The 61,161-nt window shown below is 32.2% G+C and overlaps 1 protein-coding gene across 2 annotated transcripts; it reads left to right on the forward strand.

The window, feature by feature from the left end:
• Nucleotides 1-8,972: 8,972 nt before the first annotated feature.
• On the forward strand, nt 8,973-36,451 carry LOC140445344 (uncharacterized). Of its 2 annotated transcripts, none has more exons than XM_072537317.1 (3): nt 8,973-9,100; nt 22,078-22,190; nt 32,727-36,451. In XM_072537317.1, exons 1-3 carry the CDS (start codon nt 9,077-9,079, stop codon nt 33,919-33,921), a joined length of 1,332 nt encoding a protein of 443 aa, XP_072393418.1. In that variant the 5' UTR covers nt 8,973-9,076; the 3' UTR covers nt 33,922-36,451. The 2 variants fall into 2 exon arrangements, with proteins under 2 accessions (XP_072393418.1, XP_072393417.1); XM_072537316.1 differs by lacking the exon at nt 8,973-9,100 and adding an exon at nt 19,161-19,214.
• Nucleotides 36,452-61,161: the final 24,710 nt, after the last annotated feature.

Raw genomic sequence — 61,161 nt, forward strand, 5'->3', positions numbered from 1 at the left:
GTTATTGGTCTGTGCTGTGTTTTTGGGAGGGGGCTTCCAACAATTGTTGTCACCTGGTCTCCAATCCTGTCGCTGACAAATATATTGTGTGGGTTGTAACCTCTGCGCCATCTTCCGCTGTTGAAAGACGCAAGCTGCTTTGGATGATGAATAAGTTTGAGGTTCATGTTTTCAGCCCAATTTTCTAGTTCTTCGCCATTGAAGTCCGTTTCGTTACACCCCCATGCTATACGGTGACAGTTGAAGTCACTTAGTATAAATTTTATTTGCTGTGTTTGAAAGTTATCCGGTTTCTCAAAAACAAAATCAGCGTTTTGCGGTTTGTAGATGGACGTTAAAGTACAAGATTTTAGTTCTACTGTGAGGATCTCGATGTCATCTCTACATGTTAAAGATGTGGAAACTATGTCGGTATCTGGTCTGACAAAGAGTGCGCTACCATACTGGTAATGTGGTCTCTCAAGTACAAGTCTTATACCTTAAATCCTTGATCTGCGGCTTGCAGTACCTCGATGGGGGTCTTGAACCAGTAGGACATCGACACCGTGTTCTCTGTATATATTATACAGTATATATTCTTTATTTGCTGATAGTTTTTTAATATTAATTGAAGTAGTCATCAAAATGGCCTTGGCAAAGACCGTTTTGATTGCGTTTGCATCTAGTTGGTGCACCGGTGGTGAAAGGATTAGCCGACATTACTCGTTTCCAGGGCACGTTTGATTGCTTTTACATGTGATCGCAATATACGCGGAGGCTCCTTTTATGTCCTTCATCTCATCTCTTAAATCGCTATCACATCGGCATTTATTTTATTCAGGTCTTGTGTTAGCAATTTAAGAACTCCTGGAGCATAAAGGGTTCGTATATGCTATGTGCAGATCCGTAAATCGGTATTACTTTGTCGTTTGCTATATCGTTGTGAATTAAACAGTGCAAGATTTTTTCTTTGTGGTTTCATAACAATAAATTTTTTTAAGGCAAAAGGTCATTAACCTTATTTAATGCCTGTATTTTGCTAGTTATTTGTTATGCAGTTTTTAATTTAAAGTGGTTTAGAATAAATTATATATATATATATATATATATATATATATATATATATATATATATATAATCTGGTCATAAATGACGAATAAGCAATTTTAATTTATCCTAAATTACTAAAGTTGCTTGAAATCAAGAGTTTACCTTACGGTGTTCTTTTATTATAATCTCATAAATACCGCACTACTGTGCGTTAATAAAATTACATGCACCAGGCGCACAAGCACTATGTTCTGCTATTTCACTGTGACTTAAATTAATTCAAAGGGCTTTGTCCTCTTCAGTGGTTTAGTTAGCCCTGTGTTGTCAAGGAGCTAGATTGCTTTAACATTCACATGGCGATGAAGTTGTTTTTCATAATTTACCCATCTTCTTGATAATTATTGTAGCCACAGTTTCCATACCCAGGTTCTTATGGAGGTCGCTGTTCCTCACGTGTTAGGGAGCATTCACAATATTTCTTTATACTTTATTCTAAAATTTATGGATTATATCTATATTACTTTTCTTGGCACACCCTCAGACTTGGCTACAATAGGTCTAAATAGGTTGTAGTATTTGTTTATAAAGTAAAAGCTTGTTGTACATAAATAGAGATGACTTTCTTTCAAGCATCCAATACATTTTTTTGTATCTTATGCCAAGTTCTTTTCTTTTTCTCTTAACATGAACTTTCTAGCGTAGTTGTGCATCTAATATTATATCTAGGTATTTTGCTGTATTTGCATATGGTACTTGGTTATTATTAATTGTAACTATTTTATTTTGTATCTTTTTATTGGTAAAGTTAACGTGTACAGCTTTATTTTTGTTCGGCCTAACTTTTCATTTTTTTTTTGTTCAGGAATGTATTGTGATAACTGCTGTTTGTAGTTTGTTTATCGCCTCTTCGATAGTGTCGTCTATTGCTAAAATTTCAAAGGCTAGAGCAAATTTCAAATTTCAATTTCAACAAAATGAGAAGAGTTCTATGTACCAGGGATTTAAAACTGGAACTAAGAGTTAGGTTGGCGAGGTGCTATGTTTTTTCGACCTTATTTTATGGAATGGAATCTTGGACCTTGAATGCTACATCAATGAAAAAACTGGAATCATTTGAGCTGTGGGTGTACAGAAGAATTCTGAAAATATCATGGACAGAACACGTCACAAACAAAGAGGTTCTGCGAAGGATGAACAAAGAAATGGAAATTTTAAATTCAATAAAAACAAAAAAATTGGAATATCTCGGACATAGTACACGTGGAGAGAAATACACCTAGCTCCAACTGATCATGCAGGGAAAGATCCAAGGAAAGAGAAGCATAGGGAGGCGTAGAATGTCATGGCTGCGCAACCTGAGAGAGTGGTACGGATGTACATCAAATGAACTTTTCAGAGCCGCCGTCTCAAAAGTTCGAATAGCTATGATGATTGCCGACCTCCGCCGCGGAGATGGCACTTGAAGAAGAGAAGATTGCTAAAATGGCAGTATTATCAGAAAATATAGCAATGGTATTATGTTTTAGTACAGGTATATTGCACATGTATAGCAAATAAAGGACCGGGCCCAACGCGCTACCTTGCGGAACTCCTGCTTTAATACATCTGATGAATAGGTGTTTTCTTGGTTAATTTTAGTGTCTTTCATATAAATAAGACTGTAAAATTTGCTAATATTGCTCGGACATAAATGTTTTTAACTTATGTATCAAACCTTCTTGCCATACTTTATCGAATGCTTGACCAACATTAAGAAATATAGTAGAACATTTTTTTCTTCTAATGATTTTTCAATGATATTTTTGATTTTTTGCACTTGATTAATTGTGGATATTACAGGAAGTAGTAATATTGGTCTGTACGAGTCAACTTCATTGGGAGGTTTACCTGGTTTAGCAATGATTATGACTTCTGCCATTTTCCATAATCTGGGTACATATATTAACCTAATTTTTAATCAATAAGATTAGTATGTTTCATAATAGTTTTACGAGGTAGGTTTTTAGTAGCTCACCACTGATTAAATCATAGCCTGGAGCTTTTTTTGGGTTGATATTTTCTTTTATTTCAGTCATTACCTCTTTAAAAGATGTTGGTCTTATTACTTCCTCCATTTGAACTGGTTCTTTCCAACTTAGCTCATCTTCTTGGCTTTCATTGGGTTTTAACGTATTTTCAAGATGTTTAGCAAATAGATGTACTTTTTCTTCATTGCTCCTGGCACAATTACCGTCCTCTAGTCTAATGGGCGGAGAGTGGATAATTGGTCTTTTTATTTGTTTTGTAGCTTTCCATAAAAAATAATCAGTTCTATTATCATCCGTTAAATTTTGTTCGTATGTATTAATTAGGTATTTTATTCTTTAGTTGTTGGATTTCTCTTTTGAGTCCTTGACTCGCCTTGTTTAATCTTGTTTTATCTTGAGGAAAGCTATTTTGTTGTCATATTCTTCTTAGGTTTCTTTTATTGCTTGTTTTTGATAACTATTTCCCTTTACCCTAGGTTCAGCACAGAAGTGGGTCAATCATCTGAATTCATGTCAAAACCACCATCAATGTCTCGGTAATTGACTGAAATATTTTTAATTATAAAGAAATCTTATTACATAGGTCAAGAATTCTATTTCTACCTGTAGGTTAATAAGTTGATCGGCCAGTAGATATTGATACGCACCTATGTTCGTTGATAGCCAACAGAAGTTTCTTTCCTTTAGTAGTCGTTAGTCTAACCCAATGTTTCTTTGCATTAAAGTCTCGTCCTACTATATATCTCTCTTCTAAGGTATTCAAGAACTCGTTATATTGTGTTCTTTTAATGGAATGCCTTAGCTGTATTATCAGGGTTTATTGTGTGATACACTTTATATCCTTTAAACTGAATGTATGATTCATTTGTAAAACGTGAATCAGATATGATGCAGATGTCAATTTTCTCGATTTCAAGGATCACCTGTAACTCTTGTTAATGTTGTAGCAACCCATTGGCATTCCATTCCATGATTCTGATTTTACTAGCCACTTCTGATTTTGGGATTAGTACACTTAGTGCTATGTTTCAGGCGAGTAACTCTTTCATTCAATTTTTTTAGTTTATATAGTATGAGCTGTAGAGTCGAGTCTAATTCTTCTTATGCTGGTTTTTTATTTTTATATTGGCATTGTTGGTTTCTAATGCATCGTTATATTTCTTATTTACAGTAGCTATATCTGTTTGTTTTCAATCAGCAGCACTTTCTTTATTTTTAATTACTCTTTTTTCTGGAGGATTTGGTAGGTTGTCCTTTTTTGTATTTCTGTTTTTTATTTTCTGCATCTTTTTTGTGACAACACACCGTTTGTAGTTGGCAGGATGCTTTTCACCACAATGGACGCATTTTAGTCCTGCGTTTTTTGGCATATCACAATCTTTAGTTAAATGATTTTTTGTGCAGTTAAAATATCTCTGGCACAGTATTTCCAAGTATGGCCATGTGGTTGACATCTTTTACATTGTGGCACTAATTCAGATCTCTCAAATGGTCGGATCTCTACTCTTAATCCTAATATGATTAAATCTTATTGACATCTTCATCTTGCTCAAAGGTTACTATGAACATGTCTAATGGCTGTTTGGTTAGTTGTTGTTGTTTGGCTGTTTAAGATTATTGACGGCATTTATCACTTTGTAGCCCCTGTTTTGTAGATTAGCAACAATTTCTTTTTATATAAATATATGATGACTAGAAACGTATTGATCGAGAGTAGTAAATCGATGCGAGGGACCTCTGTTTTAGGATTCTACCTCGATATACTCGATATTGTTCTGAAGCTATTTTCTTGTAGCATTATAAAGTAATTACTATTTAAATGGGAATAAGCCACAATTAAAGGTTAAAGTACGTTTATTGACGTTTCAATTTCCACTTCGGAAATCGTTCTCAAATACAAACATTGATATACTCGACTTTTGCATGCATTTTACTATAGAGAAAAAACTAATACAACGCCAGTATAGAAGCTTCGCTTAAAAAAAAAAGAAAAACAATAACCAGAGAAAGCTAAAGTGAAATAAATTAAATAAATTAAAAACAAAAGAAGTGAATCTTTAGAAGAAATAAAACTTTTGGCAAATGATCTTAAAACACGGAGAAAGTAAATTAGAGCTCTATAGGCTGGATAATGCCAACAGTGGGTGTAACGATGTGTGAAAAGAAAGAAAATAACATTTTCGGAAGTTTCTGAAGAAAGCTACTAGTTGTTATATATTTTCTGGTAAAGGAATATTTATATTGTTCTGAAGCTATTTTTTTGTGGCATTTTAAATTAATTACTATTTATATGGGAATAAGCCACAATTAAAGGTTAAAATACGTTTATTGACGTTTCAATTTCCACTTCAAAAATCGTTCTCAAAATACAAACATTAGTAAATTAAACAAATTTTGTTTTTTGTTACTTAGTGAAAAATTCTTCTTATAATTTAATTTTATCTGACTGATCTATATTGACAATTCAGACATACATTATACATTTTAAAGTAGATGACTTTAAAATGATATTGCCAATATTGTTGAGTTGCGTTCCTGGGACGACTTTACTTATAAGATAGTTCATTCGATTACATGAAATCAACTTTAACTTGAGAATATCGGTCAGAAAAGATCATGACATGTAATTCGTCTTTAAAAAGACATATACATGCCATGATGACAGTAAAATTCTCCTGTTAGTGATTCCATAGTAAATTATGAGGGAAAAACCAGGAAAAACCTCATAATACTATCCTGACATGGTAAGTATTTGATCGTGCATTTAGTTTACCTTCAATAAACACCAAATTCCGATTTTATATGTTTGTTATTTAAAAAACATAAATGATGTATTCTCTATATGTTACTGACTTACCAATACTGGTATTTTCCTTTTAATAACTTCCTCTTTCAATATGGGTAACCAGATCCTACTACATTCAGCCGAGGAATTCGCGACACAATTGGTCTCATTTAGCATAATTAGAGCCGCTTCTTTGATTTTTCTCTTTTTACCATCCGTTTCTTTTAGGACTATATTTGAATCATTCCATTTAACCCTATGTTCATTATCCCACGCGTGTTTACATATTTGAGATCTATCAAATTCTCTATCACAAGGTATTTTATAAATGCAATTCCTTGTCCTTTCTTGTTCATTGTTAGGTTTGGTTTTGGACAAAATAGATCTTAACGTGTTTGTTGTTTTGAATCTTGTTGAAATGTTGAATTTATTTCCTATCCTTTTAAGCTTTTCCGATAATCCTTTTATGTATGGTATTGTTATTTTCCTCGTATTATTCCTTGTATATGCTGTAGGATCTCGTTCTAAGCTGTTTTTTTCTATTCGATCGATTGTTGAAAATTCCTTATTTATAAACGATAAAGGATAATCATTTTTTAATAAAACAGATGTTAACAAATGTTTTTCCTCCAAGAACGAATTTTCCTTAGAACAAGTAATTTTGGCTCTATCGTATAAGGATTTAATGATTCCCTTTTTAATATTGATATTGTGATTTGATTTGAAATTTAAATATCTGTTGGTGTGTGTTGGTTTTCTATACACCTGAGTTTCGTATCCAGTATCGTTCTTAGAGATTAAAACATCCAGAAAAGGTAATGTGTTATTATATTCCTTTTCCATGGTAGATGTTACTGTCTCTTCTTTATCGTTTATATCATTTAGGAATGTGTCGAACAACTCTGATCCATGAGGCCATATTGCGAATACATCATCTACATATCTCCACCATACTGAGGGTTTTAAATTTTGTTTAGAAATAATATTTGTTTCAAAATCTTCCATAAATATATCGGCTTATAATGGAGATAAACTAGAGCCCATTGCTAGACCAAAACTTTGTTTATAGAATTCATTATTTAGTTGAAAATATGTATTATCAGTACATAATGTTATTAACTCCATTATAGCTGATATATTTAGTCTTGTTATAATAATGGAGTTAATAACATTATGTACTGATAATACATATTTTCAACTAAATAATGAATTCTATAAACAAAGTTTTTTTAAAACAAATATTATTTCTAAACAAAATTTAAAACCCTCAGTATGGTGGAGATATGTAGATGATGTATTCTCAATATGGCCTCATGGATCAGAGTTGTTCGACACATTCCTAAATAATATAAACGATAAAGAAGAGACAATAACATTTACCATGGAAAAGGAATATAATAACACATTACCTTTTCTGGATGTTTTAATCTCTAAGAACGATACTGGATAAGAAACTCAGGTGTATAGAAAACCAACACACACCAACAGATATTAAAATTTCAAATCAAATCACAATATTAATATTAAAAAGGGAATCATTAAATCCTTATACGATAGAGTCAAAATTACTTGTTCTAATGAAAATTCGTTCTTGGAGGAAAAACATTTGTTAACATCTGTTTTATTAAAAAATGATTATCCTTTATCGTTTATAAATAAGGAATTTTCAACAATCGATCGAATAGAACAAAACAACTTAGAACGAGATCCTACAGCACATACAAGAAATAATACGAGGAAAATAACAATACCATACATAAAAGGATTATCGGAAAAGCTTAAAAGGATAGGAAATAAATTCAACATTTCAACAATATTCAAAACAACAAACACGTTGAGATCTATTTTGTCCAGATTGCATTTATAAAATATCTTGTGAATGCGATCAGTTTTATTTAGGTGAAACATCAAGGCCATTAAATGTTAGAATAAGTGAACATCAATCCTATATAAAAAATAGAGATTGGATAGATCTCAAATATGTAAACACGCATAGGATAATGAACATAGGGTTCAATGGAATGATTCAAATATAGTCCTAAAAGAAACGGATGGTAAAAAGAGAAAAATCAAAGAAGCCGCTCTAATTATGCTAAATGGGACCAATTGTGTCGCGAGTTCCTTGGCAGAATGTAGTAGGCTCTGGTTACCCATATTAAAAGAGAAAGTTATTAAAAGGAAAATACCAGTCAGTAACATATAGAGAATACATCACTTATGTTTTTTAAATAACAAACATATAAAATCGGAATTTGGTGTTTATTGAAGGTAAACTAAATGCACGATCAAATACTTACCATGTCGGGATAGTATTATGAGGTTTTTCCTGGTTTTTCCCTCATAATTTACTATGGAATCACTAACAGGAGAATTTTACTGTCATTTTACATGTTATGATCTTTTCTGACCGATATTCCCAAGTTAAAGTTGATTTCATGTAATCGAATGAACTATCTTATAAGTAAAGTCGTTCCAGGAACGCAACTCAACAATATTGGCAATATCATTTTAAAGTCGTCTACTTTAAAATGTATAATGTATGTCTGAATTGTCAATATAGATGAGTCAGATAAAATTAAATTATTAGAAGAATTTTTCACTAAGTAACAAAAAACAAAATTTGTTTAATTTACTAATGTTTGTATTTTGAGAACGATTTCTGAAGTGGAAATTGAAACGTCAATAAACGTATTTTAACCTTTAATTGTGGCTTATTCCCATTTGAATAGTAATTAAGGAATATTTATACCAGACAATCTTATATTAAGAAACATCGTAAATTACGGGCTTCAATTAAAATAAACACTTTGAAGCTTATCGCAATAATTTATTAATTGATTATTTAACATTTGTAGATAATAATCGTGCCATTAAATTAATAATCTTCTTAAATATTATTTAACAGTTTCCAAAAACACTTAGTAACAATTATTTTCTGAAAACACGCCTTTTTTAATTCTTCTCACAAAATAAATTGCAGACATAAATTACGTAAAAATTTCGAAAAGACTGACTGCCATCCGTGGTAAATTCGTATATTGGTGATATATGAATCAACCATTACAACAGAAATAGGAAATATGTGGATTATGATAATTAGAGAGATTTTTATTAATATGTAACAAGAATAATCTATAGGAAGTGACAGTGGGGCGATATTTTTGGCAATATTTATAAATTGATAGAAAACAATGTGGCTAGGTAGTCGTCACAAAGAAAGTCTGTAAAAATTAAGATGCATCTTCAGTATTCGGTTTCTGTAAGTTTTGAGTTTTTATTTTAATTTTGTGTGTGGTTTTTTAGTGAATTTAAGTGTAAAACTATAATGTGGATTATATAAAGTATGTATAATTATTAATGAAACGTGGATTTATTTTCCTTCGGTCTCGAAACTCTCAGAGATGTTGAAGACACGGATCTTATTTTTATTTTCTCGTTCAGTTTTTGTAGCTTTTTGGTAATTTCATCTACGCTCTGGTCTATTCATTTGTTTTAACTTTTTCCTTATTTTGCTTGTATGATCACTTTTGGTTTTACCTGTTTACCTGTTTAATTATTGTGCTTGATCGATTCTGTTATCTTTCTATACTAATGTAGCTTCCATTTTTGAATTTTTTATAAGGGGAATTTTGCTTTTAGAGTTATTATTCTAAAATCAAATTTTGATATTTAAATTATTTTTCTTTGCTTGAGTGCTTTACTCTGCAGAGTTTCGTGTGTTGCCTGTTTTATTTAAATAGATTATCAACTTTTTTACACTTTGTAAATTTTATTCGTTATTTTCGCTGGGTTTAATAATATGTAAACATCAATTTACTTGGACATAATTACTTTTGTACTAGAGTCTAGTATATATACTTTGATATAATTCGAACGTCTGTACTATTCATCATCATCATTAACGGCGTTACACTCTTCGTGAGTCTTTGCCGTGTTTACTATTGCCTTTCATTCCTGTCGGTTCTGTTCTGTGCCACTATTTTCCATTGTGTCACTTTCATTTTATCCAGATCTTCTTTGACTGCACCTTTTTATCTTTTCCTAGGCCGTAATCCAAAGAGTCTTGCTCTGTCAAATGCTTTCTTTAACTCAACGTCATTTCTTAGTAATTTGCTTTATGAGGAATATTATTTGCAACATTGGACGATCTTCCAGTACGAAAACTCTGTTGCTCATCTGCTAAACTGATCCTCTGATTCATTAGTTCGTCTTAAATTTTAGTTTTAAGTTTTAGGATAGTATTTAACAAGTTTATACCTCTGCAGTTTTCTAACTGTTTTTTATCTTCTTTTTAAATAGTAGAATCAGTTTGCTCGTTTTACAGTCTTCCGGTATTCTATTGTGTTTTATAATTTTGTTGTAATGTTGATAATAGTTCTGTCATTGCCGCTCCACAATATTTCAGTAATTCGTTTGGTATTCCGTCTGTACCTATCTCTTTTTTGTTATTTAGCTTTTCGGGTGTTTTTCGAACTTCCTGTGTATTTATATTAACTTCTTAATTTGTGGTAGTTTCTGGTATATCCGGTTCTAGCGTCATTTCTTCCTCGGCATAGAGCTCTTTTATATAGTCAATAAATGTATCCTTTTCTATGTGTTGGGTCTACTATGTCCTTTACCTTCGTTTTTTTTTTGACCTCTTATAAAGAGCGATAAGTAAGATTTTGTCTTTTCTTTATATTTTTACTTCACTTCTGTACAAAACCGTGGAGTTATTTGCCTTGGAAACGATATATTTTTATTTATATTTCTTTCACAAAGACCTTCCTTACCTGAGACAAATATAATGGACATAATTTTTGCTCAGTTTCCCTCGACTTAATTCCTTTCTCTGATATATACGTTTCTACTTATTTCTGTTATGAGTTTTTGGAATAAATATCTTGTAGAGTCATCCTGCAAGTTTTCCACATTTATCTTTGTGGTGCATCTTGGTGTTTTGTTATCATATATTATATGTTTTCATTTGGATTTTGCACAGTACTAATTTATGATCGCATCCTAGTTCTACTGATGTTAGTGCTCTTACATCTAAGATTTGGGAGAGGTGTAACTAACTCTCTTTTTGACAGAATACAGTACATCATAGATCTTTGTTCTCTAGTCTTTTTAAAAGTGTATTTGTATTGTTTTTTATTAAGGGAAAATTGTATTAATAATACCTATTTCGTTTAAGCTGCAGAGGTTCGTTAGAAGGTCTCCGTTTTGATTTCTGATATTTTCATTATATTGTTATTTTAGACCTGGAATTATGTCATTGTCAACATGGGCGTTAAAATTACTTGTATTAACTATATGTTCGTCATTTGAGGTCTTGTTTATTAGAGTCTGAAGGTGTTCATAGAAATTTTCTCTTGTGGTGGTATCTCTGTCGTTCAGGTGCATCTACAGCTATCACATTCAGAGGTTTGACTTTTACACTAATTATTCTTCCAGAGATATATTTATATTTTTGCACTTGGTGTAAAAATTTTCTGTGTAGTATCAGGACGACTTCTTTTTTAACTGTGGTATCTTTCAGAGGAACACCGTATTATTAGACAGTCATTCAGCATAATTTGACTCGTTCTTTTTTTCTTCGTCTCTTGTAGGTCACATATGTCTATATTTTTTTCTACAAGCTCTTTTGTAATTTATTGCTTTCTTATGTTTGAAGACTTCACATTCTTACTTTTAAAGTACCGTCTAAGTTGTGCAATAAGGTTCGTTGCTTCGGCCGCACTCGGAACATCTATTTCCCCCGCAACTGATAACGCCTCGTCTTCATCACTCTCTTGTTTTCCATCATTATTCTTAAGCATGTCAGCGATGATCTCTGTATCGGTTATCATACCACGTACTACATGATCTTCATCCACGTTGACAAAATCTTCATAAGAAATGGCAGGATCAGAAATGACGTCCCTCCAGCCGTCAACTGAAAGCAGCTTTTCTGGTAAAGTGTCATTAGCGTTTTCTGTGTTCTCCTCCTGTTTTAAGAAACCAGCTATTTTGAAACAGTGTTTGATTGTTTCGGGTGTTACTTTGTCCCAAGCTTTCTTACAAATTCGAGAAGCTTGAAGAATGTCTAACTTTGTTTTAAGGGAGTCGCAATCTTCCGTCAATATGTTTTCAACCAAAACACGTTTGTAAAGATGTTAAGGATTTTTTATAATGCCCTGTTAAGTATATAAGTAGTATAAAACTAAAACTAAAGGCTGACTGTTGAAGAAGTTTATGTTCTCTTTGTCGAATGAGTTTATATCAATAATGTTTGGGTTATGGCCATTATTGATTGCTATTTGTGTAACTATAAATTGAACTTGTAAATTGAACTGGTCGTTGAGTCTCGTAATGGATAAATCTAGAAAAAGTGTGGCGTTGTAAGATTTTAGTTCTATAGTAAATTTAATCTTTTTGTGGATTTGATTAATTTTACACAGTAGGTGATGGTCTGAGTCATGAATGATTACGTGAGAACTAAAACCAATGTAATATTTCAGGATTTTTCATAATGTAATTGGATTCTAGATGATCTATAAGGACATCAGGTAGAAGAGGGGATAAGCAACTACCCATTGATAGACTATCAGGTTGTTTGTAGAAATTATTGTTGAAAATAAATAAATCTTGTGATAGCCTAATTTGGTGGATATCTTTTATCGGTAAAATGATAATATGGGGCTAAATGAACTGGTTAATTTAGAGTGATTTTACCGGACCAATTATTTCTTGTTTTTGCACCGAGGTCAATAAGCTGCCAACATCAAAAGAAAGCATTGTAATGCCAGGATTTAGATTAACGAGTTTAAGTTTATCAACCAATTGGTAAGAGTTTCGTACTGAGAATTGTGGAGTAAAGTTATACTATTTTAACCTATACTTTTATATGTACTTGTGAAGTAAAGTTATACTAAACTAGTTATGGTAGGTACTAGTTTAGTTTTAGATGAGTTCACAGAGAGGTTGTCCTTCACAGACCAATTCTCTAATTCTTGTAATATACTACCGATATTGGTCAGAACATGCTCACACTATTGAAAGATAACAACGAAGGTAATGGGTAATTGCAAACATATTTCAAGTCAAATCCCTACGCCTTGACCTGTAATATACCTCTTTAGACAATGAAATATAGTCAAATTTGTTTTTCATATTTTCTGTTATAAAAAACATTCTATTGTGTTTAGATAATAATTATTTTAAAGCAAATAACTAATTATGTTTACTAGTCTTGACCATTTTCTTGTGCTTAATTTCTTCTCGACTCTTAAACTGTCTTTATTACGTAATAAAAAAATTTGGATATAAAAGAATCACCGCTTTTATGTCTAAAATGCAAATCCACTCATATGTTACCAAAACGAATAATGTTGAAACATTGTTAAACAATTATAATAACTGCTTAATTATGTAATAGCCGTCAAAAAAACAGAAATATAAATGTAAGATGGTACTTGAATTTGCAATTCGTAATATCATTAACATATTTTGATGCACTGTCAAATTTTTAATATTATGAATAGGTTATATAAATGTGTGTAAAGATTTATTGCACAGTTGATAATTTATTTATTAAATTTCGAATAGATATAAAAAATATTGTATAAAAAGATAAACGTCAGAATTAAAAATGGCTAGAGCAACAAATAAATTTAGGAAAACAAAGACTTCCGACAAACCCCTTCCACTCTATTCAAGATCTGTTTTTACCAAACAATGAAGATGTCAAGTAAATCTTTTATAATTACCAATTGCTGATTTATGTAAAATATTATACATTCAATTGATTGGTATGTTGTTAAAGATCTTAATAAAGTATACACAAACAATGTGGGTTTAGTTATTGACTGTATGTATTCTTTCCTCTCTCTTAGTTATTGTATTGAGATCAATATTGTCAATTATACAGCGTTAAGTTGTAAAACATTCCTGTCTGTTTTAATTTTTTTCTGAAAAATAAATAATTTTAGTAAGGTCTCACAAAACCTAACTGGTTTAATATGGATAAAATGGATGATATGTCATCTACATATCTCCACCTGTGGGTAGATGTATGTGTACCATACTGTGGGTTGTTTGTCTTGTTTGTGTAAAATGTTTTATTCGAAATTCTCCATGAATATATCTTCTAATAATAAAGATAAGGATAAGCCCATGTGTAATCTGAAATTTTGCTTATAAAAATTAATATCTAGTCGAAAATTAGAGTCTTCGGTGCAGTGCTAATTGCTCCATAATAGTTTTTGTTGTCAATGTATTATCCCTGTCTAGTTTGTTTTTTTAAAGTTGAAATTATTTTTAAAGTTTTCTCCAAAAGAATCATAATATCAAAACTGACTAGAATATTGTCGAAATTGTAATCCATTTCTGCTGTTATTTGCAAGAATTGCGGTGAGTTTTTGATGAAAGAGATTGTGTTGTGGGCTGGAAGCTGTATTATATCTAAGAGGAACTGTGACAATATGCTGCAAGAAGAGCTCATGCTAATGCAAATTGGTGTGAGCGCTACATTTTCTTTGTGTATTTTTGGAACTCGTATAGTGTGGTATCATGCAATAGTGTAGTGTTAATGTTCTTCTTTGATGGTGTGTCGGGTATTCCTTGAATTTGTGCATTGTTTTATATATTTTGTTTTCTAGTAATTTTGTTCAGTCCTTTTTTAGAGTGACATATCGTTCACTCAGAACCTTACTAATGAAAATCTCAAACATTTGTTTGTCTAAAGAAAACGACACTTGAATTTTTTTTTCACAAAGAGTTTCGATGGATAATCGGCCAGGATTCTTCCTTGATAGTTTTAAAATTTTCCTCTTTGGACTTTCAAGTGCACAATTTTAGAAGATAGAAAAGGGTTCACTGACTGTGTTCCGTTTTCTATTAATAAACGAACTTGTCGATTCTTTGCTCATTTTTTAAAGGTTAAAAAGTCACTAGTTTTCAGCTCATAAACAATAAGCGGTTTTAAAGAACTGCAGGTCCTTATAAACTGGGCCCTTGCATGGGATACAGAAATACTCATAGTTGGCAGTCTTTTCTTCTTTCTTCTTAATCAGTGCATGTATTGTGTCTGCTTCGTTGTGTGTATGCCTATTCAGTAAATATTTATGATGAATTCTAACTTCTGACGTGTTATGAACGGCCCACATATACATACAAAATAAAAAAAAATCGGTTTTGGTCAGAGCAGTTGTCTGACCAAAATGTTACCTCTTCTGTTATAGAAGGTAAATTATTTAACCACATTATTACAGCGGAAGGTATCTCGTTGCTATCTCTTTTTGCAATGGACTCGTCCCACATAAGCATAAACCTTCGGCAGTATTATCATTATACACAGTAAAATTAAATGTCTATAACTGCTTTAAATAAAACGATTTTGCATTAGTAAACATAGATGTGGGGAGGCATTTTTGCAAATCCATCATTGCTACGACTTATTTTAAATTCTGCTTGCATTTTATCTTATCCTGCCTTTTTAACTTGTATCTGTTTTCTGCGTCATTCAAATGATCTGCCTCTTTCTTTGAAATAGCTTTAACTCCATTGGGATCTGCCTCTTTTCACTAATTTTTAAAACTATTACAGGTATCACATGTATCAATATTAGGGTGCTTGAAATAAAGGTTGAACTTGGTAGAAAAAAGTTCCCAGTAGATACTTTTCTTCACGGCACGTTCTTTTGCATACTCCTTCTCAAAAATATACTCTAAATATAATTTTTACATTATTGTTACGTTAAATTTTGAATTTACATATTCTCTTCCAGACCTATTGCGACAATAATGACTATTAATTTTTGGAAAATAATTTATGTGTTCCATAACCAATTGTTTTGCCTCTTCTGGAATTTGGTAATTAAGTACATGGTGACTGATTACTAACGCAGCCGCATCATTAATTTTCTTTTTTATTGAATTTCTGACTATTTTCCTAGAGATGGCAAGTGTAGTAAAAAAATTACTTGCATACCCTTGTTTTAGATCCGTTTGAGAGGAGAGTTTAAGTGTAAGAATGCTGCCTTTGGTCCTTTTGATTGTTATTTCTTTAACTTCATCTGCTAACAGTAACCACATCAACTGCTTGTGCAATAAATTGTCTTCTATGATGCCAGTCTGTCTGGCTTTTCCACAAACTATTTAATATTTGAATTTTAACATTATCCTGTATATTAGTAGTACATTTAACCTACATAATCTATTGCTCGAGAGACCTACTTCTTTAGCTTCTTTTAATTTATATTTAAAAGTTACATATTCCTCTCCGAATCGTCTCGTCTCATTTGTTACGTTACGTTTCCAAGTTGAAGGCTTCTGCTTTCTCGTTCTAGTTTTCCTTACAACTGTTTCTGTTTTATCTCCCTCGTTCACTTCAATACTGTTATCCATGTTCAGTTTTTGAAAAACACCTTTCTGTAAGTACGTTCTTGAACAGAGATATTGGATGTAATTTTCTCACAATCATACCTGATACTGCTATCATTTGGTTAATATGTTATGTCATCCAGAGAGTTGTCAGAATATCTACTACACGAAGGTTTAGCAAATATGTTTTCACTCACAGTTTCTTCATCCATCGAGAAATTTTCATTGGCGCCATCATTAAACATAACAGACTTTAACTGACAGTAGGTTTTATGGTTCTCATGAACAGAAACCTGTTTTTTTTTTCATTAGATGAATTAGATTCAGGCACATAAGTAGAGTGAACATTAGGAATGTATGAAAAATAACAATGTTTCAATTATCGTGATACTCCTTAAATAGTTTTATTAAAAATTAAGCTCTTGTTATTAAGCATGGAAAAGTAGGTTAAACTCTGCAAGATATTACACTTCACAACAATTGTACCTACTTTAAGTTAGTAATGTGTAAAGGGGATGGTACAGAATTTTGAATATTTTCACAGTACACAGAAAAAAGTTCAATTACTTTTATTATTTTCTTGTAAACACATTTTTACCATCTTCATTGCTCTTGATTTAGACATTTCTGGTTGTTCTTTATTAACACATTAATCTCGATAAAGAAAAAAGTTACTTTTATCTATAAACCATGCAAAAACATTAGCTTATAACCTCAATTTTTACACAGCTGACAGGCGGTTCTCCATAGAGACTGGACTACCGTCTTTTTAGGAATCAGTGTGACATGCAGAAAAGACCGATATACCACATAGGACTTTTTGCTTAGACCATCATAAAAACGGATAGACACGCCTTGTACCGAACCGTTGAAGCAAACACCTTCCGCGAAAGTGACGTCACAATACGGCAATAGCCCGCTTGGATTCTTAGCAAAGCACTAATAAAATTACCCAATTTTAGATTAATTTTAATATACCTTCAATATTTTGTAAAAAATTTGAAAGATAAATTATTTAGCAAAGTAATTAATAAATATTTGTGACTAAAATTGTAAAAATAAATGTTTTATTTGAAAGTACCTACCTACGTATATTATTATATATATATCGTTGGTATATCTCTTCGTGTTTGATAATCAAAAATAAATTTAAAGGAGAGTAATTTTCTTTTAGGTGGAAGTTTCAGAATGGGTAAAACAAATATGTAGGAAATCTATTAATTTATTGACCACAAAACAAAATAGCTTTTGTTAACTTACTTCTAACTCTTATTACATTATTTAGTTTTTCACCTTCGTGGTACAATCCAAGATTGCAATAATGGAAACAAATTATCTTTATTAGATTAAACAAATGGTTTGTATCAAAATCATGATCAAATATATGTTCTTTTTATGCGTTAAACACAGAGCCATGCACGTTACTCATGACATTTAAGATCAATTTTGTCATTAATTTGGAATCGTTTAATTTTTTTGAATTGTACATAAATCTAATTTCGCTTTCAGCAATTTTGCAAATATGAATGACGTCTTTAGAAGGTTGAATTAAAAAATGTTTTGATAGGCTATGATTTTTGTGTCTTATGAATGGAGATTATAAATTATCACATTCAATTGCACACAAACATATGTCACAATCTAATGTTTTCTTAACTTTCTTAACGACAAACCCAGCGATATAGTCAACAACATCACAAACATAAGATGACAATGTTTTTGAAAAACTTAAATCCTTTACAGTATAATCCTGATTCTGGTTACTAGTTATTGTTTCCTTATTATTTTCATTAAGTTGTCAATGAGTTGATGATCAACAATTTTCATTTTCATAGTATTTGTTGTGCTCATTGCTAATATTATGGAAGGTGCCTGTTCTATACAATTAGCCTGAGTAGATCCTGTAACACTTGTGTGCATTAAGAGTCTTTTATAAGCAGCTTTAAATTGTTTTGCTGTTGGGTTGTTGTTGTTGTAACCTCTATGACTCCTAATAGAACTAAAGAAAACTTTTAAGTGATCTTGAGAAAGTTTATAGGCCGAAAGATATTTCAGACCTCCATCCATATCCTCCACGTAATTTTTCCAAATTCCCATTAGTGACTTTAAACTAATAATCATACCAATAAAAACCGACTTTCTTTAGCTTGGATATAGGGGTTCACCATTTTTGGAAAACTTAAGTGAACTAAGATATTTTATAGATTCTTCAATTTTTTGAAAAATCGCTTGTTTATTATGTTACTGTAAACTAGATTTTAGGTGTAAATATTCCCATTTAATCGCCTTATTATTCCCGTCAAAAAAAATTCTGTAATAACCTAAAGTATTACGAATAAGTTTTAACATATATGGAGGGTCAAATATTACATATGTTGGTTGATTTATTGCTGGATGTAGAAAATATACTTTATTGGAATTAATCGATAAATCAACTCCAAGTTGTTTAACCATGCTAATATTTGATGTTGCACCATCAAACGTTAAACTGGTCACTGTGACATCAGCTTCGGGCATTATTTTTAAGCACATTTTTATTAGATTACTTTTTTGAACACCTGATAACCCAGCGATTAAAAAGTAGCCTATCGGCAGCTTCCATCAATCATTTAAACTATTAATTAAGAATACAATTGCTTATTTTGCTTTAATTTCGGAAGAGTCGCTTTGAGGTTTACTTCCTATATCAACATATCTAAAATTAATGTTTTCAATTATTTAAATAGAAAATATAATGTTATGATACTTTTTATAATTGCTAATAAATATTAAACTATACCTACCCTTTTCACTTTTCACCCTTTTCAAAAACTTTTCACCATCCCATTCTATTTTCTGGTGTATAGACATTTGATCGACCATCAAAGCACATATACATGATTTTCCTTTATTTCTAAGTTCAACTACTTTTTGTTTTAATACATTCACTGCTTCTTTTTGAAACCCAGGCTCACAAGCTACTACTTGATACCAGTTTTGAAGAGTTCGTGGATGAGGCAACATGTTAGGAAAAGTTTTTCTGACATACAAGTAAGCATTTGGTGAATAGAAACTAAAGGTTAGAGCAAAGCTTTTTAACTCCGCTGGACATGTTTTAGTGCTCTTAGATTTAAGTAGCTGCTTAAAGATAGGTTTTTCAGAAGCATGCATCGTATCCTAATAAAATAAAAAGCAATAATCAAAACTTGATCGACTAACTACAAACAATATAAAATAATAAACTGTTATACATGCCAAAGTTAAATAGATCACTAATAAGAAGTAATAATAACTTTCCTTACCGAAAGTTTCAGAGAGGAATCTTCATCGATCATTAGTTTTTCTTTAAGATGTTCTAATAAAGATTTTAAGGTATTTACTTTTTTAATAAGCCTTCTATTTCGTTGTTGCAACATTTTGATTTGTTTGTTTTTTTTGAATTAATTTGTTTACTGCTACTTTATATCCCTGGTCTCTGTTAGATGATCCTTTGGTCAAAGTCACCAAGATAATGTCTTCGCTTTTTCAAGGGAGGTTCTAAGGTAGTTTCGTCTGAAATTTCTACTGGAGTCTTTATGGTGGTAGATATCACTCAGTTATATTTATATTTTCCCTTTTAGATCCTGTTGGTTTGACTGAAACAGTTTCTCTTTTTACTGGAAATTTTCTAGTTGTAACTTGCTTAATTTAATAGTTTGGAAAATCGAAAATGCTGAGTACAGCATCTTTTTTAGTTGTTTATTTGAACTCCAACCGCTAGTAATATAAGAATCCGCTGTGAAATGTTTGGAGCAAATTTTAGAACTCTTTGTTGGTTTAAAATTTTCACGGCGCATAGCTATAATCCATTTTTTGCAATGATGAATCTTTAGGATATCTAAAACAATTTATTTACTTAATCGTTCAGTTTTCAATCTAATTATAAAATGAAAATTATATATAAGACTCTTTCTCTCATATGTATCTATTTTAAACACTTTGGGAGGGAAAAATAAAATAATAGGTGCCAAATTTCTGGTACGTTTTTCAAGTTTAATTTGTGAATTTACTTACCCATAAAATGATATATCTGTCCCTTTTTTTGTCGTTGCGTGCAATTAAATGCACTGCAAGATAACACCATAATTAAAATATTAATGTATTGAAATTTTTTTAAATTGGAACACTTTAAAAAGTTTACAACGCCTATAAACACTTCTAATCTCTACCGTTTCTGCCGTAAACTGACGTCACCCACAGCTGTGTGAATCGTCATAGCTGGCTTCACTCTTCGAGACGAGATAATAGCATTACGGCGTGTCTATAAGTTTTTATGGTCTAAGGCTTTTTGCAACAAATATCATAGTGGCCATCCATCTTGCAATTTTAATAATATTACCTGTACAACCATATATTAAACACCATTCGGAACATAATACATTTAAGTGTATTATTGGCTGCATACCTCCATTTACTGTGAAAATAGATTTCCGCCCTTTCAATTCTAACGAACAGATTTACAAATGGACATCATCATCATCATTATCATCAACCCATAGTCGTCCACTACTGAACAAAGGCCTCCTCGAAAAACCTCCATTCAAATCTATTTTGCGCTGCTGTAATCCAGTTGGTACAAATCCTCTTTATGTGGTCAGTCCATCTTGTGGGTGGTCTTCCCGGGATTCATCTATCCGTTCTCGGTCTCCACTCCAAGATTTTTTTGGTCCACCTATTATCCTTCATTCTAGCGACGTGTCCTACCCACCTCCATTTAATTTTGGCTATGTGTTTTATAATGTCTTCTACACCACTTTTTCTACGGATTTCTTCGTTTCTTACCCTATCTCGCAACGTTGTGCCTAACAATGATCTTTCCATTCTACGTTGCGTCACTTGTAGTTTTCGTGTAGATGTCCTTGTTAGGGTAAGTGTATCTGCGCCATATGTAAGGACAGGCAGGGCACACTGATTAAAGGCTCTTCTTTTTATGCTGATAGGTGTATTACCTTTAAAAATATCACGCAGTCTTCCATATACTGCCCATCCCAGTGTTATTCTTTTTAGCAGCTCAGCAGTTTGATTATCTCTGCTAATTTTTACCGTATGTCCAAGGTATATGTAGCTGTCAACAATTTTAATTTCGACGTCTTCTACCCTGAAAGGATGGCTCGGAACTAAATTAGTCATCATTTATGTCTTTTGGTAGTTAATATTTAGACCTACTTTACGTGCAGCATCGCTGAGTTCATTTAACATATCACTGGCAGCCCTTAGGTTATCTGAAATCAGAACAATATCATCTGCGAATTGTAGATGACTAAGCATCTCACCATCAATATTTTTTTTAAATATTGATATATTGATTGATATAAATGGACATAGTTTTCTAAAATGGACAAATTGCAAAAATGTGGATATTAAGAGCAAGGTTTTATTTGACTAAGCAATTAATTTCTCAGAATTATTAAAATCTTTTCCCATTCCAAAACGTATTAAAAGCTTCTCCATGGGCTGAAACCTAACCATAATATTCCAGCCCCTCCTAAGTGCCTTCTCTGTTGAGGTTGGCGATCAATATGGCAAATTTATCTCCGTTCTGGGCTTGACAAATAAATTCATTTCCTCTTGTGTAGGTCCAATCTCTGATGTTTCGTAGCCAAGATTTTCTTTGGATGTATTTTCAACAACCGTAATATTAAACAAAGAAAATAGAAAGAACCCTTTAAATACACAGTTAGCTAGGTATTATGATCAACCAACTGTAAGAATAATGTTCTTTAAATTTAGGTTGTAGGAATGGTTATTCTTGTCCTCATAATGGTAAACTAATTTAAAAAGAAAGAATTCTTATAGAGTTTATATAAGTAAAATTAATGACTTAATGAATGTTTCAGTTTTATTTTTAACTTTTTAACCATTTTTACCGTTTTAGCTGCTGTTTGGATTGTTTGTGTTCTGCTTTGGAGGACAGTTAGACGATTCCAAAAATGCACGTATACTGAAGTTTGATTACGACGACTCAGGCAAAGGACCATACCGATTTGGGTAAGAACTTTATTAAAACTAAATCGAAAAAATTCTGATTCTGATTTGAAATAATGTATCGTATTACCTATATAACTAAAAAAAACAATGCTCTAGATAGTCTAGATTATACGTCTATAGCTATTTTGCGTATTTTATTTCGGAAGTAGGTAATATAAAACAATAGATATTTCGGAAGAAGCTGTTAATTGACTACTCCGCTTCTAGTCGTTCTTTAAAGATTCAGCCACACAATCTTCCACCTACCTATTGACACTAATGCCTCTATACTTATCACATACTTTTCTATCTCCTTTCTTGTAGATAAAACTTATAACATGCTTAATTTCAATTTACAGGAGTCTTTTGGCTTTTACCATTCACAATTTTTTTTAATTTCATTTTTACTTATTCTCTTAACTGTATTTCCTATTTGTTTTTAATGTTAACTTCATCAAATTTATCTAAAGATTCTTTCCTCTTTTTTGCCAGCATTTGCTTCTAATGAATCTTTCACTTCTCGTTCTGGATAAGGTCTTTATTTTCTATTGTTTTTATTTTTGTTCGTAGATTTTTAATTAATTTTAAGGCTTGAGCTACTATACTGCATCCTAGTTATACCTCTATATTTTCACATTCTCGTTCACAACTATCTTTTTTTTTGTAACATAATTCTTCTGCTTTCTCGATTCCATGATACATAGGTTTTTCTGACTTTTGAATGTTTTCTTCTTAACGAAGTCATATTCGCTATTTTGTTCTGATAAGATGTTTCTTTTATCTCACCTGTAGCTCAAAGCCTCCCATACTGTTTAGTGCATGCATTTCTTCCTATTTAGTACACCTATTTACTTCATATACAGTTTCTTATTTTGCAGCTAGCCTTATTTTATAGATATTACAGTATGTAATTGTAAAATATATTTTACAATATTTATTAGAGAGCACATTTAGGAGAGAAACGGGTTTGTGGTTATCCAGTGAAAGCAGATCTCCTATTTGGAATATCTACTTCTATTTTAAGATTACTAGGAAATTTACCATCTTTAGCATACAGATTGATAATGTGAGATTAAACCAGAGATACAAGGCGAGGTCATACATTTCATTTTATTAGGGCTTTGATTAATACCAAACGGTTTGGTACCACTTAGGAGACATACTGCATTCGGAAAAACTGCTTAGATAGACATAAAAATATGCTATTAATATTATTATTATGTCTTTAACTGACAGTATACAAAAATACTCACCAAATTTACGTGCCATAAATTCTGGATTTGTAAATTATTCCCTGTGAACAGTTATAGTTCTCCCAGTGTTGTTTTGATTTTTCCCACTTTGACAATCCACGGTGTTTCATATCTTCTGCAAAACCAGTCAATTTTGTGATCAATATCTTTATCTGTTAGATTGAATGACACAAAATTACTATTTTAGTTCTTTAGTTACTTATCTTCAAATTTTTGTCATTTTTGTCAATACTGAATTATTGAATATTTTAATATTGAATTAAATATTGAATTATTTTATGTATTGAGTCTACTCGTATTTACACATAACTAAACAAATGTTCGGACAGTACTATAGAAGAAAGTATACTGTATGTATAAAACTTTTTTCTACTCTCATACTTTAATATATTACATAATGACGGTATTAGATAAAGAGGTCGAAATACGTATAAGCGGCTGTCGCTGCCCTGTATCAAAACAAAAATCTAATACCGTCATTATGTTTTAAGCCAGGATATTCGGCGGCGTCCTGGTCCTCTATTTCCTTCTATTTTCCCTTCTAATATCAATAGTAGGATTCTGTATCTATTTTCATTTCTCACTATATGTCCGAAGTATGCTAATTTTCTTTCTTTAATGGATTTCAAGACTTCATGTTCTTTTTGTAAACGTTGCATTACTGCGTCGTTAGTTATATGATGTACATATGATATTCTGCATAAAAGTACTAACAAAATAATTAATTTGAGTCTATATTTTTTGTTGTTAAAGATCGTAGAAAAAATCATGTATGCTATTCTCATTTATTTGCCATTATGATGCTCGTATTCTATCTCATACTCGCATTATGTGATTATAATGACACTTTAATATACTAATTTATCGTAGTATATATTATATTTGAATGATATGTATTTACTGTGACATTTATTTTGACAGTAATTTTAATGTACTTAATTTTAGCCAATATAAAGTTAAACAATTATTGTCAAGGATATACTGATACCAAAATGTTCCAGAAGTTTTGCAAATACAATAAATTAAATCAAGATTCAATTTGTTATGGTAATAATATAATTGATTAATCACTAGTATCATATATGTTCGCCTAAATTGAAAGATGAATTTATCTTCTATATAATCTACCGTTTACATGTCGTACTTGACACAGAATAAATTTTTTAAATCGTTAATTATCAATTAGGGATATATCATCTAATCTGAAATAAAAATTAAAATGCTAGCCCACATAATCACATAATAAATATTTTTATTGAAATGCGATAAAAGAAGAGCAAGTTGCACAGAAAATTAAAAAAGTGTTTAATAAAATAGTAGAATTTCCTACTATTTTATTGAACAATTTCCTACTACCTCCTAACGAAAGAGAAAAGAGCTTATGTAATGATAAGTAAATATATTTTCGACATATTATAAAGCAAAAATTAAAAAAAATGCGTGACAACAAAGATCTAGAACTTGTAAAAAATACCTAAGGCGGTTGTCTCCAATAAACGCCGTACACCGCGTATAGCATTAGGCCATACGTCACGTCTGTATGCTTGTACAGCGGTTGCACGCTATGTTTAGCGTACAATAAGGGATCGGATCCATTATTTATTGTACAAAGCATACATACGCGACGTATGGCGTAACGCTTTACGCTATAGTATTGCTTTATTTGAAGACCAATGCCTAACGTCTTCTTCTTCTTGTTTTTTTTCTTCCTCTTTATAGGCAATTCTGCTTGTTCATTGGCGGATTAATACCTCTGTGTAAGGTTGTCACTCCATCTTTTGCGCGGTCGTCCGATACTTCTTCTGCCGATTGATGGCCTATCTCTTGCTATTTTGACGACACGGATCTCCTTCATTCTGCTTATGTGGCTATTCCAATCTTTTTTTCTATTTTGTATTCATTTATTTATACACTGTACGTTACATTTTCTTTTAGCCTCTTCACTTCTTTTTCGATCTCTCAGCGTGTTTCTTGTATTTCTTCTCAGTACTGTCATCTCTGCCGTTTCCAGTAGCCTTTGCGTTGTGGCTGTGTCGGGTCTTGTTTCTAAGGCATAAGTAATTATTGATTTTACACTGGCTTTATAAATTCTTGACTTTATCTCAGTGTTAATGTGTCCGTTTCGCCATATGCATCTAGTGAGGCATCCAGCCAGTCTATTTGCATATCAAATTTTTTTTTGCTCTTATGTTAAATTTATAGACAAGTCTTTGCAGATTATCTTCATCTTGGGCTATCAGTATTGCGTCGTCTGCGTTAACAGAGTATTTTTATTTCTGTGTTTCACATTCTGTATCCTCTTCCTTTGTTAACGCTTTTGATGATTTCATATATAATTAAATTGAAGAGCATAGAGCCTAATGAGTCCCTTTGTCTTATTTCGTTCTTCTTCTTCTTCTACGGCACTACAGCCCAAAATGAGCCTTGGCCTCCTTTATTTTTGCCTCCACCCTTGTCTGTCTGTGGCTGCTCTTCTCCATACACGGACTCCTAAAAGTGCTTGTGCGTCGCTGCTTACTGTGTCTTCCCAGCGCTTTCTTGGCTTTCCAACTGGTCTCTTTCCCTGCATTCTGGCGTTCAGTGCTCGTTTTGGTAGCCTACACACGTTAATTAAACTCCTTTCTTTTTATATGAATATATTTGGCTTTTAGTTTCACGAATTTGGTTATCCGGATCTATTCTGGTTTGTGGTCTAAATATTTATAAGGTATTGCGCAGTCTGGTAAAAAACTGGTATGGTAGGAGATTCCCACATGTAAAAGACCATTCGGACGTCCCAAAATGCAATGAACAGATAACATCCAAGCAGATCTCCGGAAAATTAATATTCCATTTGACCGTAGGTTGATGGAAGACCGAACAAATGGGAAAAAAGTTGTACAGTCAGCCAAGACCCACTCAGGGTTGTAGCGCTACGTGATGATGATGATGATGATATTACGTAGTCGATTTTTATATCGTCAACAGATATCTTCCTTCTAGGGACTAAGTTTGTCATAATGTTAGATCTTTTTAAAGTTAATTTTTAAACCGCCCTCGGTTGATGCAAAGTTCAGTGTACTCAACAACTCTTTGTTTTCAAATTATACTTAAACTTTGTTTAAACTTCCATTCCAGCAGCATTGTAAACATTTTTGGTGAGATACTATCACCTTGTCGTACTCTGTGTTCAATTTTGAAGGTTTTTGGATTAGTTGGAAGTTTTACAGTTACTGTTACGCTTTTAGAAAACTTTAAGAGGAACAGAAAAATTATATGGGGAAATATATCAAAAAATTATTCATCTTTAGTGCCTTATTTGGTCCGGATGTGGACAATAATCAAAGCTATTATGGTATTGTTGACTGATCTTCGAAACTAGACGACAGTCTATGGCTTTCTCGATCATCTATTTCATCATTTTAGGTTCTATTCTATCTTCTTCTTTAGCTTTTCCGTTTTTAATTATTTTGATGCTTTAATGACTTCTTCTTTCTTTATACCTGTTTTTTTCTTCTCTTCATATTGATAGGTCATTTTAGTTTAGTCTTGTGGCTGCCTCTTCTTGTAACTTAAATTTGCATCTTATTTATGTTATTTTACTGGATGTCTTTTATTTTGTTTATATTTAGTTTCTTTATGTTTATCTTGACGTTTTCCGAGTCCATGAGAGCAGCCCAAAATCGCAAGAGATGGAGAGAATTGACAGCCCGCATTGTAGGAAATCACGATCCTCAGCAATGAGGAAACGACAAGAGAGAGAGATGTTTATCTTACCATACTCTATATTATCTGATTCGATATCTAGTGTTTGTAATATTTCTGCTATTCTTAGTTTATGTTGTGCGTTTAGTTTTACTTAATTTGCTACTTTTAATTCTTTTATCGTCATTTCTAGCTCTCGTAAATATATCGTGTAACCTATGATGCTATTCTATTCCTCGACTATGAAGTAATATTTTTGATGTATTTGTTGTTCTCATAGGCTGTTTCCTATTTTTATATTATTGGCAATACAGAATTAGATTATTTTATCTTCGTTTTTATTTCTTTCCATTTCTCTGTATTCTCCGATGCATTCCTGTCCTTTGATTATACATTTTCTATCCTAGCGTTTCGGTCTCCTGTTATTAGTAATCTTTGTAAAAAGTACTAAAATGCAATTATCGGGACACTCATTTATAAAAACAAAAGATAACTTACAGATTAATAAAGTTCGCAATTTCACTGTTTTTTTTTTGGTACTAAACATTACCACTAATAATTATTAAAAGCCACCCAAATTTGATACTACTTAAATATAATTTTTAAATTCCTAAACGTAGATTATACCCTAATAGGTCACCAGCTGACAATAACATTAAAATAGTCAGAAATCAAATAGATTTTATCATCGTCAACAGAAGACATAGAAATTGTACCCAGGAGCGGATATATCCTCCGATCACAATCCGGTTGTTTTTTCGATAAGAGTGAAACTAAAGAATGTAAAGCACTCCAGATCCAAGAAAATCATAGATACAAGGCTGCTCAAATAAAGCAACACTTATGCAGAAACAAAATTTAAAATTAAAGAGAACTTAACTTAAAGTCAAAGTCGATAATGCAAAAACTCTAACTATTGACCAAAAATGAGGAAAAATTTAACATGTTCTTCTGTCAGTTGATTTCAAAAGAAACCCTTAAACTACTGGGGGAAAGACAAACCTTGGATGAGAGTAGAAATTCTTGAACTTATGGAAGAACGAAGAAAACATAAAGCAAAAGACCTGAATAAATACAAACAAATTCAAAAAAACATCAGAAAAAAAATTCGAGAGGAAAAAGAGAGGTACATGGCTCTTCGACATGTGCAAGGAAATAGACGAGCTGGATAAAAAGTATAATAGCATTAATTTACAAAAAACAATAAAAAAAAATATAGGTTCTAGAAAAAGCACAATAACAAAATATCCTTAAAAATGATAAAGGAGATATTATTGCTGATGTGAAAGAAAGCTTGAGCGACGGGACCAATTATATCCAAAAGGTATTAAATGATGAAAGAAAAGAACTGTCATTAGAAACCACAGAGAATACCAGACCACCAATATTACGGGACGAAGTCATCTATGACATCAAAAACACAAAAAAAGGCAAAGCTACTGAACCAAATAATGTGCCCATCGAATTATTAAAACTCATTGATGAATATGTTATTGATGTAATGATTGAATTCTTTAATCTAATATATGAGATTGCCGCAATCCCCAAACAATGGCTGCAATCGATCTTTGTAGCAATACAGATCACAGAACAATAGCTTTAATAAGTCACACACTTAAAACATTTTTGAAAATAATACACAGAAAAACGGTTAAAACTCTTGAATATAAAATAAGTGACAAACAATTTGTCTTAAGTTATGGTATGGGCACAAGAGATCAGTTCAGTTCAGTTGGTTCAGATTGAATGTGCTAGCTCAGAGATATGTACTTGTTTTGTAGATTTTAAAGAAGCATATGAAAAGGTTCAACATAAAAAGCTTGTAGATATGTATAATAAAGTAAAAATATTTACAGTTGTGATATGAAAATTATTTTAATCTATATTGGAATTAAACTGCCACGGTAAGAGATGACAATCAGAACACCCCAGATATCAAAAAACAGAGTGGAGTCCATTAAAGTTGTATGCTGTTACCACTACTGTTCAATGTTTACAGTGATGCAATATTTAGTGAAGCGCTCTCAGATATATATATATATATATATATATATATATATATATATATATATATATATATATATATATATATATATATATATATATATATATATATTGTTATGATGTGTTTTTTGTTTTGAATGATGAGCAATGAGTATTTTTAATAATATAGGGTTTTTATCGCGGTTCTCAAAGAATTAGTTTGTAAGTACTTTTTTAAATTATCTTTATTATAACTATTATGAAACACACATATATATCTAACCTAGCCAATGTAAATTTAAAATAAACTATCTTTAAATTGATACTCTTATAAAACTAATTAAATTCTATAGACAATGTAAAATTTAAACAAACTATCTTCAAAATTGAAATTGTTATAACACTAACTAAATTATATTAACAAAATTTTGTACCTTTCTTTCACTGAATGCCTAAATGAACTGTTTTCCACTATATATATTCTAATCACCACTGAATGTCTTCGTACTTCGGTTATCCTTGTTTTTGTGAAATTTCTTTTTCCAATTATCAGCTTCTACCAATTTAAGATATATTTTTCTTCACCAGCATTTATACACCACCAAGCAAACCAGCAAACAGCATTTATATTTATTCTTCTTTTCAATATACCAATATCCAATTATTATAAGTTGATTTATACTAATCTCCAACCATAATATAATTTAATTTCTTCCAATATACTTTTTTTAATCTTCAATAATTATTTGTGTATAATTATAAATGTGCATTAAATTATATGCATACTTTTTAATCTTCATTTAACTCACTATATCAAACTATTGGACTATTTGTACTTGATTCACTGACTCCAACTAACTTTCATATTTCTTACTAAACTTTTCTGACTGACTTCTTGAAAATTCTGAACAATTTACTTCACTAACTAACTTTCATAATAAACTGGCCTGACTTCTGACTAAAAACTTCCATGACTAAAAACTTCCAAAACTGCCTTCATAATAAACTGCTTGACTTCTAACTAAAAACTTCTAAAACTGCCATCTTGAATCCAAATCACGGGTATTTATATCTTTTGGATATTCTAGAACCATCTCGTAAGATATCATGTTCCAATTTGTTCTATTACCTCTATATAGATGTTCTCGAAAAAAATATCTGTTCGATCCACCGCCATAATCATTATTTCGAGAATGTTCGACCGTAAACAATAGTCAAATTCTGCACTCTGGAGAAATCGTTAATGTTCCATTGATAATTTTGTTGACATTTAGGCTTTTCAGATCAGAATAAACATTCAAATTAGTAACTAACACTCTAATTTAATAAAATACACATTTCAAACAATATAACCCCACTTATATTCGTAAAATTCTTAAAATGACACTTAGGAATGGAGGGTATAGTGTGTTGCCTAGTCACATGGCTCACTTAAAAATATCTACAAAATCATAACTACTAAAATACAACTTTTTACAATTATTATATGCTAATTTCTTAAAATGCCCTCACATAAATATATTTTTATAAAATTCTCTAGTATATAACTTATTTAAAATAATCAAATACTTTTTTATATCTAATATTATGTAGTATATAACTTATAAATTATTTTCTATAAACCCCAATCGTCACAATATATATATATATATATATATATATATATATATATATATATATATATATATATATATATATATATATATATATATATATATATATATATGTCAATATTCAATATTTACTAGAAGATGTATTATCAATGCAATATATTTCGTTTTGCAGACAATACAGTAATAATGATGAACGATAACAATGATTTACAGAACGTAATGCAATTACTTAATCAATGCTGTCATGATTACAGACTATGGATGAATTTGAAGAAAACTAAATGCTTGATCATGACTAAATCAGCAGATGCAAAAATACAATTATTTGTAGAAGATACTGCACTTAATAGTGTGAATACCTACAAATATTTTGAACCCGAATTATATCAAGTGTTAAACAAACCTAAGAAATCAAGACACATACAGAAGTAGCCGTACAAATTTAGATCCCGGGGCACTAATGGAAGGTAGCAAAAAAATCCAGAGAGTCGACAGATTCACTTACATCGGAACTACCCTCAACGTACAATGGGACTACGCTCAAGAGATTAGATCCAGAATTGAAATGGCATGGTCTACATTTATTAAGTTGAGATCCTTGCTGTGCTGCAGTGATCTCAGTTTGGGAAGCAAGATGCGGATAGTGAGGTGCTACGTTCTTCCAGTGTTACTATATGGAGTTGAAGCCTGGACACTGACGCAAGCCACTGAAAAACGAATCGAAGCCTTCGAGATGTGGATATACAGAAGGATACTAAAAATATGTGGACCATGTCACCAACGTTAAGGTCCTACAGCGCATGACAAAAGAAAAAGAAGTGCTTAATTTAATTAAACAACGTAAGCTTGAGTACCTCGGCCACGTGATGCGTAACGAAGAAAAATATCGAATTCTTCAACTCGTTATGCAGGGTAAAGTGTTTGGCAGAAGAGGACCGGGACGCCGTCGTATCTCGTGGTTGAAAAATCTCCGACAATGGTTTGGGATGACCTCAGCGGAGCTGTTTCGCAGAGCAGTCAACAAAACCATGATAGCCTTAATGATCGTCAACATCCGGACCGGATAAGGCACTGAAGAAGAAGAAGAGAAGTAGCAGGTGCATCATTCGTTGAACATAAAAAGTTTTTTTTTCTGTCGGGGTATAGGGATATAAAGTTAGCACTGCGACTAATGATGCTTAGGTGTTACGTATTCACTATTTTTAATGGCGTAGAAGTATGGACATTAAAACAAATGCATCTGAATAAGTTAGCCTCCTTTAAATTTTGGTTTTACAGAAGAATCCTGCGAATATCACGGACCCAAACAATGTAAAATGCAGAAGTTAGTAACAGAATAGGAAATAAAACTGAAATATTGTTGACTATCCCAAGAAGAAAACTTAAGTACTTAGAACATGTGATGACAGAGCCAAAATACTCATTTTCAACTTATTATGCAAGACAAAAATTCGAGAAAAGCGAAATGTAGAAAACCGAAGAATGTCGAGGCTTAAGAATTTTAGAAAGTGTTTTGAATGCAGTATTAAAGAACTATTTCAAGCAGCAGTCAACACTTTCTGCATAGTCATGATCATTTCCAAACTTCGATAGAAGATGGAACATGATGAAGACAAAGAAGACAAATAAAAATGGGTGCTTTGTGCCTGCATATATCGCAAGCTGGCTACATGTTGTAATATCCATCGTTGTAATATAAATTCTTATGTGTTATGTGATTTTTATATATTATTTTATTTATCTCAGAAGCTTTAAGCTGACCGAAAAGAACTTGCTGTTGTATGGACTACTCCGTTGGTGATATTAAATGACGTGAAATGGCGCAGTTCCCACTATAAATCTCTCTCTCTTTCAACAGTTTAAAAATAATATAACACATCGCTGTAAAAGAGTAACTCTTTAAAGTTTAAAAGTTTATCATTACTTAAAATGCCACATCCAAAAAATTTCAAATATTACAAAATATTAATACAAGCCTATACAATTAATTACTTTCTAATACAAATTTTATAATTTTTATTTAGATATGAAACCAGCAACGGAATCTCTAGAGAAGAAAGTAGTGAAGTGCATTATCCAGGAACAAAACACGAATTCCTTAAAGTGACAGGAATGTTTGCCTATCCAGGTCCAGACGGTGTTATGTACGAGGTAAGATACACCGCAGATGATCAAGGATTCCATCCAGAGGGTGATCACATTAAGGTACCGCCTTTTGTTCCATGGGTTCACCACCATTCTGAAGACGGTTCCGAAAACAACGACATTCCTGACAGTGGTACTGGCGAACAAGTTATAAACTTTGTACAAACGACTGCAAGACCGAGCACCGAGTATTTACCTTCTTCGACACCAACTAGTACTACTTATTTGCCACCTACTAGTTCTACACCAGAAACTGAATATTCTAGTAGTAACGATATTACGAACGTAAAATCGACTGAAATTAAATCTGGTAATTTTGCTCATTCCAAAGTAATTTCAGACGGTTTTGGCAAACCATCTAATATTGACTTGAGTTTGATTAATCCGAGAATTAATAGTGTTGTACCTTCAGATATAAGTATTGCTGCTAATAATGCTCAAATGCTTTTGAAAAATTTGGCTACTACACAATCTGAACCTAATATATTAGACAATTTAAATTCTTCACCCTTAATGGCATTGGTTTCTAATCCGCAGATCTTAGAAAATCTTTCACCAGGCAGTCCAATTACCCCCGTCATAATTATGCCAAATATGGTCCTATCGACTATTTCAAATGACTTTCCAAATCAACAACTAATATCAGGTGAGCTATTATTGGAAGGTTTAAAATCTGTCAATGATGCTCACGCACAGGTACAGCCGCCAAAATCCAACATTTTAGAAATTTTAAAAGCCTCTCCAATCGCCAATCCTCCTCCAAGCTCACAGGAACTTAAAGGCGAGAACATCCTAGACCAATTTAGAACTAACTTGGGCTCTGAAGGTTCTGCTCCTGGAACCAATATTGTTTACTTGCCTCCCAGCACTGGTCGACCAAATGTAGATGACTCGCTCGAAAATAATTTATTGAGTACGCCAAAACCCAATCCTGAGTTGTATTTTCACTCGACAGCTGAATCGCAGACTCAGTTAAGGTTTGCCACTCCGGCTCCACCGACAATGATGCGCAAGGCTAACTCTATGATATCTAAAAGTAGTAAATTTACGGCTCCGATAGTGGCTGCTAAATAGAATATATTTTAGTAAAAACGAGTGGTATGTTTTAACTATTATTTTCATTGCACGTTATGTAGTAAATATGAGAGCTTTATAGTTTTGTCTAATATTCCAATAGCATAGAAACTGTGAGGCAAAATATAGACACAACTAGAAATTAACGGAATGAAACTTATTTTACAACACAAGTTTATTAGGATATTGTATTTTTATGTTCGCATTGTGTTGTTTTTTCTGCAGATATAGATGCAGATATAGTAAGTTTATGTATTTCATTTCTATCAATATTTAACAATTATTATATTATTATTAATAAAGCTGTTTTTCAAGAATTCCATAGGCGAATCGAGTAAAATCATGCAAGATGATCCATTCAATGAAAGAATGCAAATTGGAATATCTTGCAATTCGTTCTTTTCCGTTCCAAAACTTTTTTGGCTCTCAAATAAAGTAAAAGCAACGATGTTGATCGCCAACATCCGAAGTAGACAGCAATGTAAGAAGAAAACAGATTTTCATTTCCACATGCCAATAATCAAATAGTAAAATTAAAGTGAAAATTCGCTGGCCACGTTAATGAGATTATTAGTGATTTAAGTCCAAGGGCAAATAAGCTAAAAAGAGATGCTACTGCTAAAAAGAGTAGGCTACCAAAAAATGAAATTGATTGAAAGTGGATTATTTAGCGTTGACTTTGCTATAGAGAAACTATTTTGTGTCGTCATGTTGAACAACGCTTCAACATCTAGTATATTAGATAATTTTGTTCCCATTTATTTAGCTCGACACCCATGGAATATATAGACAACAATTTTTTTTCTTAAGGGCTCTGTACCAAAGTCATTTTGTTTAAGCTAACTTTCTAGAGAGGTTTAACTTTTTAAACTCTGTTTGCACGTATTTTAAATTTTAATTACTCTAGCAAAGAAATGTGCTCAGAATGGCATGCTTCATCCTTGGATACCCACAGTCTCGTTTTCGGCCAAACGGTCAACTATTCGCGTATTTGTAACGAAGTTATATAAAGTGGTTAAATGATAAAAAGTTTGGTTAAGTTTCTTGGCAAATCTTTCTTATAGTAAATATTATAATATACATAATTCACTTTTAATTATTTTCTCTTGTTTATCAAAGCCAAAATAGTAATCTTTTGTGATCTTATTCTAATATCTAAGTAGTGGCACTACGTCTAGACAATAAGTTCATTTATAGTAACTATTTTTTATTATTATTTTAAAAATGCGCGTTGTGAAGGTAGAAATAATAGAGTAACAAAATTATTTCTATAACAATAATTGTGTTTCCATTCCATCCTAGTGCCCAGTTTGTGCCTAATTCTTACAAGCGCCTAACGCAACATATATTTCTTATATTATTCTAGGATCAAAGATTGGATTCGACTAGCCAAAAGGAAAAGACCAAGAAACCTCTACCTCTCAAATCGGGGAGAAAATAGCATCGACTTCTCTCCACTTCTCTACATTAAATTCAAAAGATCTAAACTTCTAAGAAAGCCTTTTATTCGTTTAGAAATTAGTTTTGTTAGCTGATCAGTTTCCAAGAAGACATTCTACTAAGTATTTATGGCATTTAAGTAAAATTACCGTTTATCGTCCATTTTCTATGCATTTTTGAAAATCTGTAGTCCAGTCGCTCAGTTTTCTTCCATATTATTATTTTTGCTTGCCTTTAAACCAAAATAAATTACAAATAAGGCTGCCCCAAGTTCCTTTTTCCATTTTCGAACATCTTCCACAATGAAATTTATCCAGTTTTTGGAGAAAATTCAATTCCTTATTTAGAAAGTTTTACAGCAATTTCTCAACTTGCTTTAATTGCTTTGTTTCCTAGCATACTTTATTGCAATTGATTCACGATTTTTTGCAACACGAAGCTGTCACGAACAAAGAAGTTATCGAATTTAGACTTTTTATCTAGCATAATAAATATTTTGGGCAAATTGAGGCAGTTTTTCAGTTTATTGCTACTTTTTTCCTGTGAAATGTTGTATAGGTATTCCCTTTTGCTACTTATTGTCTAGTATTAGGATCAATAATTCCTATTTCCACTATATTGCTAGACTTGTCTCATTAATGTAATAGAAGAAGGCACTTCTTGTTATTTCACAGATAGATAAATAAAATTTTGCTTTTAGACATTTTGCTTTTACTTCTTTTACTTCAAACTGCAAAGTTTATGAACATAGATTTACTGAATATTCGTATATATCCTTAGCTAATTCACCGCTAAGGAAACTATGAAGTGTTGTTATTTTTATAGCGACAATTTTTTTTTTTAATAATAATGTGCAATGAAAGTTGTAGGAAAAATTGTACTTTAACTGACGATGTAACTTATTTGTGATATTATAAATAGGTAGTTAATAGTTTGGGTATATCCATGTAAATGATTTGGTGGTAGCAAATAAAATGATTGTTAAAAAATGTAATCCAGTTTTAGCATAATTTTAAAACTTTTATTAAAAAATTTAATTGTTACGTTAGAACTTTGTTATTTCGAATTTTAATAAATTTATTTTTATATAGTTGCTCAGTTTTATTGCAAATGTTTCTCAAAATGTGTTTTCCTTTGATTTTAACGATAACCGTCAAACATTTTAAGTGCTAGAATCTTGATAGTATATTTCCACCAGCAATGTCTGGTGGAAATATACACCGACATAAAATTAATCGCCTTAAGTTTATGTCGGTGTATAAGTCCGCCACGTCCGACACCTATACGACTCTGTGAATAGAAGAGAAATGTTCAAAGCAATGAAAGAGCTAGGAATACCAAATCAGTTGGCCAATTTAACAAAACTAACTCTTAAAAAAGTTGAAGGTAGAGTAAGAATTCAGGGGGAACCTGAACCTTTTATAAACAAATAACGAGCTGCGCCAGGGTGACCCTTTCTATTGTATACTGTTCAATTTTGCTCTGAAAAAAATAATACGTATGTCACAAATCACAACCATCGGTTCAGTATATAATAAATCAGTGCAAATGCTGTACGAGAGGCATTTGTAGCAAAAAAATATTCAGCTACAAAAATGGAGTTATTAATAAACACTAACAAAACGTAGTATACGAAAATAAGCACGCAACCACAAATACTCCGACCCACTTATTATAGAAAACGACGTCATCGAACCAGTGAATGAATTTTTATACCTGTGAGCGCTCCGTAATACACGAGAAAAACCGCAGAATTTGCACGGCCAACAGATGCTATTTTGGGCTCAATCTCCTCCCTAAATCTACAATTATATCGAGAAATCCAAAAATAAAACTCTACAAAACAATAGTACGCCCAGTCCTAACATATGGTTCAGAGACCTGATCGCAAACAAACAGTAATGAAAACATGTTTGGGTGTTTCGAAAGAAAAGTACTAAGGCAAATCTATGAAGTAGTGAATGGCAATGGAGTGTGGAGAAGACGATACAACTTCGAACTTTATAGCATATACCAAGAACCAGATATCGTAAAACATATTAAGATATGATGTCTGAGGTAAATAGGGCGTGTAATGCAGATGGAATAAAATGACTCAGTTAGAAAAACGCTCCTTGATACACTCATTGGTCAGAGAAGAAGGGGAAGACCCAGAACAAGGTTCCTTGATTATATCGATGAATACATGTAAAATATGGGAATACGATCATGATGAATATGTCATAGATGAATAAATATATGTTTTTTAGGCAAGTACGCTTCAAGAAGTGTATTTTGTTTCTCACAAGAAGACATGCTAGTGGATTACATAAAGCAACGTTCTAATATGAATTATGGCTTAACCTACGAACAAATAAAATCAATGGTTTTTGACTACTTGAAGATTTTACCAAATTGCAAATATCCAGAGAGCTGGTATATAAATAAAAAGGCGGAAAGAGAATGGCTACTTGGCTTTATGAAAAGGCACTCTGATTTATCATTAAGAAAACCGGAAAGCACGAGTTTGGCAAGAGGTCTCGGATTTAATAGAACAAGAATGGAAGAATTTTCCCAAAATTACAAGAGAGTGTTACAAAAATATAATTTAAGCCCTGATCGAATTTTTAACTTGGATGAAACAGGTGAAACAACAGTCCTACCAAAATTAAGGCACCAAAGGGTAAGAAGCAAATAAGTCTAGTATCGTCGGCTGAAAGAGGTGAACTTGTAACAGTTTTTGGGGTTATCAGCGCCATAGGAAACGCATTACGACCGATTTACATATTTCTTAGGGTTAGAAATATCGAAGACTATTTATATGAGGCACTGTCTTTAAGTGTAACATTTGGAAATAAGTCTGGGTGGATGACTAAAGACCTTTTTATTAAAACTCTGGGGCAAGTTGTCAACCACACAAAATGCGATAAGGAAAATAAAATATTATTGCTGCTGGACAACCATGAGTCTCACACTAGTCTAGACGCAATACTTTATGCGCGAGATCATGAAATAGTAATGTTTTCGTTTCCTCCGCATACTACCCATAAACTCCAACCACTTGATGTGGGAGTTTATGGGCCTTTTAAGAGTAAATGCTCTGTTTCCTTTAATGAGTGGATGGTAAATAATCCGGGAAATCTGTTGCTGTTAAAAATATCCCAAAAATTACAAAACAACCATTTTTAGAGGCATTTTTCCTTAAAAATATTACAAGCTCCTTTAAAAAACCAGGAATACGGCCCCTTAATTCACAAGCATTTAGTGACGCAGATTTTGATGCCACTAAGATCTATAAGAATGAATCAAGACGTGAAAATATCTCAAATCAAGATGCAGGTTTTGAAATAAATAATCAGCCATCTACTTCAAAAAGTGTCAGCGTAGTTCTTGATGACTCTGTACAAGATAATAATGAAAAGTCGGGGATCGAGGGCGACGAAACAGTTCCGAGGAAAATTCTAAGTCCTGAATATGTAAGACCTTTCGCAATAGTTGAAAAACGTCAAGATAAAAAAAGAACAATAAAGTAAACCAAGGAAAATTTAGAATTTATACAGAAACCCCTGAAAAACAGCGATTGAAAGAAATAGAAATTGAAAAAAAAAAAAAAATAAAAGAAAAAGTGAAATCAGAAAAAGAGGACAATAATCTAAGAAAAAAGCAAAAAATCGGAAGTGAGTATTTTTTGTGACGACTCGGATGACAATGAAAGTCTTGGATCTTTTAAATCCGGCGAGGAACTCATAAAAGACACTTTCATAATTAGTAAAATTTGAACTGAAAACAACAACAGTGGTTTATTATGTTGGAAATGTGGTTGAAAAAATATTTGATTCTGAATATTTTGTCAAATGTTTGCGGCGCAGGGGAAATTCTAATAAATTTTATTTTCCTCCAATAGAGGATACAGAGATCTTCGAAAAATTAAGTATTCATGCCAGACTTACCAAATTCTCTAAATCTGGAAGAGATTCGACGGTGACATTTCATTACAACTTTGCAGGAATTACGGTCAAGTAAATATCTTTGTTAGTTATTAGTTAATAATGTTTTTAGTTCATTAGTTCTTTTTTGATATGCTAATTTTCTTACTTTTCCATATTTTGTACTTTCAAAACAATGTTTGATAACGTTTCTTTTAATAAACTGTTTAACTTGTAACGATGCCGTTTCTATATACCTTAAAACATTGCGGCCCAAAGTGCCCCTTGGCCTGGCTGATTGTACCCCCACTGGGGGCACAATCAGCCAGAGTATAATATATATTTTATTTATTTATTAACATTAAATTAAAATATATTCAACAAAATTGTATTACTTTTTAAATAGATAAAAGTATAAATTTTACTTTTTTGTTTGCAAATTAAATATAATGAAACATTTTTTGTATTTTTTTACCTAAAAACAATTATGGGGCCGAATGTGCCCCACTCTCCCCTAATAAAGATACCGAAAATATAACAAATCAAGATCCGAATTTCTACCTAGTGTAACGATACAGGAAGTGAAGTAAAATGAATTCTAAAGGAAAAACGAAAAAAGAAAAACAACAATATACCTGAAGACGATTAAAAAATGTAAGTGGTAACTAAACTATTTAACGTATATCTAAACGAACGTATAGTCCTTACAAAATGGAGTAGTCACTATATATAGTCACTAATATTGAAGTACGTCTCTTTTTATTAAATTTACCACGTTCATTTTAGTCTACATTTATCGCTACGTTTGAGTTCCAAATCAAAAGATATCGAATGCGCGACATAAGTTTTATATGAAACACAGTTTTCCTTACTTTGCTCCTAAAAGATGCAGCATTTCTCTTCCGGGAAATCAGAGATCTAATGCGTTTTTTAAAGTGTTTTTTTTTATTGAAACAAAAAGCTTAAGTGTGTACAACAAAGTCTTGGCTTAAAACTGTTTTATTTGTTACAACGTAAGAGTCTATCCAATGTATGCCTATAGTGTATGATAACATATAGACATAATTCCTTTATCCAATGCAAAATACCGATATTTTATGAAACATAACCCCTTCAATCAACGTACCACTTCAATTAGTCAAAACTCTATCTACGAGCTATACTAAGTGCAATATTTTCATTATTATTTCATTGAAAAGGTAGATTTGAAGACCACAGAGAAAGTTCAACTTTTGACACATCTTGTTTTTAATACCACTTTGTATCTTTAATTACATAGTTTCTAAGAATAATGCAATACAGAGTAATGACTTGATAAGTCAAAAGAAAGTTTTAAAAAACCCTGTACAGGGAAAGAACTTGACATTCCATTCCAAACAGAGGAAAACGTTGATAAGTCCAGCTAATCCTAGTAGTTGGCAACAATGGCATGCGACATGGAAAACTGGAATTGTAAAATGTTTTTTATAAAAATCTTTAATTTGATACTTTTTCGCATTGAAAATATATTTGTTCTATTTCTGTTTTTTTTTTTAATAGACAGCCAATGATTTTATAAGAAAATAACGTGATAAGTCCTTCTTTACGGGTGAAAAACGTGTTAAGTCCATGTAGACGCGTAAAAAATAGTTAATACGAATAATATGCGATATAAATTTAGGAAAACCAAAACGTATACCAACAACCAATATGGTAAATTTTTATCCTTTTATTACTGAATAATTGTAAGATGTATTTTAACATAAGCACAAAGTTTTAAAGTTTAAAAATGTTGTCCTGAACAAAAACAAAAATTTGACTTATCAAGTTATTTTTCTATGGTCTACATTTAATTTGCATTTTTCAGAGGACGCAATTTTATCTATTTTTTTTTTTTTCAGGGGTTTAAGTATAAGTGTAATTTCAAGTTTGTGAGGTCCCCACCCTTGTCCCCTGGCCGACATCTTGGAAACAGAGGTACAAGTGGTTTTCGCGCTGTATCTAGTAAGCTATCAACCTCACAGAACACTATTTGTAACCAAATTAATTGTCTACAAATTTAATTGCATTACTTTTTATGATAACTAGAAAATAATTCAGCTATAAACAAAAATCACAAAAAAATGTTTGAACAATTTTTTTTTGTTTGTTATAATTTTTTTGCTGGTCATTTTACAATAAAATTACATTAAAGCAATATTAGAGACGGTTTTTTATCAAATAATCTCTCCTTCAAATGTATTTAATATTACTAACTGGATGTAGATATAGAACAGGGAACCAATCGCCAAATTTTGAAATATTAGTTTCTGTCGTTAGATTTACACAATACCCCTGAACCCAGCTCCAGAATATAAATCTTAAGTAATACCCCTAGCGCCATCTATTGACAAAAGGTCTATGTTCTTGTTCAGTTTCGCGAAATAGTAATTTTAGAACAAAGATGCACAGTTTTTAGACCACGCTTTAGTGATTTCGAAATATTGCCAGAACCATCCAATGCACATAATAAACAGCAGGTAAGTTTACAAATTATTACATTTTTATATGGATTTTATAACCTCAAATATGTTACGTGGTTCCTTTTTCAACAATGAAGTTAAGTGAAATGTGGAGGTTTGGTACTTTTTATTGTTGTTTGGGTCCATGTTCTAAAATGTCTAGTAGGAATAATATGGATTCTCTTCTTATTGGTTCTTTGTTCAGAAATATGATATTTATGGAATCCGAAGTGATGTGCACATAGGTACCTAGACGTTTTCGTATTTTGCCAAGATGTTCTTTGAAGTAGGATTTGCACGATAATATTTCTAATCAGCTTATTCGATGAACACAAATTAGGTAGTCAAACATAATTACATTGGTGTTTCGTAATAAATTAAAATATATTTAGATACCGTTTTTTTATAGTCAGTTACTGGTTACTGGTTACTGGTTACCATATAAATACGCCACTAACCTATTATAACTTTGTTTCAGGATCATCATAGCTTAGGTAATAACAAAGATAGTCGTCCAAATGGCAAACAAAATGGTGCAACTGAGGACAATAGTACAGCTGAGGCTCATAATACAACTATGGAAGGCCGGAACACCGATTTATCTGAGGAAAGTGACTTTGACGACAATATTGCAGATCCTGATTTTTAAAATGATGAAGCCTCATATCCAGAAAGTACCGATGATTCATCAGACAGCAGTGCAAATACGGGACACGATTCTAATAACGAAAATTATCCTTAACAAGTAAACCAAGAACAGCATTGGAAAGAAGACCAAGAAAAGGAAGAAAACGGAAGTACATTGGACAAACAGAAGCAATTCGGAGAACTTTAAAAAACACCAGTTACGATCTTCAAACATTACTTATTATCGCGTTGGTTTAAGAAAATGCAGTTAAAAGACAAATAAACCATATTCAAGGCAGTCATCTAAGATTGCATTCAAGAACATACACGATGAATAGGTTTACGGTGTGCCGCAATATGTTCGTAAAAATTCTAGGAATATCCACTAAACGCGTAAATACAACACTTAAAAATCAAGAGTATTAGACTTAAAAGATAACCGCGGTTGGCATCAACATCATAAAAGGTTGTCTGAAATGAAAAAGGAAGAGGTTATGGCACATATTAATAAAATTCCAAATTATAAATCTCATTACCGACGAACTCACGCAGAGAGAGAATATTTATCTACTGACATGACACCTGAAAAAATGTATAACCTTTATAAATCAGAAAACAATAGTCCTGTAAGTTTGTCATATTATAGGCGTATTTTCTACACCGAGTTTAACATTACACGTAAAACTTTAAAAAAGGATACGTAATAAATGTGATAGTTTCTCTTCAAAATCAGTGGCTTCAAATGTCGTTAGTGATGTAGAAAATTTTACCCAACGACATTATGAACACTTAAAAGCAGCCGAACAAGCTAGAAAGCAAGTGAAAGAAGATTTTAATGAAGCAAAATCCAATCAACTTGTGGAAACTATAACACTTGATCTTGAGAAAACGTTTCCTACGCCAAAACTTCCAATTAACATTATTTTCTACAAGCGACACCAAAAAGGTCCACTGTTTTATTTGGCCAGAAGGTGTCGCTGGACGAGGATCGCAGGAGGTTGGATCTTCTTTAAAAAAGTTTAAAGATCTCCATCTAGGCCCCGAGATCAAAGCAATTCGTTTTTGGTGCGATTCATGTGGCGGCCAAAACCGCAACATTAAAATATGTTTGTTGCTGAAGCATGTCTTACATAATCACCCTACATTAAACAAGATAACAATACATTTTTTAGAATTCGGCCACAGTTTTCTCCCAATGACGCTGATTTTAGCGATATAAAAAAAGCCATAAAATTTCAGCAAAGATTGTATGGACCAGACGATTATGCAAATGTTATGAGAAGCTAAAGAAAAAAAAAGCAATAACAGTGAACACCATTACTACCAGTGACTTCTTAAGTTCAAGTACCCTAGAAAAAATGATTGTCAACAGAAAAACCGATACTATAGGACAAAAAGTAAACTGGTTGTTGGTTCGAAAAATTAAAAGCGAGAAGGAACGTCCAATTAGTTTATTTGTTTAATTCTCACATAATGATGATGAACAGTTTATGGAAGTTGATTTAAAACCAAAACATCATTAACGACTGACTTGGAGCTTTCATGGCCGACTGGAAAACTCATTTCTGCGCCCAAGTTAAATGATATTAAATCTATTATGCATTTGATTCCTGAAAACGAGCAAAACTTTTTAATATCATTGCTTGTGCTTGCTAATGACGCCAGTATAGATGATGTAGATGGTTATGATGGTGACGTTGATTTTGAATTTGAAACTGAAACTGAATAATGAGTCCTATCAAAAATAATAATTACCATTTTTTATTTTATTTTAACTTTATTGATACCTGTTTGTAGCATTAAATATTGTTCTTACGTTTTTGTACAAGGAACCACATTACTTTGTTGGAAAATAAACCTGTTTTATTTGGTGGCTTAACATTTTCTTGTGTTCCCTGAAACTCACTCGTTGCTAATTTATCAATAAAAATATTTTATGTTTTTTTATAAAAAAAGTATTCCTATTTATACATGGAAACAAGTGACTGGTTCTTTTTAAAATTGTGTAAAAAATACTGAAATTAAATTTTTTAAAAGGGAAACAGGTAGCATATTTATTTTATGAATGATATTTTTTAAACTACTTTCAGACAACAAAAGTATAAATTACCTATACTAATATTGGACGTAACGTAACGTAACGTACAATATCTTAAAACATACGTTTTTCAAAATAATCGATTCTAACTGATGACAATCAATTTTGTTGATTTTCTCAGTTGTTACTTAATGATGCTTGGTTTCTTGTTCTATATCTACATCCAACTTACCTAGGGTTTACAGCACTCCGTAATTGACCGGCTTCTTGATTACTCGTGAGAATACTATAATGACGAACCATTAGGTTTAGTTCTTATTGTATATTTTTTATTTACATCATTTTAAATTAGTTTATCATTTTCTGATCATTCCTATATTATTATTTAGTTATTATCGAACCTTTCCCCCACCATAAAACTTATCCCACCTCCTGCGCTTACGTCACACCAAAAAACATCAATCAACAGAGGTAAACTTTAATAAAAGGACCATACTAACAATATCCCAAGATGGTAATGAAAAGAACAATCCAAACTTAATAGATTTTCTCAAAACTGCTCTATTAAAAGTGGGCTTTTGGCCCACTTTTAATAGAGAACAACCCAAAAGAACAATCCAAACTTATTAGATTTTCTCAAAACTGCTCTATTAAAAGTGGGCTTTTGGTACCCAAGTACCAGACTGAATCAGATGCAGATTCAGTCATAATTCGTCCTCCGCTTGCTGCATCCCAACCCTATGATTATGTGACTGTCATAGCAGAGGATATCGAAATTTTTATCTAGAAAGAAAACAGTAAAGTGTATTTTTCTTTACCTTCAAAAGAATGTAAGTCGGATCGATTATACTGCCCTTTAAGCTTTATATATGGCTACGTCATAGCAGATAACTTGATGTTTTTTCACGCTCTTTCAGGCAGCTTACAAGATCGTCAACATCAGCAGCTTACAAGATCGTCAAACATAAATTTATCAAAATTTTACAGAATCATTCTGAGTAAGGTAGGGGAACAGCATTATTTTTTATTAGTGAAAAAGTTGAACCAGCTTTGTTTACTGTCGCTGGCGTACGTTTTATGGTCTCTTTATATGGTGGAAATAAATAGATTCTCCAGAAAGCATTAGATACAAAGGATTTGCTAAGACAGCAACCAAAATACATTTAAACTATCATCGGTCTATCCAACACAACATACAGCCCGCCAGATATCACCAGATTCAGTGTTAGCTCCAAGTGTTCCAAACACTGCAATCCTGCATATTGAGAATGGAAAAAATATCGAAACACTTGGATATCTATCCAAAGTTTCAAAAATACAGCACTTCCTCCCCCCCCCCGAACTTTTAAAAATATTTTTCTGCAAGAGAGACTGTGGAAATAAGTGCGGTGGCCAACAATCAGGCATTAAATGCTCTGCACTGTGCCTCAACTGTGCTGGTAAAATCTGCAGTAACATCATGGAAATCTCAAAATTAATCGAAAAATTCAAAGATCAATAACCCACAATTCTAAGGCCAATTCTAACTTCCGTTTTTCCGCAAACATTCACCTCCATTACTGAATTAGATCCTGAACCGCAACCTGGACCATCAAAGTAAATGAAAAAACAATAGGTATAAAGCAACTTTTTAAATAAGTAGATAACCATGCTCAATATTATCTCGCCCGGAAATTGTCCGTGGATTAGACCTAATAGAGATACCATCTAAAAAACGCACATCCAAACTATATCTCATAGGTAGTTGCGAAAACGGCCAATAATAAATAATAATGACATAAAAATGTTAAAAAGAAATGATAAATTACATAAAGAATAAAATATATAATAGAAAACTAAGCCTAAGGTTGGTTTTTGTCTTATTCTTACTACTGGGATTTTCCGATTAATTTTTGTTTAAATTAGAAAAAAAGTTTATCCAAAGAAAATTCCAAAACTCCAAAAGAAAATTTGTATAAGAATTTTTAGTAATTTTTGCTTATAACTTTTTTAGTTTTTATTTGCAATAAAAAGTAATGAAAATAAAGTTGTAGACAATTTAATTTGTTATTAATAATGTCTAATGAAATTTTTTGTAGGGTTGCTATTTTACTAGATAGAACGCAAAAACCATTTGCTCTCTTTTTCCAAGATGGTGGTTGGACAGGGGTGGCGACCCCACAAAATTGAATTTAACCTGCCAACATACCAAAAAAACAAAATTGCGTCCTCTCAAAAATGTACGCTACGGCCTAAATAAATATAACATTTGGATAGACAAATATCGGCAAAAAAAACAGAAATAATGGTGTTGGATTAATAATTTCGTTTCACCTCGTTATAATTTCCTTTCTTAAGTTATTCGAGACTAATTGGCATTAACATTATTAACGAATAACTTAAGTAGGAAAATTATAACGAGGTGTAATGGAATTATTATTAACCCAACACCATAATTTTCGTCTTTTTTGTCGATATTTTCATAATGAAAGTCTTACACAAATACGGTTTGCACTTTCAGTTTTTTCAATATTTTGATCGGTATTCGATAAACTTGTGTGACATGGAAAGAAAAATCTGTACAATATGGTCAATTTAATAGTGTAATTCATGCAATTTAAATTCTTAAGTAAAATAAATAACACTAACACAAAGAAATAATTTTGTATTAAAAAAAAAACAATAACTTTTATAGTAAAATGATATTGAAAATATATTTAAATCAGTATAATAACTCCAGTCGTCTGAGAAGAAAATGCCACTGAACCTCGAAAAATCATACGAACAAGCTGAATTTTGCCAAGAATATTAATTTTATTACCACAAAAAATATGCAAAAAAGTTTAACACTATTACCTTCAGGCTTCCCCCTAAAACCCCTCTCGCAGGGGAGTAAAAACGCAAAAAAATCGATTTACCAAAAACCTGTACATCGTAGAAAAAAGATTTAAGTAACAAATGTTACTACATTATGATTTATTTAACAAATGTTTAAATGTTTACACGCATTTCTTTGTGTAGAATAAACCGTTCTCTTAGAAACAACATTTGAAATCAATGTTGTAGGGTCGTCAGCTCAGGCTGACGGCTCTATGGTCGGAACATACGCTTTTGACGTGACAACGTCTTAAATTAGGTTGTGGCTCGGAGTCACTCATGAAAAAGTGTAACGCCCGCTCACGTCTGTTACGATGAGTCACCGAACGAGAGAGAGGCCCGCCGGACCGGCGAATGCCTTGCGTCTCTCTCCCACTCAAACATGATCGGTCCGCTGCGCGCGCAGCACTAGAGAATTAGGCGCGTTGAATCGGTGCGTGCTTGTGTCTCTGTCTTTCTCGAGCGTTCTTGGCGTTGGAAAACCGAGAAAGCGTCATAATACAAGTTCACACGTGTGGTTAAAGTATCGTCAGCTGTGTCTGTAGTGAAAATGTGGAGTGCTTAGATTCGTCATTTACAACAACTACAACAATAAAGGTAAATAATTGTACACTAATATTTCATTATCGTAAACTATGATTGATTGATTAATTGTTAGATTGACACAAAAGTTGAGAAACTGAGTTTATAGGTTATGTCAAACTATTGACAAATGTTGATAGTGTTAAGTAAATTATTAGTTTAAATCACTCTGCAATCAATCGTAATTCAGTCGATTGAGAAGAAATAGCGCGTTTCAACTGCAAACAACTATTGTGCAATTTAATAATATTCATATCAATAAATATTCTACCGAGAAAAAGACGTTGTCACGTAAAATCTTCGCCCGTAAAACCGACTTTACAGGCAACCGATTTTTTTTTCTTTTTTCTTTTCTTTTAGGGACTCAAGTCCCGACGTAAAGTTAGTTAAGAAGAGTAACTTCTATAGAGTCAGTAAAAAAAATAGGGAGAAATGCCTACATGTGGCTACCCCTACAGTTAGGTGGCATAACCACAGTCAATAAAAACAGAGGGTGTCCCATTACCCAGGGCACCTTAGGTAACTTTCAGATCATAAGCCTCCTCACGTAGGAGCCTGAGGGTCAGATAGGTACCACTTCAACTAGTGAAGTGTGACCGGTTTGATCTTCGGACATGTGGATCCCACTCTTACATTGGTATACACATGTTCCAAGGGGCAGGGTTGATCACTGCGCGCGCGCGCGTGTGTGTGTGTGTGTGTGTGTGTGTGTGTGTGCGCGTGTGTGTGTGTGTGTGTATGTGTGTGTGTTTGTGGAAAATAAAAATAAAAAAACAACAACTCGAATTATGTTATAAATTTTCATTTTATTTTAAAATTTCGCATTTTTTGCGAAATATTTTGCGAGATATTTAAAAACATGGGATTTTTAAATATTTCAAAAATAAAAAAGTAAATTCGTATTGGGATTTGAACTCCCATATATCAGCGTATGAACAAAACACGCAAAAAATTTGCCAATTAGACAGCACTAATGTATTTCAAAATTGACAGTTCTCGGTCATATTATATTCTCGAAAGAGAAAGAGAGAGAAAATATATCTTCTGTCTCTCTCTTATCTATATCTTACATATGTAATGATTTTGCCGATTCACTCTCGTACAAATTTCCAACGTCAAACGCGCGTATAGAAGTATAACTTCAAAAATGTTAGACTATATAGTAGTTAAACAAAAGAAATAAGGATAAATGAATAAATGGATAAAAGGGTAAAACTTTATTGTGCCATGTCAAAGTTATTAATCGTGTACATGAAAAGTGAAAACTGATCTATTACTTGGTACCAAGAATTAATATTTTTTATCATTGTAATTTTTATCTATTATGTTAAATATGTAAATATTATTGTAAATATTATATGCACATAATAGGGGGTAATATGTAATATAATCTAAATAATTTAACGCAAGGTAAAAAAATGTAGATAAAATATTAAGCTAATAAATAACAAAAAACATATTGAAGGGTAATAAATAGCATATTACAAGGAAACAAGCAGGGTAACCTTATAATATTCTGATATTAAGATAATGATAAGGACACAGGAAATAAAAGACAAGTTTATTGTCCTTTACTTTCATTTTTTGTTTCGATGGGAGGTGTAGAGTAAGGGAAACCAACCCTTACTCTCATTAATAGTTGTTAGAATAGCTTAATAGATTTAATTGGTATATTTCTACATAGGAACACAAAAGTACATCAAGGTTGTAAACGTGTTCCTTAGCTAAAATATACAAATATAGAGTTGTTGAGAGTACCAAGTCCATGTTTAACAAATATTATACAATAGGGAACATAATTCAATTAGGTGATATATGTAGAGTTTACTACCAGTGTAATGTAGTACGAGACTTTGTTCGGCCCATCTGGGTTACTTGTTAAGTATTGTTTAGTTTACTCAATAAACTGTAAAACATTAACCGTAGTTTGAAAAGTAAAGATAAAGAATAAGTTGAGATAACATCCCTTTATTCCCTGAACTTCACAAAATTTAAGAAAATAATTTAAACAATAATTTTCATAGTTCAAATGACAATTTATCAAATGTAATCTCACTCGACCAGTCCTCTATTTATTCGCATATATTTTTTAATTCTTTTACAATTATGTATGGAAACTTGTCTAAGTTCTGGGATGCTAATTTCTTGACAGGTTTGTCTGAAGTCCGTGTCAGACGGTCAAATATTTGATCAAACTAGTTTGAGCAAACTAACGTAATGACATCATAATTACAGTTTTTTCAAATTTTAAAAATCTACCTGTCACACGATCATTCAAATTTGATCAAATTGACGTATGTCAAGGAAATTAACTTTATTTTCTGTTTATTTTATTAGTTTATTGGGGTTTATTTACGATTCTAATTTTTCTTATACACAAAAGAAAATAAATAGGGTGAAAGGATTTTTATAATAATATGGATGTTTGACTATATAAACAGCTTCTTTCTCGGTATAAATCAATTATGTAGAAACTTGTTCCCGGCTGCAAGATATTTTAAATTTTTTGGATCTGATCAAACTCAGGATGTAACGTCATATGCTGTCAATTTTTTGGTTTGGTGAAACTAGTTTGATCAAATATTTGACCGTCTGACACGGACTTTATTCTGACACAACGTTCAACTCGATTTCTGAGCCTTGTTTTTTAAACTTTAATTTTTATACATATTTTATAAACTTTAACTTTTAGTACATTAGTAATACATAGTTTACAGCTAATACATTATGGTACAGATAATGTATTAGCTTTAAATAGAATTGTAAAGATTATAAGGGACTCCCTGACTCTGTCTTCTGTACTGACATTATCAGAATGAATGTGTGTTGTTTAATTATTGTACTGGGCACTATTATTTTCGTATAGATAACTTGTGAGTTTGAGTAGTCCCATCGCCACTTATTGTCATGGTAATAGCCACATGCGACAAACTATATAAGAATACGCATAACTCTTTCCTTCAACTCTGGCAATATGTGCAGAATACTGCAAATATCTCTACCCTACTTAACTGTCGCCACTTGCTTTTCTCCTTCAGAATAATTTTTTCCATTTTCCATTTTCCATTTCTTTTTGTTTTAAAGTGATTATTAATGTATTATCAGCATATCCCAAGTTATTGTTTTTTGTTCTTCAACCGCTATTTTACCCGTTGATCCGTCTAGTAAGTTTCGCATAATGTATTCACTGTAAACAGAATTGGAGAGATTATACGACCCTTTCTGACACTGGCTCCTGTACTAAAATTATTAGAATGAATGTGTGTTGTTATTTTTACTAGACATCCACTAGGAAACTAAGTTCCTGTAGCTGGCTGTATACCATGTATCACAATTTTTTTTTATTTCAAATCCTTTATAAAAGGTATACAATAAAATACGCAAACGGGCTATATCACAAATACATTACAGAACGTTTTCGGAATGTAAATTCCATCATCAGTGTAACGAAGTATACATGCTATGAACCACTAAAATATATAGATGAAAACCCTTTAAATGTTATTAATTTATAGATGTTATTGATTATTTATTGATTATTTATTGTTATTGTTAATTTATTTATATACTATTATAAATTAGGATGTTTAAGTTACCGTTGGAATTGGTAACATGGCAACGTATGGCTCTACATAGGTTACATGGTCCTGAGACAAAGTGTCTTCGAGGACCTGTTGATACCAGTTGTTATAGTTGCTTCTGATACTTTACTTTTAGATTCAATCGACTGAAGCTTAGATTCTGTACCATCATGGTTCTCAAAAGTTTTATACAGGTCATCTTTTAGTAGTAAGCAATTCCATTGGCTCTCATTCAACCAAGACTTGACTTCTGGACTACATGCACTAATGTCCTGCCAAGAAGGTCTTTCACTTCGACGCATCCAATCTAATACCCTTTTTATACTTAGATTATCTGCTTGGACATCTTATATCTGTTGAGGCTGCCATTGATCATTAATTAAAGAGCATCAGCATTTAAGTAAACTCTTCCCGCCCTGTGTTCCATCTCGTAATCATATTCTTGTAATCGTTCTAACCATCTTGCCATCTTACCATCTTGCCATTTGGCCCTCTGGATAACGGAATTGCAGGAGCTATTTTAGAGCGGCGTGATCCGTACGAAGAAGAAACTTTCTGCCATACAAGTATTTATGGAAATGCTCGCAAGCCTTCAGTACCCTTAGCAATTCTTTCCTAGTAACGCAATAGTTTCTTTCTGGTTTCAACAAGCGTGCTAAAGTGAGCGATGACTTTCTTCTGCCAATCTTGGAATTGGGAGAGAACAGCTCCTATTGAACTGTTGCTGGCATCGGTGTTCAACACAAATTTTCCTGCCTGTCTAGGTTAGCTTCAAATTGGTGCACTGATCAGAGCCATTTATAATTGTTCGAAAGTTTTTTAACACTCTTCGCTCCATGCATATTTTTTGATTTCTTCTATCAACTTTGTTAATGGCTTGGAGATGTTGGCAAATCGTTTTAAAAAATGTCGGTAATATGTACATAGACCAAGCAAACTTCTAATTTTGTGTTTATCTCTTGGTACTGGCCAATCCTTAATTGTTTTAAGTTTTTCAGCATCAACTGTTACCATTATTCTCTAAAATATGTCCCAAGTACTTTACTTGTCATCGAAACATGTGACATTTCTTCAGACTTAACTTTAAATTCGCTGCCCGCAGTCATTGAAAGACTTTTGCCAGATTGTTGGCATGTTCATCGAAGGATATTGGCACCACAATTACATCATCCAAATAAACTAGGCATATTTTCCATGTTAGACCTCTTAAAACTCCATTAAACTTTTAAATGTGGCAGGGGCATTATATAAACCAAAGGGCATAACCGTAAACTGTCAAACCCCTGATTCTATCGAGAATTCGTTTTTTTCCCGATTAGCTAGCTCCATGTCTACTTGCCAATATCCACTTTTTAGATAGAGTGTAAAAAACCAACGAGAACCAGAGAGAGTATCCAATGTATCGTCTATTCTGGGCAAATGATAATTATCTTTTTTAATTAAGTTACCGCATTCAGCTGGCGGTAATCAATACAAAAACGCGTTGAACCATCTTTCTTCTTGACTAGAACTACTGGTGATGTCCATGGACTGTTTGATGGTTCAATTACCCCTTGTTTATTTATATCTTTAATCATATCTTTGGCTTCCCCTCCTTTCGCAAATGAAAGTCGTCTAGGTTGTTGTCTGATTGGCTGAGCGTCTCCTGGATTAATTTTATGCGTCAGTATGCTTGTTTTGCCGTTATCCTTCTTATCAATGTCAAGAACATCTTGAAATTCTATCAGCATAGACTTCACTTTTTTATTTTGTTCATCATGTAGCGTGTTTCTATAAAACGAGCGGTTCTAATTTATATAAATTATTCATAATATAATTATTATGTACTATTATGTACCTCTATTCATTTGCATTAGCGGTTTGATCTCCATCTCGGTCGATACGTCTGGAAGGTTTCCGAACACAGACTATCGTCTTCTCGAGATGCAACCGTTATATGGGTGACGTCGAAATAGCATGTTCGGTAAAGTATGATATTGTTTAAGTAAAGGATTTTTTTTTATTTTAGTGCCGAAGAAACTATCAACGGCTTGGGTGTCACTGAAAATATTGTGACTCAGCTTCTGAAACCATATCTAAACAAAGGCAACTTACTGTTTACGGACAATTTTTATAGGTTATATAACTTGGTGTTTATGGTCCATGGCATTTAAACACCAAGCAAATGTAACTATACATTTGCTTGGTGTTTAAATGGAAAGACAGAAGAGATGTTATGATAATACCAAAAATGCACGACAATAATATTGACAAATTGATAAATTGACTGACATTGATCATACTACTAAAGAACCAGTAAGAAAACCATATTGTGCTATTGAGTACAATAAACGAATGGGGTCAGTCGATCGCTCGGACATGATAATAAGTAGCATTGATTGCGTGAGGAAGACCACAAAATGGTATAAAAAATTATTTTTTTACACAGTAGATATCTGTGTACTATATGACCATGCTATGTTTTTGACAAACCAGACTATACCAATGCCTTTAAGTTTTAACTGAGTTTTATACATCAGATTTTTAGGTCAGTTTTTTTTTGTTGATATTTACATACAATATAGTTTTTTTTTTAATTTCAGATGTAAATATCACGTAAAAAACCCACATCCATGTCAGCGGATATATCCAGATTAACTACACCATACAAACTATAAAAAATATGAAGTTACCATATACTTTACCAATACTTACTTAATGGTTAAAAACAACTAGTCTTTTTGCATCGCTTCAATATCATATTTTAAACTTAGTAACGATTAATTCGAATAAATGAACTAGTGTTGCCCAAAATCGGTCTTGGTCTTGCAGTCTTGGTCTTGTTCTTGCGTTTTTGCAAGACCAAGACCAAGACCAAGACCGCCTAATTTTAGCAAGACCAAGACCAAGACTGACCATGCAAGATTTAAGCAAGAACAAGACTAAGCCTGCGAGACTCTTGCGTCTTGCAGTTAGGACTGAGTGTGGTTTTAGCGAGTATAGTAGTTCGGGTATATGCTTAAAGGCTCTATGAGATGCAAAAAAATATGTAATAAAATTTGAAAAACTGGACTTATGCGAATTACAAACAATACCATAAACATACATACCGAATTAAAATATTCATTAAAAAAACACATTTGACACGTGCTCAGAGGTCATAATTACAATGTAAAAATAAAATATTCTGTACATTTTCCAGCAGACTTCTTCGCTCTGAAATTAATTGTACATATTTTGAGAATAGCCGCTCTCTAATCATAAAAATAATCTTCTTCCATTGCGACGCCGACACTCGACAGTAATATCGTATCGATATTTTTAAAATTAGCTAGTCAGGAGTAACACGTCAGGTTTAAGGAAGCATCTAATATCTTTTCACAAAAAGGAATTACAAATATTTCTTCCTGAAAAACCAAAATTCGGTGGAGATATAACCGCTAGAAAAGTGGAGATGTAAAAAATATACTTATTACCTTATTACCAATTACATATATTATCTACCTACTATTTTAGTTTGGTAAATTAATGTATTTATTAAGCAGGTATCTGTAAGCTTAATTTAAAACAACTTCTTTTGATTATCATTGCTTTTTTACCTATTCTTTATTTTTTCTTTATTCTTTATTTTTATTTAACTATAAGTTAGTTTTTTATATAAAAGTAGAAATAAGATTGGTAAAAACATTTATTTTGCTTTACTAAGTGGATTATAGTTTGTTATCTGATCACCTAAAAAATCTGTGCCCTTGATACATGTATGTGGATTTTTTGCCCATCATGTCCATCAATCCCTTTCTAGGCAGATAATATTCTTAAAGTACAGGCATGCTGATGTCATTAATTTGTTTTTTTTTGTGTTTTAACCACGTTTTAGCACATGTAAGCGTAGTAAATGCAAACGTTTATTAAGAAACAGATTGACTTCCGTGGGGCATGGTAGATAGATGAGTTAATTAGAGCATAGGCACAGATCGCTTAGATCGTGGCTTCAAACCCCACCCGATGTCAGTTGTTTAGACATTTATTAATTTGGTTGGTCTTTATTATTCTTCTTCTTCTTCTTCATGTGCCGAGCTCGATTGTCGAGCGTTGGTTATCAAATTGGCTATAGTAATTTTGTTGACGGCAGCTCGGAAAAGAGATGCAGAGGATCTGTTAAACCAATCTCTCAGATTTCTAAGCCATGACGTTCTTCTTCGACCTTTATTATGACTTTATTATGGCTATGTTAATTCAAGCTTAAAATGTACTTACTCTGTTACGTTGTTCTAAGATATAAAGTAACGTTTAATAAATAGCAATAGGCTAATAGATAACTGCAAGACTTGCAAGACTCTTGCTGCAAGACCAAGACCAAGACCAAGACCGGAAGTGCAATACCAAGACCAAGACCAAGACCAGGTGCATTGCCGCAAGACCAAGACCAAGACTGTCTAAGTCTCGTCTTGTTCTTGCATTTGGGCAACACTAAAATGAACTATAACGTTATGCTAAGACGTGACAAAAAACAGGAAATATTTTCAATTTCACAATAATACAGTAACAAAACCAATACTGCAAATCATTCTTTAAAATTAAATAATTTCAATATTGTTTCGATATGTCCTTCGTATTTATAAAAGAGACTATTAAAATACCGCATCTACACATTCGATATCCAGACCTGAAATATAATTTAAATTCATAATGGGTGAGAAATAGGTTCTTCTTTTGTTTAACCGGATTTATAGAGAAACTTTTTTTAGAAGACGAAACTATTATTAAAGGAAAAATTTCTAATTTATTAGACAGGGTCACGGTGATCAAGGTCGATTAATGGTGTAACTTATGATATTCAAAATATTCGGAATTTGTCAATGCTCCACAAAACGATATGGCCACGATAATTACTAAAACTTAATTTTATGACTGTTGTGCTAACATAAAAGTTTGAAAATATTTTATATGAATATATCTTTATGAGATTTAAAAATATAAAAATTTAGGTGTCTTAATCTGTAAGGTATAATTAAAAATAGCAATAGAGAGGTCAACAGAGTAATTATCGATGATTAAATCGATGTACAACATTCATGTCATTCCGATTATTTTAACATCGATATTCTTTATTTCGTGTCTATTAGAAAGACAAAGCAAAATGAATTTATTTTGTCTTGTCTACAGCTGGTCAGTTAGAAATGTAATCCAAAAGATTACCATGTTAAAATGGAACTGGGCAGAACACATAGCAAGAATGAAAGACAACCGATGGACGAAGCGAATTATTAAACGGCGACCAAAAACAGACAAGAGGAGTATAGGCAGACCTCAAACAAGATGGACTCATGACATCAAGCGAATTATGGTCATGAATGGATACAAACAACAACAAATAGAAATAAATGGACACATCTAAGGGAGGCTTATATCCGAGAATGGACCTAATAGCTGTTGATGATGATGACAGCTGGTCTAAATAGCCTCATTTATAAAGCCAAAAACTTCTTAATTATTCTTTTAGTGGTAAGTTTTAGGCCAAGTTTGTTTATCGCATGATATGACTTAAATTAGTAGGTGGATTATTTTTTCTTTATTCGCGATTGTTTAGAGGATTTAAAAATTCAATATAAATATGACCAGTAGAAGATATTATAAGTATTCTTTGATACCTTCTTCTTCTTATTGCGCCGTCTCCTTACGAAGGTTGGGGATCCAAATGGCAATTGTAGCTTCGGATACTGCTGTACGATACTCATCCACGAAGATTTCTGTGGATGAGCGGTCAAACCATCTCCTCAGGTCTTTCAGCGACGAGTTCTGGCATTTTCCAACTGATCTTTTGCCCTGAACTTTATCTTCCAATATCATTTGGAGTAATTTTACCTTATAATATGATTTGCATGAATCTTTGAAAATATTAAAATTTTAGTTTTAAAAACATTTAGATATAAACCGAACATTCCGCTATGATGAACTACCGCATTTATTATATTTTGTAGTACTTGTGCGTTGCTTGCTATTCGGATGGTATCATCAGCATACCTGATGTTGTCTATGCTGGTTCCATTATTCTTGATTTCACCTAAAACCTCGTCTAATGCTTTTCTGAATATAGATTCCGAATACAGATTAAATAATAGCGGTGATAAGACGCAACCTTGTCGCACTTCTCGTCGGATTCGTATATCTTCGGATGTTGTGTGGTCTATTTTAATTGTTGACGTTTGGCGCCAATATAGTTCTGAGATAAGTCTTGTTCATCAATTCCAGTTGTTCTCAGAATTCCGATCATCTTTTGATGGTTAACGCAGTCAAATGCTTTTTGATAATCAATAAAACATACATATACATCTACATTCATGTATCTGCATCGTTGTGTTAACACATTTAAGGCAAAAAGTGCTTCTTGTGTTCCCAGTCCATTTCAAAATCCGAATTGAGTGTCACTCATCTGAAAATAACTCCAGTCGTAGTCGTCAGATACGAAAATACCACTGAGCTTCTAAAAATTATACGAACAAGCTAAATTTTGATGAGAATATTAGTTTTAAGACCCCAAAAAAGATGCAAACAAGTTTACCACTTATACCCTCAAGCTTCCCCTCAAAACAGCCCGTCAGATGGGGAGCGGGAGCCGAAATCGATATACCAAAAATCTGTACGCCATGGAAAAAAATATTTTCACCAAAAAATGTATCTGATGTTAAACATCAGATACATTTGTACATCAGATACAACAAAAAATGTAATGTTAAACAAAAATTTTTATTACGACTTTTTTTGTAGAAATAACCGTTCTCCGACAAACAACGCTAAAAGCGACCGGCTAGTTTAATTGTGTTATCAGTTTAAAATAAATTTGTTAAATAAAATTTGTAGCAACTCGACGGTAACTTTGATAGCTTTTGATTAGAGTGTCATATCGACAAAAATTACAATGTCTTCAAAGATGAAGAGTGCAGCCTTTGTACGCTTTTTTTGTATTTTGTCGTAAATATCAAACATCGTTAAAAGTACAAAACTTTGAAGAACGGGGTCTGGCTTAAAATTGGTCCTGAAGCATCCTGTAGTAGAATATTTTAAAGATAATGATTTTTTTATTCAATTTAATGTACCATATTTCATATACCTACAACTGAGTAAAAAAGAGTTATAGAACAATTTTTGCCAAAAAAATAGAGAAAATGGCCCAAAAATGGTGTGAGTGGCAAACTTTTAGAAACCGTATCTCGGATACTCTATCTTTAAAGACTTCTACCAAATGTCATTTTAAAAACGAAGAATAATAGTTTTTTTTTGTAAAGCAATACCTGTACTTACGCCCTCGTAAAAAAAATTAATAGAGCATAAAATAAAAATCGCATTTTTGCTTCGTTTTTTGAATATGTTTTTGTAAAAAAGATTGCGGTAATAGAGAATTATTTATTTAGAGCGGTAATCAATAGGGTCCGTATAGCCATGATCATTTCAAACCTTCAATAGAAGATGAAACTCAAAAAAGAAGAAGAAAAGAATATATTTAACTTTAAAAAATGACATTACGATGTGAAATTTAATTTTAAACAACTTTTATGTATAAAAATAAAATTTTACCTAGGTCGGATTAGGTTTGATTTTGTTACAGCGTACCACCATTAGCTAATATGCATATTTCTGCCTCTTGGCTTCTTCAGAGTTCAACTCATGAACCCCTGAAGACTTCCACGTCCACAGCCTAAATTTTAGTGGTTTAAAAAATATGTTTGTGATAATGGATTTTTTGCTTTGACAAAACTCTACCAGCTTGTCACTTCGTGCGGTTCTCAATCCCAAATTAAATTTTACAGCACATACCACTACTTCCCCTTCACCAAAGCCACAAACCAAAATCCAATATTTTGCCATATATTATTGCCATATTCCAATATTTTGCCACAACAAGATCCTATTTCCAATCTTCCCAATTCAAAAAAGGTCGCGAATTCATTCTTTATAAGACCAGTTGATAAATCTGAACTGATCCAAACAATTAGTAGTATCAAAAGCAAATCTTCCTGTAGTACTGATGGACTACCCATAGAAATTTTCTTAAATCTCACAAATAATGTGTTGTAAGTCCTGGTCTCACTAATTAACGATTTCTTTAAAAAAGGTATATTTCCAGAGTGCCTAAAGACAGGCATTATTGTTCCTCTTCATAAGGGTGGTGATAAATCTAATGTCTGCAACTATAGACCTATTGCCTTACTACCTGTCCTATCCAAAATTATTGAGAGACTTATAAAAGCCCGACTTATGTCCTTTCTCGTCGAAAACAACATTTTGTCACAAAGTCAGTTCGGCTTTATATCTAATAAATGTACCAGCGATGCTATGTTTTCTATACTACATGAGGTTTATCAAGCACTAAACAATAATCTTTATACTGCCACTGTTTTTTGTAACTATGCCAAAGCTTTTGATTGTGTAAATCATGACATTTTGATAAAAAAAACTAAATTTCTACGGAATTCAAGGTATTTCTTTGAATTGGTTCCAATCTTACTTGAGGAATAGGAAACAACTAGTTCGAGCAACTGCTACTGACTCTAGTCACAAAAGCATTGTATGTGAAGTACCACAAGGTTCAGTACTGTGTCCTCTACTTCTCCTTATCTTTATAAATGACATCACCAACTTAAAAATCGATGGAAAAATTTTTCTTTTTACTGATGATACCAGTATTACCTAGAAGAACTCTAATATTGCAACGATTCATGCAATTATAACTTCTTATTTACTATAAATAAAAACCTGGTCCGACTCTAATTTACTATCTTTTAACGTGGATAAGACAGTAGCATTATCTTATAAAGGAGCTCTTTAACCGTTGCTTCTTAATAACAGCCAGATCAGTATAATTGATTCTGTAAAATTTCTTGGTATTTTTATAGACAGCAACCTTAAATTGGTCCCTTCATATCGTTTTGTTAAGTAAGAAACTAGCCTCAGACTGCTATGCAATAAGATCTGTTTCGAAGGAAATGAATTTAGCATCTTCCAAAATAACATACTTTTCCTTGTTTGAGTCTCATTTTTGATATAGCCTTCGTTTTTGGGGTTCTAGTAGAGCTGCCCAATCTGATGTTATCTCTAAATTACAAAAATGAGCAATACGGTATCTTTTTGACCTCAGTACACATTTCAAAAGCTACTTCAAAAATTACGGGATTTTAACTCTTCCCTCTCTATATATCCTAGAAACTGTTTGCTTAATTCGTAAACACCTACATGTTTTTCCAGAAAGAGCTATAGTTTATTTTTATGAACGAGAGAGTAATTAGCATAATTTTAACTGGTAGCTCCGACCACTCCATGGGCGTGCTCAAGATTAATTGAAAAATTACTTTGAATAATTGTAAAAAATAAATGAATTATTTCAGTGTTATAAAGTGTTATGTGTATGTAAACAAAAGTGACCTCTTTTATCACATACTATATTAGAACTGACTGGCCTACATTAAAAAGGGTTTTAAAAAATTCACATTTTTTTTTAATTTTTAAAAATTACAAAAGAGAAAAAGAGTTTTTAAAACCGTCTAAGGTATGTTAAATAGATGAATAAAAATATTAATATAAAACTTACAGCTACTTGTTACAAATCCAAATCAGATTCAGAAGATGAACTTTCAGAACCAAGATTTATAATAACTGGCTCGATCATTTTATCAGTAATATTGTCCAGCTTCCACATTTTTTCCTCTTCTTTAATAGTGTGATTTACTGCCTTTTCCCAGTTTTCAGGTTTTGCA

The sequence above is a fragment of the Diabrotica undecimpunctata genome, chromosome 7, assembly GCF_040954645.1.
Source record: "Diabrotica undecimpunctata isolate CICGRU chromosome 7, icDiaUnde3, whole genome shotgun sequence".
In the NCBI taxonomy this organism is placed as follows: domain Eukaryota; kingdom Metazoa; phylum Arthropoda; class Insecta; order Coleoptera; family Chrysomelidae; genus Diabrotica; species Diabrotica undecimpunctata.

Excerpts from the sequence above, each read along its gene's own strand:
- LOC140445344 (XM_072537316.1), top strand. The coding sequence starts at position 19,176 with ATGAGGCAACATGTTAGGAAAAGTTTTTCTGACATACAA. Across the intron at positions 19,215-22,077 it reads AAAGTTTTTCTGACATACAA|CTGCTGTTTGGATTGTTTGT; the intron begins GTAAGCATTTGG and ends TTACCGTTTTAG. Across the intron at positions 22,191-32,726 it reads AAAGGACCATACCGATTTGG|ATATGAAACCAGCAACGGAA; the intron begins GTAAGAACTTTA and ends ATTTTTATTTAG.